The 61915-nt window shown below is 48.4% G+C and overlaps 2 long non-coding RNA genes and 1 other non-coding gene across 6 annotated transcripts; 2 read left to right on the top strand and 1 right to left on the bottom strand.

The window, feature by feature from the left end:
- The first annotated feature begins 25634 nt into the window (after positions 1 to 25634).
- TRNAT-CGU (transfer RNA threonine (anticodon CGU)) lies at positions 25635 to 25706 on the top strand. The gene has a single exon. It is a non-coding gene; the product is annotated as a tRNA-Thr (tRNA).
- Positions 25707 to 27870: 2164 nt separating this feature from the next.
- On the bottom strand, positions 27871 to 31055 carry LOC147573102 (uncharacterized). Its single transcript, XR_015245195.1, has 2 exons — positions 30542 to 31055; positions 27871 to 28445 (listed from the first exon to the last, which is right to left on the bottom strand). It is a non-coding gene; the product is annotated as an uncharacterized LOC147573102 (long non-coding RNA).
- A 10330-nt stretch (positions 31056 to 41385) lies between these two features.
- On the top strand, positions 41386 to 57869 carry LOC147573101 (uncharacterized). 4 transcript variants are annotated; one of them, XR_015245194.1, is made up of 3 exons: positions 41386 to 53420; positions 55847 to 56944; positions 57353 to 57869. It is a non-coding gene; the product is annotated as an uncharacterized LOC147573101 (long non-coding RNA). The 4 variants fall into 4 exon arrangements; XR_015245192.1 differs by having other exon boundaries at positions 41386 to 41687; positions 55847 to 57869; XR_015245191.1 differs by having other exon boundaries at positions 55847 to 57869.
- The last annotated feature ends 4046 nt before the right edge of the window (positions 57870 to 61915 follow it).

The following is a 61915-nucleotide window of genomic DNA, read 5'->3' as shown; positions in this document are numbered from 1 at the left end:
TTAAAGCAATTCCCATCAGACACTCCAGTATAGGCCTTCGAAGGCTTTGCTGTGCTCCTTGTCTCACGGCTGCAAGGACGTCAAGTCACGCTAAACAGAATGGCAACAAAGCTGTCTGCCGGTGAGGTTCTCCAGACCAAGAGTGCAGTTACAGTGGTTTTGTTACAACAAAAAAGCACTAGAAAAGGTCTGCGGAGCTGTTGAGACATAGTAGCTTTATGTGCTTTACTTAAATTATGTCAAGCAACTTGGAAGGCTGACCAGGACATCACATTCACTGGAGATACGGAAGCCACAATGGGCAGACCAAAAAAAGGCACTACAACGGAAAGCTACTTAACCCTTCTGTGCACGCTCCTCGTACACAGCACTGGTGAATGGGAATGCAACCATGGACAGAAACCTAGTCAATGCTGCAAGATCCCAGACCCGGTGCCAAACACTTCGTGCGTATTACCTCATTTAGCCACAAGTCTGTGAGCTACGAACTGTGATTACCCCCATTTTACAGACGTGGCAACTGAGGACCAGAGGGGAATGACTTTCCCAAAATTACAAAGAAAGCAGAGCGTGGATTTGAGACTACGCTTCTGATACCCCAGAACCCAGACTATTTCTGCAGACTTGGTGCCCACAACGCTTCATCTCCATTAGGATATATTACAGATTCAGTTGATCACAGCTGACTTCATTTACGTCAAAGGGTTCACCCCAACTGGCTTTCTCTCAAGTCTCAGTCTCACACATTTTATGAAGTAGCTACTCCTAGGAATAGTGTGTGGCATTCACGGCACAGCTTTTACCTGGCCAGCCAGCTACAACCTGGATTACACGACTGGGGCATGGTAAATGAACCTGCTGGCCAAGCCACACACAATGAGTGACTCCCTGTCCAACACTGCCTCTCACGGCTGGGACTTCTGTAGCCACTTAAAGCACATCCCAAAGCCCAAGAGTTTCAGAACAATTTTACAACACCTAGTCAAGTTGGAGATATAAACTCTGTGACTTAACTTTGTTGGTCTACCTCCTTGAGAAACACCCATGCCCCCAGACAGGTGCCAGAATCAACACTAAAGCGTCGTTTACAGAGCCAATGAGAAAAACAACCCATATGCCTTTCAACTGAAGAACTTTTAAACAAAGCAGTTTACATAAATGAACCACATCAAATGTATCCGTGTAAGAGAATCTCAAAATGCTTAGGAGAAAAAAGTGCAGGATGAAGCAGGCCTAAGTAACATTTTTTGTTGTTTTTTGCAGGGGAGAGGGGCAAAGGGACAGGGGGAGAGAGAATCTTAAGCAGGTTCCACGCCCAGCACAGAGCCTGGCATGGGGCTTGATCTCACAACCATGAGATCATGACCTGAGCCAAAATCAAGAGTCACACGCCCAACCAAGCCACCCAGGTGCCCATCAAGTAACATTTTTTTATGTTTATTTATTTGGGGGGCAAGGGGACAGAGAATCCTAAGCAGGCTCTGTGTGGGGCTCGAACCCACGAACTGTGACATCATGACCGAGCCAAAATGAAGAATCAGACACTTAACTGACTGAGCCATGCAGGCACCTGCAAGTAACATTTTACAACAAGAATGCTGTGTGCAGTTTTCTGTATACAAAGATACTAAGTACAAAAACATGGCTGGTAAAGATTCAAGATTTCAATTTTTCAATTTCTAAGATCAATTTCAACATTCAGGATACATCTAGAAAGAAAAGGAATTAGGTAGTAGTAGGTATAAAGTAAGTTTCAATTAATACTGAATATTTTATTTCTTCACTGTTCTTTTTAAGAATTCTATAGCCATATAGAAAACCATTAACATTTGCTTACTGGTAGTTGATTTCTTTATTCTCCCCCATTCTTTTCTGTGAATTGGAAATATTTTATGTAAAAAAAGATTTAAAATAAAGAGAGTTATTAGGGAATACTATATACAACTGTATGCCAATAAATTAATTAACTTAGATAAAACAGACAAATTCCTAGAAAGACACAACTATCAAAAATTAAGAAATCAGAAATACGAATCAACTATAACAAATACAGAAAATGAATTATTTTTTAAAATTTTTAATGTTTATTTTTTGAGAGAGAGAGAGAGAGAGAGAGAGAGAGAGAGACATATTGTGAGTGGGGGAGGGGCAGAGAGAGAGGGACACAGAGAATCCAAAGCAGGCTCCAGGCTCTGAGCTGTCAGAACAGAGCCCGACTTGGGGCTCCAATTCATGAACCGTGAGATCATGACCTGGGCCGAAGTCAGACGCTTAAACTGAGCCATCCAGGCGCCCGTGAATTAATTTTTAAAAACTACTAATGAGTTGGCTTCACAGTGGTAAATTCTACCAGAAATTCAAAGAATACCGACTTTTCACAAACATCTTTGAAAAAAATAACTCATTCTATTAGATATCACCCTGACACCAACACCAAATAAAGACGTCATCAGAAAAGAAAAGAAACAGACCAATACTGCTTAGGAGTATACACATAAACAACCTAAAAAAAAAAAGACTAGCAAACCAAGTCCAACAATGTTTAAAAAGTATTATACACCAGGACCCAGTGGGGCATATCTCAGGAATCTAAAGTTGGTGTAACATCTGAAAATGATTAATGTAATGCTCAGTATCAACAGAATAAGGTACAAAAGCTATATAATCATACCAGATGAAAAAAGCATCTGACAAAATTCAGTATCCCCTCATGATAAAAATACATAATGAACTAGTACTAGAAGTGAATTTTCTCAAACTGATAAAGGTCATCTAAACGAAACCCACACCTAACATCATGCTTAACTGTGAAAGACTGGATACTTGTCCCCAGTGATCACGGAAAAAACAAGGATGACCACTTTGACCACCTCTATTTGAAACTGTGCCAGAGGTTCTAGCCAGGACAATTGTGCAAGAAAGATAATAAAACTCATCAGATTGGAAAGGAAGAAGTAAAACTATGTTAATTTATACTAGATGATATGATCTTGTATATAAACGATCCTAAGGAATCCACTAAAAATCTAACATTTCTTTTTTCAAATTTTTTTAAATGTTTATTTTATTTTTTGAGAGAGAGGGACAGAGAGACAGAGTGTGAGTGGGGGAGGGGCAGAGAGGGAGGGTCACACAAAGAATCGGAAGCAGGCTCCAGGCTGTCAGCACAGAGCCTGACGTGGGGTTCCAACTCACGAACCGTGAGGTCATGACCTGAGCCGAAGTCAGATGCTTAACCAACTGAGCCATCCAGGTGCCCCTGTTGTATTTCTAAACAGTAACAGTAAACAAACCAAAAATGAAGAAAGCAATTCCACTTACATTAGCATCAAAAAGAATAAAATACTTATGAGTAAATTTACGGAAGTGCAAGACATACTCTGAAAACTACAAAACGGTGCAGAAAACAACTGAAGGGGACACAAATAAATGAAAAAACACCCCATGTTCATGAATCAGAAGATTTAGTATTTTTACAATGGCAATATTCCAAAAATTGATCTCCAGATTAAATATACTCCCTACCAAAAGCCCAGCTGACTCTTTGCTGGAATGTATGAGCTGATCATAAAATTCATATGGAAATTCAAGGTATCCAGAATAGCCAAAAGTTGGAGGACTCACACTTCCTGACTTTAAAACTTACTACAAAGCTACATTAATCCAAACTTTGGTATGAGCATAAGGATAGATATGTATGGAGCACCTGGATGGCTCAGGTGGTTAAGCATCCGACTTGTGCTCAGGTCATGATCTCACGGCTCGTGGGTTCAAGCCCCGCATGGGGCTCTGTGCTGACAGCTCAGAGCCTGGAGCCTGCTTTGGATTCTGTGTCTCCCTCTCTCTCTCTGCCCCTCCCCTGCACATGCTTGCGTGCTCTCTCTCTCAAAAATGAACAAACATTAAAAACAAAAAGGATAGACACATAAATCAATGGAACAGGACTGAGAGTCCAGAAATAAACTCTCATATTTATGACCAATTTAAAAAAAATTATTCTCTTAGAGCAGTCTTAGGCTTACAGCAAAATTAAGAGGGAGGTATAGAGAGTTCTATACACCCTCTGCACCATTATCGACATCCCCACTGGAGTGGTACATTTGTTACAGTTGATGACCCTACACTGACACACCATTATCACCCAAAGTTCATAGTTTACACTAAGGTTCACTCTTGGTGGTGTACATTCTATGGGTTTGGAACTAAGTACCATGACATGTATTGATCACCATGCTATCATATGGAGTATTTTCACTGCCCTAAATATCCCCTGTGTCTTCCTATTCATCTCTCCCCACAACCCAACCTCTGGCAACCACTGATTTTTTTTTTTTTTTTTTTTACTGTCTCCATGGTTTCCCTTTTCGAAAGTGTCATATAGTTGAGATCACACAATATAAGGCCTTTCTTGGATTGACTGCTTTCACTTCAGAATATGCATTTAAGGTTCTTCCATGTCTTCTCGGGGCTTGACAGCTCGTCTCCTTTCAGCACTGAATAACATTCTACTGTCTGGATGTACCAGTTTATTAATCAATTCATCTCCTGGTGGGTGGTTCCCAAGCTCTGGCAAGCGTGAATAAAGATGCTGTAAATAGCTGTGTGCAAGTTTTTGTGTGAATAAGTTTTTGTGGAAAATTGTTCCAATCACTAATCATCAGGGAAATGCAAATCAAAACCATAATGAGATACCCCCTCATACCTGTTGGAAGGACGATTATCACAAAGTCAAAAGATAACAGCTATCGGCAACGATGTAGACAAATCAGAACCCTTATACACTGGGAACGTAAATTGGTACAATTATGGAAAAGAGCATCAAGTTTTCTCAAAACACTAAAAATACAACTATGTATTAGAACTAGCAATAGGTCCAGCAATCCCACTGTAGGAAAACATCCAGAAGAATTATATCACTACTCAAAAAAGAGACATGCACTCCAGTGTTCATTGCATTATTATTCACAGTAGCTAAGATAAGGAAACAACTTAAGTGTCCATCGACAGATGAATGGAAAAAGCAAATGTGGTGTGTATACACAACGGAATAGGATTCAACCTTTAAAAAGAAGGAAATCCTGATATTTGCAAAAACATACATGAACAGGAGGACATTAAGCTATGTGAAATAAGCCAGACACCGACAAATCCACATGAGCTCATGTACATGTGGGATGTAAAAAAGCCAAACTCACAGAAGGAGAGTAGAATAATGGTTGCCAGGGGCAGCAAGGGAGGAGAAACAGGGAGATGTTGGTCAAGGGTATGAACTTTCAGGCATAAGATGAATAGCTTATGGGGATCTAATGTACAACATGGTGACTGTGTTTAATCATACTGTATTATGTACCTGAAATTTGCTAAAAGAGTAGGTTTTTTTTTTAGTAGGTCTTAGTTTTCTCACCACATACACACAAATATGGGAACGTTGTGAGGTAATGAGTCTGTTAATTAGCTTGATTGTGCTAATCATTTCACAATATATATCAAATCATCACAATGTATACCTTTAAATATACATGATTTTAATTTGTCCACAATATCTCAATTAAGCTGGCGGGGTGGATTTAAATGATGAAAGGGAAAAAAACAACTGAGGGGCGCCTGGGTGCTCAGTCAGGCCTCTGACTCTTGATTTCAGCTCAGGTCATGATCTCAAGGCTCATGAGTTAGAGCCCCGCATCAGGCCCCGAGCTAATGGCACAGAAGCCCACTTGGGATTCTCTCCCCCCCTCTGCCCCTCCTCCACTCACGCTCACGCACTCAAAATAAATAAGCCTTAAAAAAAAAACACAACCGAGTATTTTATTATACGACAAACTGTCCTTCAGAAATGAGGGAGAAATTAAGACAGCCCCAGATTAGCAAAAACTGAAGGACTACATCACTAGTCCTGCCCTTCAAGAAATGCTAAAGGGAGTCCTTCAAGTTGAAATGGAAGAACAGACCGTAATAACCCAAAGTCATGTGAAAATACAAAATTCTCCAGCAAAGGTATATATATGACAAATAAAAAATTGTAATGTTGTCATTTTGGTTCTTATCTGCACTTTTTACTCCTCCATAGGATATCAAGGACAACATCATGCAAGTAATTCTACATCTACATTAGTGGGTTCATAACATATGATGGAACCTGTGACATCAATAATCTAAGGGGGGGAAGGGAGGTAAAGATACAGGATTTTTACATGTAAGTGAAGTGAAGTAATCAATTTAGATACATTGTCATAACTTTAGGATGTTATATGTAATCCTCACCGTAACCACAAAGAAAATATATACGGAATATACATAGAAGGAAATGAGAAGGGACTCAAAACTAGTCATGACTGGAAAAAAATCATCTGAAGACAAAGGCAGGAAGGAAGGATAGAAATGAAGGAGAAAGAAGCCACAGGAAGTACAGAAAATAAATAAAATGGCAATATCAAGCGCTCCCCTGTCAGTAATTAACTGCAAAAGGATGAAACTCCTCATTTAAAAATCACAACTTGACAGAATGGATTAAAAAAACAGGACTGACCCAGTTATATGCTGTCTGTAAGGGACTCACCACAGACGCAAGACCATGCATAGACCGAAAGTGCAAGGATGGAAAAACTTATTCCATGCCAGTAGTAAACCCAAGAGAGAACACGAACAGCTACACTATTATCAGACAAAATAGACTCTAAATCAAAAACTTTTACAAGTGATAAAGAAGGACACTAAATAATTATAAAGGGGTCAATTCACAAGTATATAATGACTATACACATATGCACACATCACAGATCTGAAATATATAAAGCAAACACTGACAGAATATACCAATAACTCCTATAATTCATCAACAATCAAAAAAAGCCACCAATTTTAAGATAAACAAGCAACTTGAATAGACTTTTCTCCAAAGAAAGTATGTAATGGTCAATGAGCACATGACAAGATGTTCAGCATTAATAATCATTAGGGAAATGCAAATCAAAATCCCATGAGGTATACTCTCACACCCATTAGGATAAATACTAAAAAGAAAGAAAGGAAAGAAGGAAAGGAGGGAGAGAGGAAGGGGGAGAAAGAAGAAAGAAAGAAAGAAAGAAAGAAAGAAAGAAAGAAAGAAAGAAAGAAAGAAAGAAAGAAAGAAAGAAAGAAAGAAAGAAAGAAAGAAAAGAAAAGAAAAGAAAAGAAAAGAAAAGAAAAGAAAAGAAAAGAAAAGAAAGAAGAGAAAGAAAGAAGGAGAGAAAGAAAGTGAGAAAGAAAGAACAAAGGGAGGGATGGAGAAAATAACAGTTACTGCTGGGTGCAGATTTGGAGACATTGCAACCCTTGTGTAGTTGATAAGAATGTACAATGGTGTAGCCACTATGGAAAACAACCTGACTGTTCCCTCAAAAAAATTAATAGAATTACCGTATGATCCAGCAATTCTACTCTGCATATATACTCAGGAGAGCAGGATCTTAAAGAGATATTTGCATACACCCTTGTCCATAAGAGAATTATTCATAGTAGCCAAAAAAAGGTAAAAGAAACGCATTTCCATTGATGAATGAATGGATAAACAAAATGTGGTATATACATACAAGGGAATATTATTCAGCCTTAAAAGTTCAAAGAAAGACAATTCAGATCCACAGCTAGACAGCAGAATGGTACTCAGCAGGGGGTGTCATAGGGGACAATGGAGACTTATTGTTTTGTGGGTACAGAGCTGCAGTTTTGCAAGATGAAAATATTTCTGGAGATGGACAATAATTATGGTGACCCAACTGAATGTACTTAAGACTACTGACCTATACATCTAAGATGGTAAAATTTATGTTATGTGTGTTTTACCACTATTTAAACATTGGTTAAGCAGCCGGGGGGAGGGGGTACACATTATTTATAATGGAGCAAAGATATGGATTATGGCAGATTTCTTGTTGCAAATAATATAAGCTAGAAGGTAATGGAGTACCATCTTTAAAATACTGGAAGAAAAGAAAGCTGTTAGCCTATGGTTCTATTACCTGCAAAACTATCTTTCAAAAATGAAGGCAAGATTTCCTCAGACATGCAAAAGCTGGAACAATTCATCACCTACAGATTCTTACAACAAGAAATATTAAAGGAAGTTCTTCAGAACAAAGGAAAATGATTCCAGATGCATCTCTGGATCTACACAAAGAAATGAAGCACACCAGAAACAGTAACTATACAAGTATATCACAACTTTTCTTAGTATTTAAATCTCCTGAAGGATCATTAACTGGAATAGAAAACAAACAGGAATATGATAAACATATCCATATCAACTGTCTTATTAAATGTAAACAGTCTAAATAATCCAATTAAAAGGCAGCGATTTTCAGAATGGCTAAAAAAGCCAAACCTAACTCTATGCTGCCTACAAGAAATACTCTTCAATTATAAAGACACAGATATAGCTTAAAAGTAAACATATAGAAAAAGGTACACTATGATAATACTACTCAATTATCGAAATGGCTATATTTATTTTTTTTGAAATGGCTGTATTTTTATGAGACAAAATTTCAAAGATTTTCAGAGCAAAGAACAGGACCAGAGATAAACAAGATCATATCATAATGATAAATTCATCAAAAGTCAAAACAATTCTGTTTATGTACTTAACAGATTAAAACAACATGAAACAAAAAATTACAGAATTTCGAAGAGATACAGGCAAACCCACAATTACAGAGATTTTAATATCCTCTCAGCAACTGATAGAACAAGTCAAAAGAAATTGAGTAGGGATTTTTTTAAGATTTTAAAATTCTAGCCACCAATTTGATACATATGAAACATTTTACCCAACAACAGAATATGCATTTTTTTACAAAGGCACATCTTCCCCTCCCACAATGGAATTAAATAAGGAATCGATAAAAGGAAGATCCTTTTGAAAATCCCCAAATATTTGGAAACTATAAACTGTGGGTCAAAAAAATAAGTCAAAAGAGAAAATAAGTATTTTTAACTGAAAGAAAATAAAAACAATATATCAAAGGGTATGATATGCTGCTACAGCAGTACATGAAGGGAAATGAATGGTAATAAAAGCCTTTAATAAAAAAGAAGGGTCTCACAGGCCAGAAAGGAGTGGCAGGATATATTCAATGTGTTGAATTGGAAAAATATGCAGCCAAAAATTCTTTGTCTAGCAAGGCTGTCATTCAAAATAGAAGGAGAGATCAAAAGTTTCCCAAACAAAAATTAAAGGAGTTCGTGACCACCAAACCAGCCCTGCAAGAAATTTTAAGGGGGACTCTGTGAGTGGAAAAAAGACAAAATACATATACATATATACATACACACACACACACACACACGCGCGCGCATGTGTGTGTGTGTGTGTGTGTGTATGTATATATATAAACAAAGACCAAAAGCAACTAAGACTAGAAAGGACCAGAGAACACCACCAGAAACTCCAACTCTACAAGCAACATAATGACAATAAATTCGTGTCTTTCAGTACTCACTCTAAACATCAATGGACTAAATGCTCCAATCAAAAGACATAAGGTAACAGAATGGATAATAAAACAAGATCCATCTATATGCTGTTTATAAGAGACCCACTTTAGACCTAAAGACAACCTTCATTGAAAATAAGGGGATGGAGAACCATCTATCATGCTAATGGTCAACAAAAGAAAGCCAGAGTAGCCATACTTATATCAGACAATCTAGACTTTAAAATACAGACTGTAACAGATGAAGAAGGGCATTATATCATAAAATTAAGGGATCTATCCACCAAGAAGACCTAACAATTGTAAACATTTATGCTCCAACTGTGAAAGCACCCAAATATATAAATCAATTAATCACAAACATAAAGAAACTCATTGATAATAATACCATAATAGAAGGGGACTTCAACACCCCACTTACAGCAATAGAGAGATCATATAATCAGAAATTCAACAAGGAAACAATGGCTTTGAATGACACACTGGACCAGATGGACTTAACAGATATATTCACAACATTTTATCCAACAGCAGCGGAATATACATTCTTTTCCAGTGCACATGGAACATTCTCCAGAATAGATCACATACTGGGACACAAATCACTCTCAAGAAGTACAAAAAGGTAGAGATCATACAGTACATATTTTCAGACCACAACGCTATGAAACTCAAAATCAACCACAAGAAAAAAAAAATGGAAAGAAAGCCAATACTTGGAGACTAAAGAACATCCTACTAAAGAATGAATGGGCTAACCAAGAAGTTAAAGAGGAAATTAAAAAGTACATGGAAGCCAATGAAAATGGTAACATCAAAACCTCCAGGACACAGCCAAGGTGGTCATCAGAGGGAAGTATAAAACAATCCAGACCTTCCTAAAGAAGGAAGAAAGGTCTCAGGTACACAACCTAACGATACACCTTAAAGAGCTGGAAAAAGAACAGCAAATAAAACCCCAAACCAGCAGATGACGGGAAAAATAATGATTAGAGCAGAAATCAATGCTATCAAAACAAACAAACATAAACAAACAAAAAACAAAACAGTAGAACAGATCAATGAAACCAGAAGATGGTTCTTTGAAAGAACTAACAAAAATGATAAACCTCTAGCCAGTTGGATCAAAAAGAAAAAGGAAAGGACCCAAATAAATAAAATCAAGAAGGAAAGAGGAGAGATCACAACCAACACTGCAGAAATACAAACAATAGTAAGAAAATATATGAGCAATTATACGCCAACAAAATGGGCAATCTGGAAGAAATGGACAAATTCCTAGAAACATATACACTACCAAAACTGAAACAGGAAGAAACAGAAAATTTGAACAGACCCATCCATAACCAGTAAAGAAATCGAATTAGTAATCAAAAATCTGCCAAAAAACAAGAGTCCAGGGCCAGATGACTTTCCAGGGGAATTCTACCAAACATTTAAGGAAGAGTTAACACCTATTCTCTTGAAGCTGTTCCAAAAAATAGAAATGGAAAGAAAACTTCCAAACTTTTTCTATGAAGCCAGCATTACCTTGATTCCAAAACCAGGCAAAGACCCCATTAAAAAGGAGAACTATAGACCAATTTCCCTGATGAATATAGATGCAAAAATCCTCAAAAAAATATTAGCCAACCAGATACAACAATACATGAAAAAAATTATTCAGCACGACCAAGTGGGATTTATACCTGGGATGCGGGGCTGGTTCAATATCTGCAAAACAATCAATGTGATTCATCACATCAATAAAAGAAAGGACAAGAACCACATGATCCTCTCAATAGATGGAGAGAAAGCATTAGACAAAATACAGCATCCTTTCTTGATAAATACCCTCAAAGTAGGGCTAGAAGGATCATACCTTGAGATCATAAAAGCCATATATGAAAAACCGAATGCTAATATCATCCTTAATGGGGAAAAGTGGACAGCTTTCCCCCCTAAGGTCAGGAACAAGACAGGGATGTCCACCCTTGCCACTGTTATTCAACATAGTATTGGAAGTCTTAGCCTCAGCAATCAGATAACACAAAGAAATAAAAGGCATTCAAATCATCCAGGAGGAAGTCAAACTTTCACTCTTCGCAGATGACATGATACTCTACATGGAAAACCCAAAAGGTTCTACCAAAAAACTGCTAGAACTGATCCGTGAATTCAGCAAAGTTGCAGCATACAAAATCAATGCACAGAAATTGGTTGCATTCCTATACACCAATAATGAAGCAACAGAAAAACAAGGAATCAATCCCATTTACAATTGCCCCAAAACCCATAAAATACCTAGGAATAAATCTAACCGAAAAGGTGAAAATCTATACACTGAAAACTACAGAAAGCTTATGAAAGAAATTGAAGAAGACACACACAAAAAAATGGAAAAATATTTCATGGTCCTGGATAGGAAGAACAAATATTGTTAAAATATCAATACTACCCAGAGCAATCTACATATTCAATGCAATCCCTATCAAAATAACACCAGTATTCTTCACAGAGCTACAACAAACCATCCTAAAATTTGTATGGAACCAGAAAAGACCCCAAATAGCCAAAGCAACTTTGAAAAAGAAACCCAAAGCAGGACGCATCACAATCCCAGACTTCAAGCTGTATTACAAAGCTGTCATCATCAAGACAGTATGGTACTGGAACAAAAACAGACACTCAGATCAGTGCAACAGAATAGAGAACCCAGAAATGTACCCACAAACGTATGGCCAACTCATCTTTGACAAAGCAGGAAAGAATAAACAGCAAGTGGTTCTGGGAAAACTGGACACTGACATGCAGAAAAATGAACATGGACCACTTTCTTACACCATACACAAAAACTCAAAATGGATGAAAGACCTAAACGAAAGACAGGAAGCCATCAAAATCCTCAAGGAGAAAGCAGGCAAAAACCTCTTTGACCTCGGCCACACCAACTTCTTACTCAACAGGACTCCGGAGGCAAGGGAAACAAAAGCAAAAATGAACTACTGGGATCTCATCAAAATAAAAAGCTTCTGCACAGCGAAGGAAACAACCAGCAAAACTAAAAAGCAACCGACAGAATGGGAGCAGGTATTTGCAAACGACTTATCAGATAAAGAGTTAATATCCAAAATCTATAAAGAACTTACAAACTCAACATCCAAAATAACAATCCAGTGAAGAAAAGGGCAAAAGACATGAATAGACACTTCTCCAAAGAAGACATCCAGATGGCCAACCGACACATGAAAAAACGCTCCACATATCACTCATCATCCAGGAGATACAAATTAAAACCATAATGAGGGGCGCCTGGGTGGCGCAGTCGGTTAAGCGTCCGACTTCAGCCAGGTCACGATCTCGCGGTCTGGGAGTTCGAGCCCCGCATCGGGCTCTGGGCTGATGGCTCAGAGCCTGGAGCCTGTTTCCGATTCTGTGTCTCCCTCTCTCTCTGTCCCTCCCCCGTTCATGCTCTGTCTCTCTCTGTCCCAAAAATAAATAAACGTTGAAAAAAAATTTTTTTTAATAAAACCATAATGAGATACCACCTCACACCAGTCAGAATGGCTAAAATGAACAACTCAGGCAACAACAGATGTTGGCAATGATGCAGAGAGAGAGGATTTCTTTTGCATTGGTGGTGGGAATGCAAACTGGTGCAGCCACTCTGGAAAACAGTGTGGAGGTTCCTCAAAAAACTAAAAATAGAAGTACCCTACAACCCAGCAATTGCACTATTAGGTGTTTATCCAAGGGACACAGGTGTGCTGTTTCGAAAGGGCACATACACCCCAATGTTTATAGAAGCACTATCAACAACAGCCAAAGTACGGAAAGAGCCCAAATGTCCATCGACGGATGAATGCATAAAGAAGATGTGGTATATATATGCAATGGAGTATTACTCGGCAATCAAAAAGAATGAAATCTTGCTATTTGCAACTACGTGGATGGAACTGGAGGGTATTATGCTAAGTCAAATTAGTCAGACAAAGACAAATATCGTATGACTTCACTCATATGAGGACTTTAAGAGACAAAACAGATGAACATAAGGGAAGGGAAGCAAAAATAATATAAAAACAGGAAGGGGGACAAAACATAAGAGACTCTTAAATATGGAGAACAAACTGAGGGTTGCTGGAGGGGTTGTGGGAGAGGCGATGGGCTAATGGGTAAGTGGCACTAAAGTATCTACTCCTGAAATCATTGTTGGACTATATGCTAAGTAACTTGAATGTAAATTTAAAAAAAAAAAATTAAAATTTTTTTAACTAAAAAAAAAGAAGGGTCTCAAATCAATGGCTTCAGTGTCCATCTTAAAAAACCGGAAAAATAAAAGCAGATTAAACCTAAAGTAGAAGAAAGTAAATAATAAAGGTCAAAACCAAAATACACAAAATAGAAACACAGGAAAGCAATAGCAAAGAAAATGGAAGTAGAAGCTGGTCCCTGGAGAAGATCAATAAAATGGATAAACCTCTACCAAATTACCGATATCAGGAATGAGGGAGGTGACATCAGACCGATTCCACAAACAGGAAGTGGATAAGGCGGCATTATCATGAAAAACTTTATGTTGGTATTTCAACAACTTAGATGGAACAATTTTCTTGAAAGATGCCAACTGCAAAAGCTAACTTAAAAAGAAATATATAACAACTAAGGGGCACCTGGAAGGCTCAGCCGGTTAAGCATCCAACTTTGGCTCCAGTCATGATCTCATGGTTAGTGGGTTCAAGCCCTGCATCGGGCTCTGTGCTGACAGCTCAGAGCTCGGAGGCTGCTTAAGGTTCTGTCTCCTTCTCCCTCTGCCCTTCCTCTGCTTGCACTGTCTCGCACGCACTCTCAAAAATTAAAAAAAAAAAAAAAAAAACAGTAAAAAAAAAAAAAAAAAAAAAGGGCCCTGGCTCCAAGTATAGATACAATTGGGGTTAGGGTTTAAAAAAAAAAAAGAAGGAGAAGAAGAAGAAAAAGAAATAGATAACCAGATTAGACCGGTATCTAAGAAAGAAATGAAATTAATAGTGAATTAAAAACCTTTTCACAAGGGAAACCCCAGGCCCAGAGGCCTTTCCTGGTGAATTCTACCAGTCATTTATGGAAGAAATAATACCAGTTCCATACAAACTCTCCTAGAAAATTGAAAAGGAGGGAATACGTCCTTTACTGTAAGAATACTTCTTTATTCTACATGTCAGTATCACCCTGACACCAAAGCTTGAAAGAGACATTACTAGAAAAGTCAATTACTGACCAGTATCTTTTCGAACGTGCACAATTTCTAAACAAATTTTTAGGAAATTGGATGCAACAATATATAAAAACATAATGCATCATGAGATAAGTGGAGTTTACCTGAGGAATGTGGGGATGGTTGAACATTTGAAAAACATGTAATTCAGCATATTAAGAAACTAAAAAAAATTTAAAGCCATGGTCATCTCAATAGGCAGAAGAAAACATGATGAAATCTGACATTCATTCCTGATTTTTTTTAAAAAATCACCCAACAAAGTGGCAAAGGAAGGAAACTGTCTCCACCTAATAAAGGGCAAACCCACAGCGGCTAACATCACACTTAAATTTGAAACACTGAATGGTTTCTCTTCAACATCAGAAATTAGCCAAGCCTGTCTCTCGCCACTTCTACTCAACATTGTACTGAAAGTTTTAGCCAATAAAGAAAAACAAAGATTAAAAAGGAAGACATAGGGGCGCCTGGGTGGCGCAGTCGGTTAAGCGTCCGACTTCAGCCAGGTCACGATCTCACGGTCCGTGAGTTCGAGCCCCGCGTCAGGCTCTGGGCGGATGGCTCGGAGCCTGGAGCCTGTTTCCGATTCTGTGTCTCCCTCTCTCTCTGCCCCTCCCCCATTCATGCTCTGTCTCTGTCTGTCCCATAAATAAATAAAAACGTTGAAAAAAAATTTAAAAAAAAAAAAAAAAAAAGGAAGACATAAAATTCAGGATTCACAGATGACATGACTATCTGTGTAGAAATCTGGAGGAATGTACCACAATACAACTAATACGTGAGTTTGACAAGATGGCAGAATGTCAGGTTGGTGCAAGAAACTTAAGTGTATTTCTAGCTACCAGTAATGAACAATCAGGAATTGAAATTTTTAAAATAATATCATTTATAATAGCATCAAAAATATGAACTACATATGGATAAATCTGACAAAAGACGTAACAGATGTGGACACTGAAAACTACAAAACACTGTTCACATTAAAGAACACCAACAAAAAACAAGAGATGTATCATGTTCATGAACTGGGAAACTCAGTACTGACAACATGTCAGTTTTCTCCAAAATGACCTACAGTTTCAATGGAATCCCAGCAGGCTCTTTGGAGAAACTGTTACCGGGTTCCCAGATCCACAAGAAAATGCAAAGGAACTAAAATAATCAAAAAGAAGAACAAAGTTGGGATACCAACACTACCCTGATTGCAAGACTTACAAAGCTATGGTAATTAAGACAGTGTGGAATTGGTGTAAAAACAGACAAAGAGATCAAGGGAACAAAATAGAGCCAGAAGTAGGAATATGAACAACTTATTTTCAACACAGGTACAAAGGAAATCAGTGGAGAAAAGACAGGATTTACAACAAAAGATACCGGAACGATTTTATCTCTATATACAAAAAAGTGAACTTCAGTTCATAACTTATATCATATACCAAATTAACTCTAAAGGGATCATTTTTGCCAAACTTTAAATTACAAAACTTTCTATAGGAAAATACCTTTGTGATTTTGAGTTGGGCAAAGATTTCTTTTATATATACATCAAGAAAAGAATGATGTGTGGGGCACCTGGGTGGTTCTGTCGGTTGAACTTCCGACTTCAGCACAGGAGTTCAAGCCCCACACTGGGCTAGCTGCTGTCAGCACAGGGCCTGTTTCGAATCCTCTGTCCCCCTCTCTCTGCCCCTTTCCTGCTTGTGCTCATTCTCTCTCTCAAAAGTAAATAAACAACAAAAAAAAAGAATGATGAGCATAAGAACAGACACAGTGGATGTCATCAAAAGTTAAAACTTCTGCTCCTAAAAGGACACTGTTGAGGGAATGAAAAGAGCCACAGGAGAAAATATTGAAAATCAAATTTCTGATGAAGTAATGGTATCCAAAACAGATCAAGAACTTGCTCAATTCGATAAGAAAAGAAACCACCCAATAAAACAATGCAGAAGGGATTTTTTTTTTTAATGTCCTGGCAGGAGCATGCCTTTTCTTTTTATAATTATTTGTTTTGGGGGGGGGGGAGGGAGGGAGGGGGAGAGAACAAGCAGGGGAGAGGCAGAGAGAGGGAGAGTAAGAGAATCCCAAGCAGGCTCCTTGCTGTCAGTGCAGAGCCTGACTCGGGGCTCAAATTCAGGAATGGTGCAATCATCACCTGGGATGAAATCAAGAATCAGACGTTCAATGGACCGAGACGCCCAGACACCCCAGGGCAGAAGAGATTTGAACAGACACTTCTCCAAAGACCAATTAGTAGTAACACATGAAGAAATGCCCAACATCATTAGTCACTAGAGAAACACAGATTAAAACCACCATGAGATTCCACCCCACACCTGTTAGGATGGCGCCAGTGAGAACTGGAACTTTCTTACCCAGCTGGTGGGAATGTGAAAGGCACAACCACCTTGGGAAACAGTTTACCAATTTTTTAAAAAGATAAACATACAGGGGCGCCTGGGTGGCTCAGTAGGCTAAATGAATGACTCATGATCTCAGCTCAGGTCTTGATCTCAGGGTCGTGAGTTCAAGCCCTGCACTGGAGTCTACACTGGGCATGACGCCTTCTTAAAAAAAAAAAAAAAAAAGATAAACACACGGTCCAGCCATCTCACTCCTTTGTATTTACCCAAGATGAATGAAAGCCTTTCAATGTCCTTTCAAAAGCCTGTACATGAAATGTTCATGGGTTCATGGTAGCATTATCTGTAATCGCTCTCAACTGGAAACAACGTAAATATCCATGCCACTCAGCAGTAACAAGGAATGGATTCTTGCACATGAAATCATGTATGATATAGATGAATCTTAAAATAAGTATGTTGAGTGAAAGAAACCAGGAGAAAAAAAATACATGCTGTTTGATTCCATTTATGTAAAACTCTAGGATATGGAAACTAACATAGAGACAGAAAACAGGATAGTAGTTGCTGAAAGATGGGAGATAAAGATTCTAAGACGACAATAACAACCAACCCCCCAAAAAACCAAACAGCCCAACTCAAAAGAAAGAAGCCACTCTCAATTTCCACAGGTGTTTTTACCTGAATGGAACTAGTGGCTTCTATTTGAGATAAGCTGAGGTCTGGATGTAGTGTTTGTACTTTCTCCAAATATTTGCCCCTGTGTTATTTTTAGAGAGAGCAGAAGATTACACAGCACTCACTAATATACCATGACAACCAGCAAAACACAGAGGCAAACACCAGAGCAACCATTCACACTTCCAGCACCGAAGTGCCCAGGGAGCAGCTATGGACTCAAAGCATCACAAGAAAACACAGCGACAGCTTTTTAAGAATGGTGAGGGACAGAACCGTGAGAAAGAGCAACCCTAAGAGGTTTCCCGTAAAATCTTATTCAACATTTCCCTAGGAGAAATTCGCCCATGTCCATAATGGAATGGGGGGAAAGTCACGTTTCACGTTCGACATCTTTGCCCCCAAGTTTTACATACGCATTTATGTTTTCACAGCACTAAAGTAAAACCACCAGGGGAAAACGCAAAAGGTATGTTCTGCTCTGTAGGTAGAGGTCTCTTCACATTTGTTCTCATTTCCTTCCGCCCGTTTATCTTTTCCAGTTGCCAAGAACAGCCCTGGGAATAATCGCCTCCCACACCCAAACCTGCGGATATGATAATTGGCGTCGGATGACAGGAGATGACATTTTTCAAGTCACTGCGAACTTCATAACATACATGTAATCTTTAAGCATGTAAACACTGCTTCTGCTCCTACATTTAAGGGAAGGGGGTGTATATGGAAGGTGGCCCAATTACAAGCACAAATTCACCAAAACTCTGTATTGGTTAAAAAAAAAAAAAAATTGCAACCCAGGAGATCAGGTGTCATTTATGTAACAGTCGTCTTGAAACACAAGGCCCAGAAAATGGTCTCTATCAATCAAAATGACTTCATGGTTAATATGAATCAAGATGTGAGTTTTTGAAAACCCATATAATATTAATAAAGCTAAGGGAAAATAAATGCTTTGCTGCATTGAGAAACACACCCCATGTATCATTCACAGGAGATGCTGGTACTACTTCACACAAAGTGCAGTATTTGCAAAACAACCATTTTGGGACATTCACATATTGTCTCTTACAAGCTTACAATACTGAAAAGAACCAAAGATGTTTGTTCACTTTGCACCAACACACCCGTACCCAAAACGCAGGTCTCAACCAGCTGAGAGGACCTCGGCCATGCAGCACACAGAGCTTGTGACTGATTGTCTCTGCTTCTTCACAACCAACTCCACACAAACTTAAACATGAGAGACTCAGGGTGCCTGGGTGGCTCAGTCGGTTAAACGTCTACTTCAGCTCAGGTCATGATCTCGTGATTCGTGGGTTCGAGTCCTGCATCGGGCTCTGTGCTGACAGCTCAGAGCCTGGAGCCTGCTTCGGATTCTGTGTCTCCTTGTCTCTCTGCCCCTCCCTGGCTCACACTCTGTCTGTCTGTCTCTCTCTCTCTCTCAAAAATAAATAAACATTAAAAAAAAAAAAAAGACTTTAAAAATCAGAGAGTCAATGGGCACCTGGGTGGCTCAGGTGGCTGAGTATCTGACTCTTTGTTTCAGCTCAGGTCACAATCTCACCATTTGTGTGTTCAAGCCTCACATCGGGCTCTGCTGCTGGCAACGCAGGGCCTGCTTAGGATTCTGTCTCCCTCTCTCTCTGCCCCTCCATGGTTCGTTCTCTCTGTCCCTCTCAAAACAATAATTAGATAATTTTTTAAAATATATTTATTTTTTATTTATTTTTTTCTTTTTAATGTTTATTTGTTTTTGAGAGAGAGAGTGTGCGTGAGCATGAGCAGGGGAAGGGAAGAGAGAAGAAGACACAGAATCTGAAGCAGGCTCCAGGCTCTGAGCTGTCAGCACAGAGCCCGACATGGAGCTCAAACCCACAAGATATGAGATCATGACCTGAGCCGAAGTCAGACGCTTAACCAGCTGAGCCATCCAGGCACTGCTAAAAAATTTTTTTTAATGAGAGCCTCAAACAGAGCCAGTATTGTTCCTGTAGCCTGGTAGCACAGACAGCAGCTCACTCGCCACCAAACGGATGTTTGCTCAAGGCTGCTAAAAAGCAACAGAAAAATTATGTTAGGAAAGCAATCACCCTGACATCTCTGCTAAAGAACCCTCCACACACATGCATAAGGAGGCCCAAGCAAAGATACAAGGGCAGCACTGTGTGTAATGAAGAAAAACTCAAAACAACCCCAGCCAGACGGGAATTAATAAAACCGCTACAGTCACCCAGCACACTAGAGCACGGCAGTTAAAAGGAATTAGAGCCATAGGGAATGATACTGCTGGACATCTGATGCTTTGTGGAGCTTTTAAAAAGGCAAGCTACATAACATGTATCACTGGAGGGAAGATCAATCCCACCCCAAACACTATACTTCCCATGTATAAATACACATCAACACAAAACAAAACAAAAAGATACAGAATGACCCAAAATAAACTCCTAATAAGGTGAAGGGAAGCAGGGGAAGGGAGAGCTGGGAGCGTAGGGCCCCCTGCTACACAAAGAACAAATAATAAGAGAAATAGCAATTTTCTTCTCCATTACTTTCTGCCTTTTTTACATACACATAAAAGCACCGTCAATGCTACATGCTAATGTCTGTACCTCAGATAATCTGACCTTTTTAGAGCTTATCCGAAAAACCAAAAAAGAAAAAGAGCAAAACTTATTATTCACAGCTGCCAACTCGAGCTTATTCTAGTTTTGTAATGAACCTACTGAAACATGACTTCCCGAGGTTAGAGGTTCTAAGATTGATCTGATGAGATGATACTAGGGCATTCTGTACAACTCTAATGTCTCCACAGAAAATTTTAATTTACATCTTTGTAACCTTTGGTGTACGGTTGGCATTATTTGTGGAAGGGTGTTGAAGCAATGATCCCCCTTCTGAACCAGGAGACCATTGCTTCTTCTGAATGTTGTCACCGAGATTACACTGACAACACATCCTCCTTCAACCCTCCTCCTGGGGCCCCCACCATTCCTTCACATGGATGGCATGCCAAAAGGAGGTCAACATGGTTACCACAAGCATCCCACCTACTCCGCCACTGAAAATCACAGGAAATTCACATAATGAAATGCAAAGGAAATGAATTTAGACTCCAAGATCCAGAGGCACCAGCAAGAAGCAACTGTGAAATGAAATATTCAACTTCCTCCATACTGACCTACAGATTCTATGCACTCCCCATCAAAATTCCGGCAGGCATGTGTCGAAACTGATGAGCGGTTTCTACTAATCATACGGAAACGCAAAGGACTAGAACGCAAGAAACAATTCTGGAAAAGAAGAATGAAGATGGAGGGTTTATAACATTTGATTTCAGCACTCACCAGAAAACACAACCATCAGGACTGGGGGGTAACTGGCCTGCAAATAAGCACTCTCATCAACAAAACACAGCACACACTCCAGAAACCACAAATACATAGGAAACTGAATTTTAACACAGGTACTGCCACAATTCCATGGGGAGAGGATAATCATTTCAACCAATGGTGCTGTAACAATTTGATAGCCATCTGGGAAAAGCATGAACATCAAGCCATACCTCACACCATACAGATAAATGGACTCAAAACGGATCACAGGCCTAAATGTAAAACGTCAAATGATAAAATTCCAGAAAACCTTGGTGACCTAAGTACACATGACCTACCTCGACATGACCTGGGGAGTCCTTTCTTAGAAAGGACGTAACAAGCATGAAACATAAAAGGAAAAAAAAAAAAAGGATAAAGCGGACTACATTGAAACTAAAAGTTCCTGCCCTTTGAAAGACATCTTTAAGACTTGAAAAGGCAAGCCCCAGACTTGGTGAAAATAGTCACAACCTAGGCATCTGACAAAAGACTTGTATCCAGATTATACAACCGACTCTAGGGATTCCCTAATAGAAAGACAAACGAGCTACAAAAACAGGCAGAAGATTTGAGCAGCCCCTTCACAGAAGATGTATGCAGCGGCTAATGGGCCCAGGAAGAGGCACTTACCAGGGAAATGCACATCACAATGAGATACAACCACGTACCCACCAGAAGAGCTAAAATTAAAAAGCCCAGGCTCCTTACTCGGGGTGTCCTATGCCTGCTCCGTTCATAGCCTGGCCCCTACCTAGCATTTGAGGTGCTCAGCCCGCTGGGAAACATGGACTTTCTCCCAGAAAGTAATGAAGGCAGGCTGTGTTCTCTGGCTCCAGCCTTGGGCTCTAACCCACCAAGACTAACAGCGTGGTCACTGGCACGCTGGGAGGAGCTGAGGAAGCTTTTGTTTAGGCTTGATTTAGGTTATCAGTAAAAACCTGATGTCATTAACTCAGGTGACCTAAGTATCCAAGCTTAAGGGTTTCCCTGCCATCTTCTTCATGCAAATGAATCTCTCCAAGATCTTTTTTTTTTTTGAGAGACAGCAAGCTGGGGAGGGGCAGAGAAAGAGAAGGGGACTGAGGATCCAAAGCAGGCTCTGCACTGCCAGCAGTGAGCCCAACGTGGGGCTCAAACTCGGGAACCATGAGATCGTGACCTAGGCTGAAGTCGGACGCTCAACCGAATGAGGCACCCAGACGCCCCCAAGATCCTTTAAAGGAGGGGTTCTCAAAGTGAGGGCCAGGACCGGCAGCATCAGCATAACATGGGAGTTTGTCGGAAAGGCTGCCCCACAGTCCCCATATGGGTCTGCGTCTTCCCAAGATGTGGGGGTCCCAGTGAGATGTGCGGCTAAGGTTGCAACGAAGGCTCCCGTTAAAAAGTGTGGGTGGAGGCCCTCCCGGACTATCAAATGCCGCTAAAATGGGGGCAGCACACCTGAGTCAGGGCAGCCAGGACCCAGGCACGGGCTGTATCAGGAGTTTGGCCTGCAAGGAGAGAGGGTCCCAGAGAGAACTTCAGTTTTTCAAGCCACATCAACCTGGGGGACGAGCACAGAGAAACAAAAAAAAGTACAGGAAAAAAAAGAGAAAGATTTAAAACTAGATATTTTTTTCTAAAATGGAAAAAAAAAGTGACATTTCAACACAAAAGAAATGCAAATGCTCATGAATTATCCAGATCCAGGTGACTTGAATATACAGACGGAACAAAAAGTTCAAAAGTATTCCATCCTATCACCTGGCTTGGTCACCAGATCAGCAGACCCTGGTTTCTCACCCCGCATGCATGCGGGAGGCCTGGGGTTGGGGTCACATTGATTCTGTGCCATCATCTGCCCCAGGGCCTTTGTTAGGACGCAGAAAAGAGGAAACGTTCACTGGATTTAAGCTCTTTCTGCAAGAGTAAACAATGAACAACTCCCATCACCAAGGAATTCAAAGTTTCTGCTTCCTCTGAAAAGGAGTCCAGACAAGTTCAGTGTCAGGACAATCCTGGAACTGTGGTTGGAGGGCACTGGCCAAGGAGGTTCCCCAGAACCACGAGGAGGACCGCACTGAAATAAACCCTGAATGTTAATTCCTTCCATAATACGTTTTGAGGACCTACCTTGTGCAGGTACCGCTCTGGGACACTGGAACCAGGACAGACCCTCCGTCCACGTGTACAAGCTCTGTGGCCTCTTGCGCGTCTTCTGCCTGGCAGATTAAGTCAGACCACCCAGCTCCCAGAAGGTGGGAGGGCCAGCCTCTCTCAGGGCCCGCCTCTCTCAGGGCCCCTCCGATCCTGGACACCTGGGGCATCCCACCTGCCCAACAAGCTACAGATGCCCCTCTATTATTCTGCTCCCTCCCTTGCCTCACAAGACAAAACTGAAAAACAGCACCTGTTAAGAGACTGATTCCTGCTCCACCTGCCCCATTAGTTCTGGGCTCTGCTCCCATGTGAATTTCCTTCATTTGCTAATTTCTTTTAACTTTGGCTAAGCCTCTGCCACTTCTGCACAATCATCCCAACTGCTCAACCCAAAAAAGGAGGGAGACACTGGCACCAATTTTATCCTCAACTAGTCAGAGGCATTGCTCAGTAAGAAATGTTTTAATTCTGAAAATGTTCTTGAGTTTTCTATTTAAAAATGCTTATAAAATTTTGTAAATTATTATTAATTTTTTGGACATGTATTCATTGTTGAGAGACAGAGCATGAGCAGGGGAGGGGCAGAGAGAGAGGGAGACACAGAATCCGAATCAGGCTCCAGGCTCCAAGCTGTCAGCATAGAGCCCGACACGGGGCTGAGATCACAAACCTTGAGATCATGACCTGAGCCGAAGTCAAACATTTAACCGACTGAGTCACTCAAGTGCCCCAAATTTGATAATTTTTATTTATTTATTTTGAGAGAGGGAGAGGGGGAGAAAGAGAGAGAAGGAGAGGGAGAGAGAGAGAATCAGCAGGGGAGGGGCAGAGAGAGAGGGAGATAGAGAATCCCAGCACAGGGCTCCATCCCACTAACCTTGAGATCATGACCTGAGCCAAACTTGGACGTTTACCAACTGACCCACTCAGGTGCCCCAATTTTTTTTTTAATTAGGGAGCTGCGGTGAGGTTTGCAGAAAGATCTCACACACTGGGTGCAGTGTCTCAGGGTTCCTGTCTCAGTGTCTGAGGGTAAGTGTTGGTGCCTTTTCCACTCACCGTCCCAAACCATGACATTTAAAGCAACTTGGTGAACACAACTTCCCGGTATTTAAGTTTCCTATTTGCCTATACAGTTGAGTAGTTGAGTAGTGTCCTAATGTATGTCTTCATGTGCCCTACAAGCATCACTGGTACCAGACGGGAAAGATGCATATAGCAGAACGTTCTGTGCAGCAAAAGAGCTGCGGACAACATAAAGCTACTTCCCAGAAATTGATTAAATCAACTGCGATAGAGCCACTCAAAAGGAAACCACTATTAGCTAATTAACCACTAATAGCTATTAAAGAGAATAAGGTAACCCATCCTTGTAGAATGGTCATATTACCGTATATACTGTAGTATATATAATTTACAATATTGGGTTATGCATAATATTAACGAAACACACATTAGTGTTTGTTAAATAATCCACTGTCACTTGTGATTATTTTCTATGACTACAAGCCGCTGTATTAATACATCATACATCCATTCATGAAAAATCCAAGAGAACTGCAGAGTCGGTCCATGTGTATAAAAATAAGTTTGAATACGTACATACATTTGAGTATATAAATATGAATGTGTCTATCAGTTGTCTGGCGCAGCGGGCTCAGCCTTTCCGGCGCATCAGCATCGCCTGGAGGGCTAGTGAAAGCCCACGTTGCCTGGCTCCACCATCGGGTGTGATTTGGCAGGTGCCGGTGAAACCGCCAAGTCGCAGGGCGGCAAGTTCCCAGGTGATGGCGCTGCTCCGGGACGAGGCAGACACCCTGGGCTTCACCGCGGCCATCGGGGGAAAGGAGCTTTGAGCTTATTTCTTAAACACTTACTCATTCATTCAACAACCGTCGCCGAGCGTGTGCTCCGCGCAGGGCAGCCGGGGACCGCCCGGGGAATCCGGATGGCAACGAGCACTGCCATCCCTTCTCCCGCTTCGCCCCAGAGGGGAAACTGAGGCTCCGAGGAGCGCCCTCCAAGGTCTCAGACTGTCTCTGGAGGAGCTGGGATTCGAACACTAGGCACTGAGTACCCGACAACTGCTCCGCCGACTCCGGAGCTCCAGACACGCCTCCTGCCGTGGCCGTGGGGACTCCGGGGCCGCCACCCCACCACACGCGCGGACCGGGTTACCCTCCAAGCCCAGCGGGTCGGCCGCCGGGAGTCTGCGGAGAGCGTCCGGCGCGCGCCCGCTGGAGCCCCGCCCCTCCCGCCGCAGGGAGGGGGCGGGGCCCCGCGGGGGCCGAGCGGGCGCGCTCGCGCTCGTGCCCGCGGGGCGAGCTCACGGGAGCGACGCCAGGATAGAGGCTCGCGGAGCCGCCATTCTAACGCAGGCGCGGTGGCCAAGTGGTAAGGCGTCGGTCTCGTAAACCGAAGATCACGGGTTCGAACCCCGTCCGTGCCTAGCGTGAGCCTCCCTAACGGCGAGACTTTTTAGGGTTGGGAGCACTTTTCAAGAGCTGGCCCTCGGAGAGGCCCCCGCCCGCCTGCCGCGCCGAGAGCCTCGCCCCTGGGTGCAGATGGGTGCGGAGCCGGCCAACTGTTTTCAACTCGTGTGGCTCCAAGCTCTGCTCCCGCCCTCGAAGGAGGTGAGCGTCTGGGTGGTCCGGCCTCGGCGAGTCCGCAAACTGCCCGCTCCGGGCGGCGCTCCCCGCGGACGGCGCCCCCTGCCGCCCCCCGCGGGAAGCGGAGGGGCCCCCAGAAACCGTGGCCCCCGGCAAAAACCCCACAGCTGCTGGCACTCAACTCGAGAGCCGCTAAGCTTTTCCCCTGAACTTGAAAGTCCAATTTTATCCTCTCTAATGAGAGGACTGCCGTTGCCTGATGCCGGGCCCACACCCAGAGGCAGCTGCTGGCTGGCTTGCTATTTTTAAAAAGAAATCCGTTGCAGGCACTGCATGAAGAGAGGAAATCCTTCCCAGACCTAGAGCCGTTCTGACGTGACGACCTAGACCCGCCTGAGCCTCCGTTTGCCCTTCTGTGAAACGGACGCCTGGCCAGCTGTAGGCGTTTGTGTGCTGCCAGACGGACTGGCCGTGGAAGCGGCCCCGGGAAACGGAGCTGGGGTCACAGGGAACCTGTTTTCTTCGCATCACGAAAGGATGCACCGCGGGTCTGCTCGAATGCATTTAACCACGCGTGCAGTGGCCTCGACCCGCGGGGGTTTTGTGCCCTCTGAAAACCAGCTTGACCTCGGGGAAACCCGGATCGGCCCGAGATTCCTAATCGAAGGGAGCGTTAACGGAGCTCCTGGTGGATACGTGGTGGAGCTGGACTCTGGGGGTACCTCGGTGACCGAGCCACATCGGGGCGGGCTCTCTCGGATTGGAGGGAGGGCGCCTGGGGGATGCGATGGGGAGCGAGGAGCCTAGCTGCAGCGGCCAGGGGCTGAGAGTCCCCGACCCCACAGCAGCGGCTGTCACAGTCGTCAGCCTTCTTCAGCATCCCGTGGCTTGTTAAGCACCGATCGCTGGGCCCCACCTCCGGGGCTTCTGCATATTCGGTAAATCCGAGATGCGGCCTGACTACCCCCCACGTGGCCCTGATGCTGCCAGACCACACCGAGAAGCTCTCTTCGCCGCGGGGGTCGCCTTGAAAGACAGGTTCTCGTTCTTTAGTGGCGCCGAGACCCTGCATTTCTAACTTGCGGCTGGGCGACGCTCGTGTGGCTGGGCCCCGCCCTCCCTGACTGGGCAGAGGGTAGAAAGATCCACATCAAATTAACAGCTGGCCAGTCGGAGATCTGTGCAAAGGATTCCTTCACTTCTTATCCTGAAAACTTTCACATTGTTTAGATTTAATAGGAGATGATTGTATCACGTGCAGAATTTTTTTTTTTTCCAGAATCTCTCCAGAGCCCACAAACCCAGAGATAACCTATTAGGAGGCAGGCGAGTTAGAATGATCCAGAATTAAGACAGATAATGATGGAGTGTTGTCTTCTCTCCCCTGGAGCAGTCATTCATTTCTTTTTAAAGAAGCGCCACAGGGGTGTCTGGGTGGCTCAGTGGGTTAAGCATCTGGCTTCTGCTCAAGTCATGATCTTGTGGTTCGTGGGTTCGAGCCCTGAGTCAGGCTCTGTGCTGACTGCTCAGAGCCTGGCGCCCACTTCAGATTCTGTGTCTCCCTTTCACTTTGCCCCTCCCCTGCATTCTGTCTCTTTCTCAAAAAAAAAAAAAAAAAAAAAAAAAAAAAGTCACAAAGGAACACTTAGGTTCCTTCCATTAAACAACAAAAAACCCACACTCCTCCTCCCCCACCCCCCTCAGTTAGGCCAGTATCTGTGGGAGGATGTTAGTAGTCCACACAGTTTCCTGTCCCTCTTTCCAAAGAGTAAAGCCTCACTCAGTGCCATCATCCTAGGAAAACACCCATTCTCACCACCCCCCAAAACTGTCCCCACCCTGCCCACCCTCCTTTGCCCCACATGATGAATGGGCTTCAGGAAAAGGCAAGTTACAAAATGTGCTGTAGGTACCATTTTTCCAAAAAAAAAAAAAAAAAAAAAAAAAAAAAAATGGAACAAAACTAAGGGTATATATTTATGTGTGGGGAAGTGCTTGCTGTTTTTTGTTTGTTTGTTTTTAAGTTTATTTATTTTGAGAGAGAGGGCACGCACAAGTGGGGGAGGGACAGAGAGAGAAGGAAAAAGAGAGAATCCCAAGCAGGCTCCCCACCGTCAGCACAGAGCCCAATGTGGGGCTCGAACTCATGAAAGGTGAGATCATGACCTGAGCTGAGATCAGGAGTCCAACCCTTAACTGACTGAGCCACCCAGGTGCCCCGGTTTTTTGTTTTTAAGCCTGGAAGACTACACATGAATCTCAAAATCATCACCTCTGCTGGAAATCTGGGGATACCACGGAGCTGTGAAACCAGCTGGGTGCAGGCTGCCGAATCAGACACTAGTGAGCCAAATTCTGAGTCTGGGTCCTCTTTTCACAGAAGTGGGTAAAGCTGATGGTGTGTCTGAATAAGCAAGCCATTGTATGTTGGTTTGAACCACTTGCGCTCCTGAATCTGTAAAGCCATGTTTGGGTTCCCGTAACTTGTCTGTGAATTTCTGAAAGTCAGCTTGAAGTCCGCTGTGTTTGTTCTGTGACAACTTGACCACTGGGGAAAAGGTGGGTTTGCACAGGGAGCTCTGTAAGGAGAGATCACGATGATCAGTGACAGAAGAAGGTGATATAAGAATTCTGACGGCAAAGAGGGAGCCCAGGTTCCTGGTGGTAGCTAGGAAGGGCTGTTTGTTAGCAGAGGCTGCACAGGGAGCAAGCTTCAACAGTGACACCGTGTGGCAGCAGCGTGCAATAGCAGGGCCGCCATGGTTTCTCTCCGCTAGGGGAATCTACCAGAACCTGGGGGGGAGCCATGGACCCTCCACTTAATCTCTGTGGGCCTCAGTTTCTCCCATTCTATAATTGGACTGGCACACACTCACTTGGTTCTCATGCGACGGAGGCTTTCTGACAACATTGTAAACATCCACCAACCAGGACGTGAAAGGGCAATCCATCCATCCCCTGGCGTCATGGGCCGCCATGAAAAGGAAGGATTGATTTATGGATCTGGAGATTCATTTAGTAAGAAAAGCTGTGCCCTGTTTGGGGGAGGTGGTTTTACAGCTTTACTGAGGTATAACAACCAAATAAACCCCCACACATATTGAAATGTATACAATTTGATGAGTTTGGACATAAGCACACACCTGGGAAACCATCAGCACATTCAAGGTGAGAGACATACCATCACTTCCAAGTTTCCTGTGTCCTTTTGCTCTTTTGTGTGTCTGAGAACACAACGTGAGATCTGGCCCCTTAAGAGAGCTGTTAACAATAGGCGCTAGGTTGTACAGATCTCTAGAATTTGTCCATCTTGTATAGCTGTAACGTTAGCCGATATGCTTATAAATAAGCATATTTATCCATACACATAGATTAAAAAAATTTTTTTTTAATGTTTATTTTTGAGACAGAGAGTGAGTGGGGGAGGGGCAGAGAGAGAGAGAGAGAGAGCGGGAGACACAGAATCCAAAGCAGGCTCCAGGCTCTGAGCTATCAGCACAGAGCCCGACGCGGGGCTCGAACTCACAGGCCGTGAGATCATGACATGAGCCCAAGTCAGACGCTTAACCGACTGAGTCACCCAGGCGCCCCATACTCAGAGATTTTTATGTTGGCTTCTCAGAGTGTTCCAGAACATCCACATCCCATGCAGAAGGCTCCATGTCCTGCTGTTGATCATGAAGACGTGCAGGTGGCGTGAGGGGTACAGAGGGATTACAGAGCGAAGGACCCATTTTTTTTTTTTTTTCCTATTATCATGGCCTCAGGAAGGGAAGCTGTGTTACTTCCGGATGCACTGTTTTGGCAGCAAAAACTTACAAACTTAACAACAGGGGGGGAAAAAAGAGAAAATACAAAGAGTAAACAGATGCCAAGGGCTCTGGAGAGCACAGGCGTTCACACAGGGCTGGCCCTGCATGGATGAGATGCCAAGTTTGCAGGGAAAAAGCTCCCTCTTGGGGCACCTGGGTAGCTCAGTCGATTGAGCTTCTGACTTCGGCTCAGGTCATGATCTCACGGTTCCTGGGTTCGAGCCCCACGTCGGGCTCTGTGCTGATGGCTCAGAGCCTGGAGCCTGCTTGGGATTCTGTGTCTCCCTCGCTCTCTGCCCCTCCCCCCACTCGTGTTCTGTCTTTCCCTCTGTAAAATAAATAACAGTAAAACAAGAAAAAGCTCACTCTTGTCTTCCAAACTGACCCCCTCCAAGGAGAGGCCTCCAGCCCACTGCCCCGGCGTGTCTCCCATCTGGAATGACGTCATGTGCTTTGCAAACTTCCAGTAAAGAATAAAAAACGGCGCTCTTAATAAGAGAGTCAGTGATTTGTAGCCGTGCATGAGTGGAGAACCGCATTTCAAAACCAGAAGCGTATTTCAGGCACGAGTAGCCCTTAAAAGAAAATATTGTGGCAGTCCCCTGGAGGCAGCAGACGTTGTTTATGTCATATCAACTTGAGTTTTGCTTAGCAAACCACCAGGCCGGCCCACAAAGAACGCTGCCCGTGAGTCTGTTCCCTCCCATCCCAGCCCGGCCCTTCGAACCCAGGTGAGCAGACCTGGGTTTTGGCTTACCGTGGGTAAAAAAAAAAAAAAAAAAAAGAACCCTTGAACTCCAGGCCGGGCAGGCTGCAAAATCCCTCACAATTCTTGAAACACCCCCAGAAAAGAAACCCCGTACCTTCCTTTGAGAAGCGTTGGCGGACAGACTCTGACAATATCCTGAGCGATTCTTGCCTTCTGCTGTTCACACCCCGTGTCTTCCCTTCTTCTTAAGTGGGACGACTGTGCCCTGCGGGATACGGCACAGGTGACGTGATGTCACTTCTCTGATTATGTTGCATAAGACGGCAGCACCCATCTGGATAGCAGACGCTCTCTGGCTGCTTCAAGGACACGCGCGGCCGTGCTGGGGAGGCCCACACGGCAAGGAACGGAAGCCGGCCAACAACATGGCAAGAAATCGAAGCCCTCAGTCCAACAGGCCACGAGGGACTGAATTGTCAGCAGCCGTAGGGACTCGGAAGGGAGTCCCGGGGCGCCTGGGTGGCTCAGTCGGTGAAGCATCTGCCTTTGGCTCAGGTCATGATCTCACGGTTCGTGGGTTCGGGCCCCGCGCCGGGCCCTCTGCTGTCTGTGCAGAGCCGGCTTTGGATCCTGTGTCCCCTCTCTCTCTCTCTGTGCCCCTCCCCTGCTTGGGCTCTCTCTCTGAAAAATAAATACATGAACAAATAAATACATACATACATACATACATACATACGGGCGCCTGGATGTCTCAGTCGGTTAAGCGTCTGACTTCGGCTCAGGTCATGATCTTGCGGTTCGTGAGTTCGAGCCCCGCGTCGGGCTCTGGGCTGACGGCTCAGAGCCTGGAGCCTGCTACCGATTCTGTGTCTCCCTCTCTCTCTGCCCCTCCCCCGTTCATGCTCTGTCTCTCTCTGTCCCAAAAATAAATAAACGTTGAAAAAAAATTTTTTTTAAATAAAAAAATAAAAAAATAAAACTTAAAAGAAAAGGGAAGAAAATGAGTCCTTCCGGTTGCTCTGGGCTTGAAGGTTTGTAGCTCACGCCTACTCCCCGCCTCCCCCAGTCCGTATGTCGAAGCCCTAATCCCCAGTGTGATGGTATTACTCCTAAGAGGCCTTTTGGGGGGTAATTGGGGCAGGATGAGGTCTTGAGGTTGAGGCCCTTGCGGTGGAATTAATGCCTTATAAAAAATAAAAAAAGGACAGGGCACGAGAGCTCGGTCTCTCTCCACCCTGTGAGGACAAGAAGACCGTCGGCAAGCCAGGAAATGAGCCCTCACCGGACACCGAATCTCCCAGCACCCTGATCTTGGACTTCCCGGCCAGAAGAGTGAGAGATAAAAGTGTGCTGTTTAAGCACCCCCTGCCCCCAGTCTGTGGTCTCCTGTTACAGCAGCCCAAACCGAGGAAGCCGCCAGCTGAGCACCGAGAAGAGAGCCCAGCCTGGACTGCAGCCTCGCAGAGGACCCAGCGGAGCCGCTTGCAGACTGGGAGACAATAAATGCCTGTGGCCTCAAGTTGCCAAGCTCTTGGTAATCTTGCTGCTGCAGGAACAGATAATTAACACAGGAAGAGTCTGATGAGGAACACGGAGATCTAGTTTCCATCCAAGTCCCCACAAGGTCCACGGGGACAGCTGCCCGCAGCCCAACGACAAACCCAGAACCCATGCTAGCGACCCTTTCCTCCCGCCTCTGTACCACCTTACCACAACCCTAGCGAGCTAAAACCACCCCGTTTGCTAATCTTTCCGTTTCTGCAGGTCCGAAGCCCAGGTTGGTTCTGGGTCTCCAGAATGATGAATCCGCTTCCACGCTTACTCAGCTTGGTGGCCACACTCAGTTCCTCGCGTGGGTAGGACAGGGCTCTGTTTCCGTGGTGCCTCGAGGCCCCTCTCCAGTCCCTGCACGTGTGTGTCCTGACATCCGCACATTTCAAATCTTACTTCGCCTTCTGCCTCTTTCTCATGCAAGCCAAAGAAAGTTCTCTGCTTGGAAGGGGCTCCTGGACTGAGACTGGGCCCGCCTCAATCTCAATAGATAATCCAGTCTAATCCTCCTATTTAAACGTCTATGACTCTAGGGGGCGCCTGGGTGGCTCAGTCTCTTAAGTATCTGACTTCAGCTCAGGTCATGATCCCGTGGTCTGCGAGTTCGAGCCCCGCGTCGGGCTCTGTGCTGACAACTCAGATCCTGGAGCCTGCTTCGGATTCTGTGTCTCCCTCTCTCTCTGCCCCTCCCCTGCTCATGCTCTGTCTCTATCTCAAAAATAAATAAACATTAAATAAAAGTCTATGACATTAATTACATCCTCAAAGTCCTTTTTGCCACAAAACACAACATGTTCATAGGTTCTAGGGATTAAAGCGTGGGCATATTTGGGAGACCATTATTCTGCCTACCCCAACCGTTGACTCACCCCTCCTTCCTCCCCTGCTCATCCAGTTGGTCAGTGCCTAAACTCTCGCCAGTCACCTCCTGTGTGTTGCTTTAGACCTTCACGGTTCCATTTCTTCTTTGATGACTGGTGCTTGGACCATTGCAGTAGACTCCCGCCTGGTTTCCTTTGCTTTCAGTCTTGTCTCTCTTCCACGCTTCTTCCACTGTCACCTGACCCCTCTCGAAAACACCAGTGAACGTGCCACTCTTATCGTTCCATCCTTCACCATATGCCCACCACCACCAGGATAAATCCCACCTCCTTAGCATGGCATTCTGGGCCCCAAGTGTCCTACCGATCTCCCCCGTGCTCTTCAGTGTTTTACAGCAGCCTCTCTTATTCCTTCAATTCGACTTGTTCCTCAGTCCTCTGGGCCTGCACTTAGGCTGTTCCCTCTACCTATCATGGCCTTTCTCCACCTCCAGCTTCCTGGAAAACTCCTACTCATACCACAAAACTTCGCCTAACTTAACTATGATTTTGAATCATTCCTGAACTCGTCAGTTGGAGCTGCTATTTCCTCGATGCAGCACCAGTGCCTGGGGTGTCTTGCTTTCACAGCACCTAGCACAAATCATTACAATTACCGCCTTGCATGCCCAATGCATTTCCCACGAGACCAGAGGTCGAAAGCTCGGATGCCCAGGGGAGCCAGACAGGGTGTGTGAATGTGTGAGACCTTCTGGGTCTAAGACAACAAGGACTCCGAGAGGCCACGCCGGGCTAAGAGCCACCACGTTTCCGAAAATCTCGTGTTCAGTGAGATCCAGCCTCTCCGCTCTGGCCCGTAAACCGTGCGGAAATTCGTCTACACTAGGCTGTTCATAGCAGCGTTGCTGGGAAGGGCGAAGTGTCCGTCCAGGAAAAGAGAAAAGCAAACTGTGGAGTGCGCACAGAAGAGAATTAAGCTCAGCCAGTTCAAATAAATAAACCCTAACTCCATCCAACTCCGTGGATTAGGCACACAAAACGTGGAGCAAAACACAAGGCAGGCAGGGAACGAGGAGGCATCTCGATACCATTTATACAGAGCAAACATCTTGCAAGTTGCACAGAGCAAACATCTTGTAGTTGTTTCTGGCTACATAGGCGGTAAAAGCATACAGACAGGCCTGCAAGTGATGACGTCTACATTCAGGACGGCGTTGTCTGTGGGGATGTCCGCGGTGGCCGAGAGGGAGAAAGGGCACACGAGGGGTATTGAATGAATCTCGATTTGATTTATTTGACTTGCGTATTAATTAAGCCACCATAGGTGGTAGTCTGTGGGTGTCTATTAACTTATCCTCTATTGTTTTGGGGCATCCGGGTGGCTCAGTCGGTTAAGCACCAGACTCTTGGTTTCGGCTCGGGTCATGATCTCATGGGTCATGAGTTCGAGCCCCACGTCTGGCTCAGCACTGCTGGTATGGAGCCTGTTTGGGATTCTCTCTCTCTCCCTCTCTGCCCCTCCCCTGCTCTCTCTCTCTTTCTTTCTCAAAATAAATAAATAAACTTAAAAAAATTATTCTCTATTGTTTTGGGTCAGCCTGAAATACCTCTCAATTACAGGCAAAAAAAAAAAAAAAAAAAAAAAAAGGTGGGCGGGCGCCTGGGTGGCTCAGTCGGTTGAGCATCCGACTTCGGCTCAGGTCATGATCTCACTCCGTGAGTTCACGCCCCGTGTCGGGCCCTGTGATGACAGCTCAGAGCCTGGAGCCTGCTTCCGATTCTGTGTCTCCCTCTCTCTCTGCCCCTAACCCACTCACATTCTGTGTCTGTCTCTCTCAAAAATAAATAAACATTTTTTTTTTTTAATTAAAAAAAAAAAAAGTGGGTCTAGTGTGGTCTAACCCACACCAGGCCACCTGGCTCAGAGCCTGGCACATAAATGATGAGGAAAATACTACTTGCACTTTACCGATGGCATAATTGAGAAGAAGAGAGAGGAGGTACTGTCCCCAGGGTCCAGAGGATGGAATGGCACGGGGTAGGGTTAGAGACACGTGGGCAGAGAGGCAGAAATGGCCCATCCCTGGGCCTTTTCCTGAACCAGCCTTCTCTGACTCAGATTTATGCAGACATTTGCGGAATGTGGCATTCCAAGGTCACACTCCAGAGGGACTGAACAGCCCTTTAAAGCCCCCCTGTGGGCCTCCAGAAGATACCAGAGCCAGCATGAGTGGGGAGAGACTCCAACGACCCACATCCATGGCTTTAAGAATTCTACTTTCTCTTGGCTGGCCCATCTCATAGGAAGCTGCCTCTGGCCTCTCCCCAGACGCTGTCCCAACCCAGCTGGGGTGACTCTCCTCTGACCAGCTGTCCCCTTGTCACCTACACGATCCGTTCTCTTTCTCAGACTCTCTGTCCCTTTCTAATGTATCCCTCCCCTGTCTAGGTTCCCCGGTCCCCTCACCCATTACCCTGATGGGCATATCAAGGCCTTACTCCCAAGGCTGCAGGTGGAGATGCAGGCCCTGGATGGGACCCTGTTGTCCCAGGCAGCACTGAAAGTCGCACATCGCATTCTCCAGTGGTAGACACTCAGAAATTTCTATTTCAGGCCATAAAGCTTGGCGCTGGCCAAGCTTTGCATTAAAAAAGAAAGAATTTTAAGTCAAGGGGCCAAAGCCCAAATATCTATATGGCCAGGCAGCTGACCTAAGTGAATCCAGCCAGGCAAAAACTATATGGCCTTAGCACTTTGCGTACTTCTTTCTGCAAGGAACAGCAGCTCCCCTGGCTTAAACTGCCTTTCAAAATAAGGAAATTTATTATGCATTTACCAGGGGGTACTACTACGAGAGGCAGGGTGGGTTTCTCAGCTGATTTCTTGAGCAACGACATGCGGCCATTCGGGACACAGGTTCCTTCCACCATCTCTCTTCTCTGCCAGCAGCATGTCGGTTTCACCCCAACGCTGGCCCAAAATGGCTGCTGCAGTTCCAGGCATCACATCCAAATCCATCTTGTCTCATTGGTGGGGATTGTATCACATGATTATTCTCTGACCAAAGACTGGTTGTTTCCTCTGAGCCAAAGAGCTGAGCGGCAGAGGGGTGAGGAAAGACAATGAGAAGAGAACTTCCATGACTGAGCTGAGGAAGCATCGGGGACGGTCACCTGAAACAGAGATGCTGGCGTTCATAAGCCGCCTCTTCCTCCTGGTCTCTGAGCCAGGCACCACAACTCACAGCCCCCTTAGGTGCCTGCTGGGCCTCATGGTTGGTTCCCACCGGTGTGGGACACTTCCTAGCCGATGCACTTAGTTGGTTTGCTTTCCCTGGAGGCTCCTTCACCGTCTTCCCAGTTCACGGAGAAAGAAGGAAGTCCTAGACGATACGAGAGCCGTGAAAGAAAAGGTGCCCCGGTTCCTCGAGAACTTGTGGATCCCCGTGCTCCCCACTTCTTGGGCTGTGATAATATGACCAAGAAATGAAACTGTATTGTGGTCAGCCACTGAAAGTTTGGGCTCGTCACACAGCTGGCCTCCCCTGACTGTTACTGGGTCCCACTGTCCTGCTCCAGCCGACTGTTGCCCTGTCGGAATGCGGCCCTGCGTTGCCCAGTCTTTTGATCATCTGATTTTTTTTTTTTTTTTAAAGAGAAGCCAGAAATCTGGATTTTTTAAATATGAAATTTCCTGATTTAAAAATGTTGGCCACCAAGTCAAATTTATTATTATTATTTTAAATGGTCTGCGGGCCAAACGAAACACATCCGCGGGCTCCACTTGGCCTGTGGGCTGCCCGTCACCACCTCTGGTCAAATACTTCAAATCCAACAGCATTTCTTTTTAAGTTGGTGCCGGCCCCATAGGCGTCGCGAGGTCCGTTGTCACGCGGGTTCCAGACAGGTCTATGCGGACGCAGGCGCCCCCTCCACTCCTTCATCTTCCAGTTTCTTGACACAGCTTGGCCACTCTGCTGAAATTCTAAGGAGCCGACTCTGCATTTCTAGGGGACCAGGTCCCGCGTGGGCCAGTCTGACCCACCCACCCCAGTCCCTGGTGCCTGGGACCCCAACCACAACTTAGAGTAGACAAGGGAGAAACCCTCAGGCGTTTGAATCTATTCCTAGCCCGTTTAATAGCGACTGATCGTTGCTACGATTTATTGAGCGCTCACCGCGCCAGACCCCAACAAGCACTTTGCGAATCAGGCGATTTAATCCTTTTAACAACCCCATTGTTGGCGATCAGGAAACTAACTGAAACTCAACTCCAGAGGGCCAAGGACTTGTCCCAGGTCACAGCCCGATTGATCTCTGGCTTTCTCTCCGTTGCAAATGTTTATTTATTTTTGAGACAGAGGCAGGGGAGGGGCAGAGAGAGGGGGACAGAGGCTCCCAAGCGGGCTGCACCCTGAGAGCCCAGAGCCCGACGTGCGGCTCGAACTCACGAACCGTGAGCTCATGGCCTGAGCCGAAGTCAGCTGCTTAACCCGCTGAGCCACCCAGGCGCCCTGCAAAGGCTTTCTTAACCGGCCTTTCTCACACATCTGTGTCATGATGCCTCTAGCAGGCGAGGGGCTTGTCACCAGCAGACCGGGAACCACAGACCCCTCGGTCTCGCCAAATGGCAGCTTATCTTTCGGTCTACACAGGGCCTGTTGTTCTCCCCCTCTTGGGAGTCTCAACATTTTCACAGATGGGACGTCACTATGGTCCCAGCCCGGCTGCTTCCTTTCCAGTACTTTTCATTCTTTCTTTAATTCATTCTCTAACAAAACTTGATTTCGCCCCACCTACCGTGGGGGCTAGACAGGGCAGGGTAGCAGGAATCCAGGCCTTTTCCCTGAGGCTCCTACTGGTTGGTGTGGCCACCTTGCACTTCCGGCCTGGGCCTTGGCATCTGCTCCGGGCCAGAAACTCGGGTGCGGGTGAGGCTCCTTCCTGGGAGAAGGGCCGGAGCGGGCCCCTGGGGCTTCCGGCCGGAGAGTGGACTGTTTTCCGGAGTCTGGCGGCTCTTCCAGAGCTGAACTGGATTTCAGCTTGGCCACCAGCTTGAGTCCCAGGCAGCTGAGCCAGAACAGGCAAGAGCAGGCCTCAAAGGGATTGGGGGAACATCTTTTAGGGGGCTTTTAAAGTCCAAGGTAAAGGCAGGGCCCTGGTTGCCTTCGGGGGGTCTTGCCCCCAGGCCCTGCTGGTCCCAACACAGCGTGCGTTTTCTTTCTGCACCCAGCTCCGAGGGCCTGGACCGGGGGTGATGAGTGAGCTTCCAGAATCCTGTGGCCCTGTGCACAGACGTGGGTGGGGGTCAGCCCCTCCAGGCCCCTGAGCCTGTGCCGCTGTGGCACCAGGAAGCTATTTCCACTCCCCAGCGGTCCGGCCTTTGCACAGGCCATACCTGCTGCCCAGACTCCACGCCCACACCCCCCACCCCGCCCCCAGCTCTTTCCTCTTTCCTCCAATAGCCCCTCCTCCAGGTAATAATCCCACGCACAACCAACCATCTCGCAGACTCACTCAGAGGCCCTTCTTTGGTCAAATGTTGCTAAAATTCTGGGCGAAACCCCATTCTCAGTGTGGAGCTACCTATGAACTTGGCAAGCGGGTTCCCTGCCCCTAAGAATGAGCGCAAAAACAGAGGAAATCCGTTTTGGATTTCCAAAACCTCGTTCTGACGCTGTGGGGAGGTGAGAGCAAAGAGAAGGGGGAAACGCAAGAACACCGCCTCCCTGGAAACATCTTTAGGTGAAGGAACAGAGCAACGTCCGCAGCGCCTCAGATGGACCGTCTCCCGGGCTCCCAGGTATTGCCTTCAGAAGCCGGGGACTCTCAGCTTTGGGTGAGAGACCGTGATGAACTGGAGCGCGCAGCGCCATCCGGAAATGCTTGTATAAATGTCACAGAACCAATTTGCAGCAGAGGAAATACTCAGTAAAAGTCTGAAAATATGTGAACGGGGCCAACTTTTGCGGCATTTCTGATTATTATTTTTTCCACTTGTTAGGAGGGTTTTGTGACGGATTTTCTGTTAGTGGTACTTCACCCTGCAACTTTTAAACACAAAATAAATAAAAAGAAGAAACTTAGAAGAAGAAATGAAAAAAAAAAAAAAAGCCAAATACCCCTACCAGGGTATTTGTCTCACTGAATCCCTGTGAAAGTCCTAGAAGACAGGTTCTATAACTCCCACTTGACAGGGGCACCTGGGCGGCTCCGTCAGTTAAGCATCTGACTCTGGATTTCCGCTCCGGTCATGATCTCACAGTTCGTGAGTTCGAGCCCCTTGTCAGGCTCCGTGCTGGCAATGTGGAGCCTGCGTGGGAGTCTCTCTCTGCCCCTCCCCAGCTTGTGTTTTCTCTCTCTCTCTCTAAGTAAATAAACTTTAAAAAATAATAATAACTCCCACTTTGCAGATGAGGAAGCTGAGGCCCAGGCAGAGTCACCTAGCTGATGAGTAGCACCAGCAGGGAGAGTCCAGCCTCTCCCGTGTCCTACCCCATGGCAGTATCCAGTCATGGAGACCACACGCCAGTGGGACCGGGGGGGGGGGTCCCAGTGGACACCCTCAGCCCAGCTTTGGTCTCTCATGGTGTCCTGACCCAAGGCAGCTGGGCTCCAGAGCTCATGCCCGGGACCACAGGGGTCAGCATGGTAACTGGCTGCTGGCTCAGGTCTCTCCCGGAGACGATGCCTTCCTTGGGGTCAGGGACCCGTCCTGTTGGCCACGGTGGCTCCAGTGTCAGCTCTGGGCCTGGCACAAAGAGGGCAAGCAAGCTTTAGATCAAGGAACAACTGACCTGAAAGCCTCAGTGTTTTCCTCTGGAAAATGGGAAGAGCTCAGTAAGTTAGTATATGTCACATGCTTGGCACACAGTAGGGCCTCAGGAGGAAATGGGGACTGATGATTATCAGCGATCAGCCCTTTGCCTTAAGAGGCATTTGACCTATCCTCTTCTGTCACATTCCCCTCCAAGTTGCTATGAGAAATACTATCCCCTAGGGGTCCCTCGGCCCGGAGTAAACCCAGAGAACCCCTACGCCAACACACACACACACACACACACACACACACACACACAGCCTATCTGGCCTCTTCTTGAGCACTGTCCTCCAGGCTTCTGGAATTAGAGCCCAGTGAGGGAGAAGGGACTTCAGTCACAAACCAGTGGGTCAAAGTCCTGTGCAGTGGCTGCAAATGAGGACCCCCTCCTCCCTTCCTCCCTGCAAAGTGGGGGCAGGAGATAGGGGTGCACCTGGGAGAGAAGGAATAGAGGATTCTGCCTGGCTCACTCCCTCTGGTTGGGGTCCCTGGGACCCCCTTGATGGCATGAGGAGGGCCCACTGGGTTGGGTGATATATTTTCTGAGTGTGACACATGTCGGCCAACAGAGGACAGCAAATACATTTTTTATGATCCTGGGAGGCTCTCGATCCCGTCACAGTTACTCGAAAAGAGGCTAGGCAGTGGAAGGGGACAAGTCATGTCTCAGTTATTTGGATCCTGTCTGGGCGAGAGGGGACACTTACATGATGATCAGGGGGTTCCTGGGCAAGGGCTGCAGGTGGGGAAGATTTCAGGAGGGGCTGAGCTGTAGGGGAGGGTCCCCCTTACGGCTGGAACCTTATGTAGCTTATGGAGTGGGGTGTCACCCCAGGGGCCAGATCTTTGCAGGGTGGAGAGGGGACCCTCAATGCCCCACCTCCAATTTCCAGAACATCTCCCAGAGCTGGTGGCCAGCGGCTGTGAAAACAGCAACAGAGTGCATTGGAACAGGGAGGGCGGAAAACACAACTTTATTTTTTGGCCTGAAAGTGGGTTGGTATTTGGGGAGTTCTTGGGAACAGAGCTTGTCTGTCCAGTTTCAAACCTGGGGCTTCCAAGGGACTCCGGTCATCCCCAAGCAGGTTCGGGGCCACCAAGAGGTGGCCACCAGGGCTGGGAACCAGTCTGGACGCTGCTCCTACTTATACACTTTGCGCATGGGGGGTGGGGGTGTGGGGGGGGAATGAAGAAAATTGGGAGGACCGGCTAAAAGCGCCTGCTGGCGCTGTCACTGAGTGTTCCCAAAAGAGGCTAGCAGATCTGGGGGCGAGTCTGAATCTCAAGTAGATGTGTCCCCATTCAGGCACCCTGCACCCCAGCTGAGGGATCCCTGGAGCGCATGTGGAGGACGCCTGCCCGCCCCCAGGAGGGAGGCCCAGCCCAGGCTCCCTCCTTCGGCCCACGGGGTGTTGGAAGTGGGGATCTCCCCCTCCCCCGAGCCCCCCCCCCCCCAGTTTGGAGAACCCCAGGCTCTGCCCCCACAGGTCGAGGTTGACGTCGCCGCCGCATTTCTAGGAATGCCCCTATCCGCTGACTATATTTGGCGAGGGTTTCTAGGAAGGCACCCCCCCACCACCACCCCGGCCCCCGCCCCAGCCCCCACCCGGGCAGGCGGGCGCGCGCCGCTTCCAGGCTCTCGCCCTCTCTCCCGGGCCGGGGAGGAGCCGCCCCGCCTGGGCCGCCGCCGCCTCCCCAGCGCCGCCAACCCCGGGCCGGCCCAGCCCCCGCCCCGGGCCGGCCATAGGGCGTGGGGGGGGGGGAGCGGGGGAGGGGGGGGCCGGGCCGGGGGGGGGGGGGCGGGGGCGCGGCTTTGTGGCGGCAGCGGACCGTGGAGGCCGGGTGCAGCCCCGTCGGCTCCGTGCTCTCGGCAGAAAAGGATTTTCTACGCCCCCCGCCCATCACTTGGATCTTGTCTGGGGAGGGGTGGGATCTTTTTCTGGAAGTCTCCCCCCCCCACCCCCCGCGGTGAAGGATTTGAGGCTGGGCTCCAATCGAGGCGGAGGCTGCAGGGCCCGCGGGCGCCCCCCGCCCCGCGCACGCCTCCCGGGAGCCCAGGAAGGCGCAGCCCCGGGGGGCCCCCTGCGCCCCCGGAGGAGGTAGCGGCGGTGAGTCTACCCTCTTGCCTGCACGGCACCCTCCCCCGCGCCAGGGCAGGGGCCGCGGCAGGTGGGTGCCCAGGCCCCCGGGCCGGAGGGGTGCGGGGCGGCCGCCTGGCGGTGGGTGGGGGGGGGGTGCGGAGGGGGGACGCGAGCGGGGAGGTGGTGGCGGGGGCAGCGCCGGGCTCTCCGGGGACCCGGCGCTAGACGCTCGTCTGGGCTGCGATCCGCCGCCGCTGCCGCCCCCCGAGGCGGCGGAGCTGGGCCACCTCCCCCAGCCCCCTCCCCGGCTCCCGAGAGGGGCGTGTTAGGAGAGAAGGTGGGATGGGGCGAGGCAGCCCCCCGCTCCCCCGATGCCGGGGCTGGGAAATTAATGGGCGTTTGGAGAGGCGGCCACCCCACCCCCACCCCGGAAAGCCCGTGCGGGAAACTGACTCGCTGCGTGACCCCGATATCAATGCCGCGCGGAGAGCAGGCCGCCCGCCCGCCGGTCCGCGCCCGCCGCGCCCTGCCACTCCACGTGCGCCCCGGGCCGCGCGGGCTCGGGCCGGGCCCTGGGGACCAACGGAGAAGCAGGGAGGACAGTCCCCAGAGAGTTACCACCTCCCCGAAGTAAAGTTGGCGGCTCCCCCCTTCCTTCCGAGGAGCAGGCGGCCATAGCACGTTGGCTTAGCTTCTGATGGGCAGGCGCGAGGGGAGGGGGGGAGGGTTAGGGGAAAACTAGGTTCCGGGGTGCAGATCCGGGTGCCAGGGCCCGAGACCACACCGTGTTGCTCTGGCAAAAGTTAGGGGGGAAAAAAAGGCATTTTGATTTGGGGATGGGGGGAGTGGCCTTTCTGCTTTCTCTCGCTTCCAATCCCCACCGTGGGGAGCGTTGGAATGTGCCGCTCAGATCCTCTGAGGACACATCCATATTTATAATTTATTTTTAGGAGAAGTTGTGAAAAAGGAGGGGGGTGCAAGTGGGGAGAAAAGGTGGGGGGGTGGCCTTGTCAGAACCCGGAGGCTAATTGAGCTATTAAGGTGGAAATAATTTCCCCCAATCCGGGCAAGCAGCAAATTTGACTTTAATGAAGGACAATTAGGAGCATAAATAACTAAACTTTAGCTGGATATGGGGGGTGGGGTGGGGACCGTATGCGGCACCAGGGGCACTTGCGCTTCGCTGAGGGACATTTTGGGCGCCCAGCGTCTTTCCTGGGAAGCTTTCAGGCCTTACAGTGGGGCTGGGAAGCAGAAGAAGGAGAAGATACCCCCAAGGGGCAGGCAGATACCCTCCCCCATCCCTCCCACCACGGTGCTGGCTTTTCCATGAGATCAACTGTCATCCCTGCAGGAAAACCCAGGATTCCTTTAATTATCCAGGATTCTCCAAAATCCTGCCTCAGAGGCAGCCTGCCCCAGTGCTGTGAGCTGTGGAGGGGAACACATTTCTTTGGAACCGTTTCGGAGGCTGTGGTCCCAGAATCGGGGTTTTGAGGGCGAGATGAGTTTATGTTTTATCCAACTGGCCCACAAAGTCCCGCTTTTGGGGTCATTCTAAACATCGAGGGATTCGGGCCCAGCAGCCCGTGGAGAGAGCCAGCCAAGAGCTAACACCTCCAAGCTGCACGTCTAAAAGCTGATTGGAGAAAAGGGGGGAGGTTTGCTACTTTTGGTAAAAGTGAAAGGCTGTACGGTGGGGGTGGGTTGAATATTCTGTGTGTGCGTGCGTGTGTTCTCAGTTTGTTGAACCTGCTATGTTTTTAAGGGCCTCTTGCCTTGCGAGGCCAGAGAGATCAGGGAATTGTACAGTTGTTGTTTCCCTCCCCCCCCCCCCGTGGTTTAGTGAGATGTCGTAGGATTTGAAGGGACTGAGTGGCATACCTGTCATGTCAAAGTGTTTGTTTGACACCCCAGAATCACACTGGGAATGGTAATTACATTAGATTTGTCTTCAAATTTGTCAAAGGAGCAACCTTCTGCTTGCTGCCACCGGCAGTCACAGGATTTCTTTGCCACCTCGCTCTAAGCCATTTTATAAGAAACTCAGGACACTGGGTTCCCAGGAGCTCTGCAAGGCGGGGGAGGTGGGGGCACCCATACCCTTCCCAGAACGCTGACCTTATTACGTCGTATTAATTTACACACACAGCCCTGCCCTCCAGCCGTGACCTATACAGACACCCACATACCTTAAGTTTATTTACTTGTAAACCTGCGTTTCAATCAGGTGTCCACGGCACAGAATAACCAAGTGAGCTGTTCCTGAAGAACTTGGGAACACAAGGTTCTTGCTAGAGGATTCTGTGTTTAACAGACACGACACATGTACACACAGATGACATTTGCGCTGCTGGGGGCCTTGGCAAAAACTGTCCTTTACTCCCCGGGCTCTTTCTCTTTGTTATGGGACACGATGAAACAGCACAAAATCCAGGAGCCCAGAATTGCAGCGTGGCTCAATGATGGGCAGTTGTCACGTTGTGACATAAATTGTGTTTGTGCTTTGCTGAATTGTCACCGCCCTGGCCGCACCAGAGAGCTGTCAGATCCTATTTGCTTTGCTAAATAAGGATCTCTCGCCAAATTAGCCTTTAATGATACTTCCACAAATAGGGTGTTTTACGTGAATTAACGAGGCCGGAATCGGGAACGTGGCCCCAAGATACTGAGCCATAGAACCGGGCGGGGAAGCCGTATGTTAACATTGCTGGATTGCGAAGTGCGGGGAGCCAGGCGGAGTTGCGAGCTGCGTGTGGAGCTGGTCGGCTGTCAGGCGAGCACTTACGAGAGAGAGCACAGCCCTTGCTTCCACGAAGCCCTCTGAAACCAAGCCTGTAACGCTGAATACATTTAGCAAACTCTGCCCCCCCCCGCCCCCCCACCCCCCGCACCGAGTCTGGAAACAGGCAAAGTAGTATGGTGGAGAGATTATAAATCAGGACTTTGCAGTGAGAGGTCCTCAGTGATTCGGCAGAGAATCACAGCTTCTTTTCATATTCCCACCACCCTCCCCTCTCCCTGCCCTCCCTGCAGCAATAAGAAAAAAAAAAAAAAGGAACGTGTAACCACTGAATATGCTGAATGCATTTTGGCTTTTCTCCTTTGGCCCGTCTGTGTGAAATTTCATGAAGCGGCTGCTATCCCCCCCCCCCCCCACCCCACCAAGAAGTGTGGGTTTAGAAGGAAAAAAAAATAGCAACTTTGAAATTAGTTCTTCGCTATATACAAGCAGAGCCCATCTCCTAGGGACAAAAAGTTTTAGAAGGGGGTGGAAATGTATAGCCAGTTAGGGGTGAGGACGAGGGGGTAGTGTGACGAATATTTCCTTAAGAATGAAACGCGTTTGTGATGCCAACCAGTGAAAAGTGGGAAAGTCCCTGTGAGGGACCACTCCCTCTATTTCTCCCTTCCCAGTACCGCTCCCCAAAAATGCACGCGTGCACGCACGCACACACACACTTTATATTAAGAACAGAAAGAAGAATCTTGCCAGCTAAAGGTATGGCTTTCTAGAAGTGGATCGGTGCGCCCTCTTTTCATTGGGATCGGAGAATAAATACAGCTCTTAGGGGCATGAGGATAAAAATGAGCCTGATGAAAGTTGAGGCAAACTCAGGTCCTTAGACTCGTTTGCCAGCCCCGAGGTGCCTGTGCCAACAAAAGAAAATGGTGTTGATCAGAATTCACGTAAGCCGGAATTTTCTCTCTTGCCTGGTATCGGGATGATGTAAAAGGCTTCTTTGCGGCTTGTGCATGGAACGGGGTGCAAAGAAACCCTGAAACACGACGCAAACGTGAGCTAAACAACCAGAGACTCTTCGGGCCCCGTAGCCGCGCGGGCTTTTACAAGCAAAAGGGTGGATGTGGTGGAGAGTTTGGAAGGACTGAACTTTGGGGGCCCTCCCGTCTCCCTGAGCACCCCCTGGGGCTCTCTTCAGAGCAGCCTTACCTCGCATCTTCCGTTACAGGGGGCACGTCAGTGTTTACAGAACCCTCAGGTTTCTGATTTTACATCATCTTCCTTTTATAACACATCTGCATTTAAGGAACCACAAGGCCAGTTTGTGTCCCTGAATGGCCACGCCACTCCACAAAAGGGAGACAGACCTACAAAATGTGTACGTCGCTGTCACAAGAAAGCCACGGGGAAAAGAGCCACGGGAAGAGGGGGGCGGGAGGGAGGGGGGCAAACTGAGCCTTTTCTCCAGGATCTGGCCTCCGCAGGGAAGGGAGTCGGCGTCTACCTTCAGTCTTCAGCCGGCCGGGCAGCGCGGTGTTCTCAGAGGCGTGTGGAAAACTAGGCTCTCTTGTTGGAATCGTGCGTGAGATCAGTGCTCAGGCCTGTTGGCATCTCTGCCCAAGACAGCGTGGACCGCTGCCAGCCCAGGCCTGAACGTTGCCCTAGAGGCACCGCTGGAGCCCACGCGAGCCCCAAGACAGGTGTCTGGGGGTCTCTGCTCCCGGGACCCAGCCGGCAGCATTTCTTGGCTACAGGAGGGGTGCGTGGCTCCTGAGGGACTCCCCAGAGACTCTCAGGGCTCACCGGCCGTTACCACGTGGTCCGTGCTGAGGGCAGTACCTCACTTTGCTAAGCCCGGCCTCCCAGATGCTCAAAGGGAAACAGAGGAGGCCACCCTATGGGTTTGGGGCAAATCCGCCTGGGCGAGAGCAGAGAGAGTGAGTCTAGAAGGTTCAGGGGCGGAGCTGTGCTTCTGCAGGCCAGCAGGAAGTCTTCTCCACTCTCCACTTGGGATGGGCCCGGGGGGCACGGCACGGGGCCAGCAGCCCAGAGAGAACTGGGTGGGCATCCCAGGGAGAACGCGCCGAAAGGAAGCCCGCTCAGGCAAGGTGCACCCAGCCCTGAGTCACCAGTCCCACGGGACTCCCATTTGGCCCCAGCAACCGGACTCCAGGCCACCAGAAGGCCTCGTGGGCTCCTGATTGTCTCTTAGGATGGCATTAAAAGGTCCAGACCAGGCACTTGTAGGCCAGGCCATATTTAGCCTCGGATTCACCCAGAGAATATTTTAGGTGCTGCTTGAAAGAAGAGATCCGGCCGGGTTGCCAGCTGTCACATGGCGAGTGTAGAATCGCGCCCTTGCAGGTCTGGCCCAGACGGCTGGGTGCTCACCAGCACAGATGCCCAGGGTCCCCGCCAGGGCTCCGGGGCCACGCGGCAGGTGCCAAGGAGACAGCGAGCGCCCAGGGAGCCGGTTCTGTGTCAGGAAGGCTTTGCGTCCTGTTTTCGTTCCGATGGTGATAAGGTGGCCTCCATTGACAGAACTCCGAGAGGCTGTTTTCAGCCCCTCTCTTGTCTCGATGGCCCAGTGTGATATGCCAGCCTGCCGTGAGAGCAGCCTTCTCCTCCTTGGGTGTCAGCCACTGTGGAGAGCTTAACCCTTTCAGGGTTAACCCTTTCAGCCAGGCGTGCTGGCTGGCATGGGGGGGGGGGGGGGCGGCCCACCTGCAGAGACCTTGAAGGCCACAGGCCCCAGGGCAGCCACTGCCCTGGACTTCCCAGTCCTCAATCACTAGCGGCCAGACCTGAGAGGTGGCATCCCGGATCTTAGCAGGCATTCTCCCCTCCTTGTGCTCTATCAGTGATGACCAGCAGGCTCCCCTCCCCAAGCCTTCAACCTGCAGTTGGTTGGAAACAGCTGCTCCCTTCCCGCATGTTTCCTCGCAGGTTCCCAAGTTGACCACCTTTCCCACAGTCCCCGCGAGGAGGTATCGAGGGATCCGTGGTTTCCTTAGATCAGTAACAACAGTGGGGAGTAATCAACCATTCGGGGTCTTGGAGAGACGTCACGGGCGAGTCCTGGGAGTCACCTGGCGTCAGGGGACGAGCCTCATGACCCGCGCTGGGATTCCAGATCTTGGTTTTCCGGGCACAGAGGAGGCGCGTCGGTCTTGAAGCCGCCGCACACAGACACATGTAGCCAATTACCAGCCAATAATCGTCAGCCTTTGGGGGAGCCTGGGTGGAGCCGCCGCATACCGTGAAAGCTTTGGCTTGTTTAAAATTTGCTCTAACTTTGTACGTTTCTTCCTTTTTAGTTTTGGCTCTTGGTGCTCCGGGAGCCACCACTTCCTGCCCAGCTGGTTCGTTACCGCAGGGAAAATGAGGGACTTTTGGGGGCAGATGTGTTTCTATTCCACTATCATAATGCCCCTAAAAATCCTTATTGCTCTTGCAGTATTCCTCGGGGCCCCTGGGCCGGCTGGGAAGACGGCAGCTCTGAGTTCCTCCAGCACCCAAAGGAAGAGAGAAAGATCCCCCCCCCCCCCATTCTCCCCAGACACCTCCTTCTCCACTCACAGCGCTCAGAACTGGTCACTGCCACGAGCGAGAAAAAGGCGCCACGCACAGACATTGGTTGCTAAACGTGCTTTTTGTCTCCACGGGCAGAGGGCTGGAAGTCAGACCCGGGAAACAGGGCAGCCGTGGGGACTGTCGGCCTTGGCCTTTGCTCTGGGGGTTCCTGGCGGGGAGGTGGGGAAAGTGGAAAAGAAACAGGCATTACCTGTTTGACCAGGCGAATGAGGCGAAAATTTCACGTTCAGCCTGGCCCTGGGCCTCTGGGATCTTCACCTTGGCACGGGGCCCTGGCCGGTCCTGGCTTTCTCCCCAGCTCCCCGGGACACGTCACTTTCCCACTCTCTGCCTCGGTTTCCCCATCTGCCAAGGGAGGGCAACACCCCAGGATCTGGCCTCAAGGGGTTCTTGGTTGTACCCAGTGCTATGCGCTCAAGTGCAGTACAAGCCCCGAAGGTGCTTTGAAAATGGGGGAGTTGAGGCATTAACCATGGAAGGTGTTAGTACTAATATTTACTGAACACACGCCTTATATGCTGAGACGACCCAGACATGGAGGAGAGACCACAGCCCAACAGTGAGCACAGGTTTCTGGAATCAGCCTGCCTGCACTTTGTGACCCCCGCTGTGTCCCTCCCCCCCCCCCTACCCAGGCAAATGACTCAACCTCTCCGCACTGCCATTTCCTCCCACGTGAAACCCACCCCTCGGAATAGCGATCTCCCGAGTCTGATGCACAGATCTACTCAATAACTTTAAGGCGGCACCCGGCTAAGGATGTACGTTTCTCTCATAGGTATTTCTTTGTACAGCTCATTTCTATTTACAGCAAGCAGGTGGTTTGCAATTTGGGGCACGGGGAGAAGGGCCCTTTGTGGTACATGGTTGACTGAGCCTGGGGCAGAAATCAAGATGGAGCAGGGTGGGTTCCCAATTCAAATCTGGGGAGGGGTCCGCCTGTGACAGCCTGGATGTCACAGGTGTTCCCTTCTCGGGGGTGCCCGACCCCTTCCCTGCTCGCCAACACAGAGCCCTCTGCCCCTACACCCACGCGTCTCTCATCTTGGGGTCGTGACGACCCATGACCTCACCAGGGAACCTGTCGGCCTCAGTTTCTCGGCGACATGGGGACAATGATGAACCCTCTGTCCCAGATCAAGGAGTTCACAGGGCTCCATGGGGCAGTTACGATGGTTCACCAACAGCCCCATGAGACAGGCAGGGGCCACAGCAGTGCCTTCAGCCTGGAGAGACACTCCTTCGACAGGCCACCCCATGCCAGGCCTGGGCGCCAGCTCCCTGCCTCCCCCCGCACCCTGCGCTGGTGGCTTTACAGGGAAACAGCGGGCGCTCGGCCCCAGCCGGCAGGGGCGGACTCTGGTTTCACTTTCTGCTGTGTCATGGGGTGGGGGGTGGCATCGGGGCCCAGCTGGCCAGCTGGGGCAGGCACCGAGAGCCTGGCGGCCAGCTGCCGGCCCAGCTGCCAGAGCACAGCCCACGCCCCTGCCCTGCAGGCTGCCAGGATGGGGGCTGGGCCCGCAGGCACCCCTTCTGTGCCTCTCTCCCGCTCAGGGGGGAGACCCCCAGGTGAGAAAAGCCAGGAGTGCCTTTAGGTAGGGATCTCCCCCAAACAAGTTCTTGAGCCACTCAGTCTGGAGGTTCTGAGAACTGCAGCCGCTCATTCTGGATCAGAGCGCCCCGGCTGGACACGGGCTTCCTGCCTCCTGTCACTGGGCACGTGTCTATGGAGGGCCTACTGTGTGCCAAGCACTGTGCTGGGTCCCAGAGGCACAGCCGGGAGCCCGACAGCCCCTGTCCCCGTGGGGCTCCCAGCTGAGTTGGGAGGCACAGGTGGGAGAGTAAGCAAAGAAATTATCCCATATCGGGGGGGGGGGGGTACGTTTTGCACTGTGTGCGTGGCGGCAGCATCTGAGAGAAGGGACATACATACACGCGTGTGTACTCCGATGTGTGTGTGTCAGTAATGTGCGGGCTCCTGGGACACAAAAGCAAGATTATGACCCAAGCCAAAGTCAGAAAATTGACTGCCCGAGCCACCCAGGTGCCCCTGATCCAAACCTATGTAAATGACACCTTCCAGGAAAGCAGGTCGTCAGTGGTGCGGGGCCAGCCCTGACGGCCCCTGAAGGGGGTGCGGATGTGCTTCTGGTTGCTCCCCTCCCCGTCCCAAACCCGTGTGCCAACGCTCTGTAGCAGAGCGCCTTCAACAGCTTCTGGAGGGGAGCTCAGCCACGGCACAAATATTTAGAGACATGCGGGGGGCCTGGGTTCCTGAGCATCTGTTACTGGGGAAGACGCAGAGTTCAGTTGAAAAAAATGCTCAGGTTCTAGTTCTGGGCAGGTTCAAGTCCCAGCTGGGGACCAGGGGGCACCGTTTCCTGGATTGTTAAATGAGAGGGTTTGGATGTGTGGATTAAAGGTCCTTTTTCCTCTGTTATTACAGGTCTTTTATACCCTCAAAGCTCAAATTATAAATATTACTAAGAAGCAAGGAATCATCTCAAAAGCCTTTTTAAAATGTTTTTTTTTTTCTTTTTTTAATATTTATTTATTTTTGAGAGAGAGAGCGAGCAAGTGAGCAGGGGAGTGTCAGAGAGGGAGACACAGAATCCGAAGCAGGCTCTGGGCTCCGAGCTGTCAGCACAGAGCCCGACGCCGGGCTCAAACTCACCAACCGTGAGATCACGACCTAAGCCCAAGTCAGACGCTTAACCGACGGAGCCACCCAGGCGCATCTCAAAAGCCTTTAAGATATTTATGACAATGATAAACATATGTTTTCGCCAACTGTTTTCACAGGCATTATCTCCATTGCTGCAGATAACCCTGTAAAGGAGGAGTTAGCAGCTTCCTTTTCTAAATAACATAACCACTTTATGGGCTTTATATATACGAGGCACTTTACACACATGAAGTCATTTTAGTTGCCCAAGCAACATGAAAAGGAGGCACAACTGTCCGCAGCTTGCCGATGAGGAAATGCTTAGAGGAACTGACCTGTCCAAGGTCACACACCCAGCAGGTGATGAGCTGCGGTTCAAGCCTGGCTCTCCCATCCCCGGGACCCACAAACTTTGTCTGTAAACGGCCAGACACTAAATATTTTCAGCTTTGCAGGCCTCGTGGTCTGTGTCCCAGCTACTCCACTCAGCCATTAGGACAAAAAAAACAGACACGGACGATACAGAACAGACATGCCTGGGTGTTCCAATAAAACTTTATTTACAAAAACAGACATGAGCTGAATTTGGTCCACAGGCTGCGATCGGCCGGTGTGTTTCAGACTCGAAACCTGCCTTCGGGTTCGGCCCTGGCAACATTTCTTTCCCACCCTCTCTCCCTACCTGTGCGGCTACTAAGAGTTACGTTTTCGGTCAGAGACCCCTGGCTCTGGAGAGACTGAGTTGGCCTCTCGTTTCTTGAGGGAATCACAAAGCTCTTGGAATTTACAACTGCTAGGAATTATTAGTGACTGCCATAACAGAACACGGGGGGGGGGGGGCTTTTAAAATTGTGATTTTAGTAGCTGTGACTGGGGAACTTTTGAAGAGGAAAGTGTTCGAGTTTTAGAAAGACACCTCAGCGGGGCACTGTGGCTGTGGAAGGAGCTTCTCCTCAGAGAAGATCGTTTTCTGAAGTCTGTACGACTGGGAAATAGAATGAAAAACATCTTAAGGCACGAGAAGGTGACTGAAAGGAAGACGGTCACTCGTGCGTGCGCAGGGAGAGGGTGCAGGAGAGAGAGAGTTCCTTCTTATCACCCAAAAATTTAGCATCTGCCACCACCCCCACCCCCACCCCCCCGCCACCCCACCCCCGGCATCCTGAGCAATCACTCGTGTGCTTTCTTCTCTGTCGATGCGCCTGTTCTGGACATTTCCTATCAATCACACGCGGCGTGACGCTTTGCGACTGGCTTCTTTCGTTCAGCATCGCGCTCTCAAGGTCCGTCCACGCGGCAGCACGTGGCAGCACTTCCTTCCTTTTTGTGGCCCAGCGCTGTCCACGTTTTATTCACCCACCTGCCAGCTGACGGGCATCTGGATCGTTCATACGTTTTGGCTGTCAGGGATAACGCAGCGTTCCACACGTGCGTGGGTGTGCCCTGTCACGGTCACTTCTCTTCCGCGTTATACCTACAGGTGGCATTTTCCGGGTTATGTGGAAGATGCGTGGTTAGCCTTTTAAGGAGTATATACTCAAAGGACGGAAAATGCTGTTAGGAGCACCCCGGGCCCACCATCCAGGGCCACCCAGTACCAACCTTCGCCAGTTCTGATTCATCTGCCTCCCGTCCTGCCCCCCACACCCCCGCCCCGTGACTCTCTGAAGAGTTCCAAAGCCAATTCAAGCGCTGACTTGAGGTTGCTCCCTTGGCTGAGAGGTCGGCACTTGTCTTTTGTCCCAGACCAACAGAGCCTCCTACACCCACATCCTTGTGTGGACGGAAGTGGGGAGAATGGGCGAACTGGGGCACGGTCCCGAGTGGGTCGACGTGGGGTGGAAAGGAAACAGCTCCTGAGAAAAGCAGGACTGGCTACATAGTTGGCACAGGGAAAGTGTGGAGCCCTTGGTTCACAAAGTATTAAGGAGTTCAAGATGACAACATCGGAGCATTAAAGCAAACATAGGCCTTGTGCAACCGTCCGTGTCACGTCCCCAGGAGGCCAGCGAAAAGGGTGCCCAGGCAGAACGAGTTCATCAGACACGGGAAGTTAGAGCCTTGGTGCCTAGGAGAGACCTAAGCACCCCTCACCTCCAAGGCTTGGGACGTTTCCAAGGAAAGTTGGGTCTCCCATGTGGGAGACAGTGGCACGTGGGACAGAGTTCAAGCCTATTCCATTGGAATCTCCAAAAATAAGATGACCCCAGTTGACTTGTGGGTTATAAGTACTTAAAAAAAAAAAAAGAATTAGCCACTGGCCTTAAGCCTTCCTCCCTAAGAGCCTGCAGTTGTTTTATTTAAGCCACGCCATTTTGTCCTGGACCCTGAGTGTCCCCTGATCTCACAGCGGGTGACGGGGCTTCAGGCTGAAGAACAGAGGCCCCCTGGTTAGCAAACAGTCCAGCGCAGCGGCAGGACCCGGGATGCCCTTTCGAGGCAGGTGGCCACGGCGGACACCGGCAACCAATCATGGCGCCCCAAACCCTCTCAGCTCCAAAGAGCTCCACCGACCAAATGAACCGGATTTCCCGCGCTCGCGTCTCAACCCAGGAACGTATCAGCTTTATTCAAGACCGCGAGAGACTCGAAGCCCCCAAGTGTGTGTTTGGACGATGCCCAGCGAGGCCCTCATGCCACCAGGGTCCTGTCACGGAGGGCATACGACACGGCTGGGAAGGAGGGCCAGGGGACGAGAGAGGGACTCCTTGAGGAAAGAACAGATAAGGACCTTGCACCTCCTCCGGCGGCATGTGCAGTAAGTGAACGTTCACCCACGCACTCCGTTCTCCACCTACACCTTCACCTGTGGGTCAAGCAATGCCCCGCTCAACACAGGGGCGGACCTATAGGGGCAGGAGAGGCCATTGCAAACCAAAGGTGAAAAAAAAATTTTTTTTTTAATTTGATCAGAGTAACATAATGGCAGTAGCCAAAAAGAACTACTCCAGGTCTGAGTAAATCCCGCAGGCAGCTTTGGGGCTGGGGGACAGAGGAGTGGATCTCAAAGCGTCTGACCCAGGATTGAGGCAATTCTCGGCAGAGTCAAGGTAGAAGCAGCACAGCCAGCAGATGTCTCCGGAGGGGTTGGGTGCCTCTGGGTGTTTGTTGTTGTTGTTGTTGTTATTTGTGGGTCTTGTGTTTCGTGGGGGGTTTTTTTGTTTGTTTTTTATTTTTTGTTTTTTGCAAGCACCTGCTTCCCGCCTTCTGCCAACAGACCGGACGCCATGTGCAAATATGGCCGAAGGTGGCCGTCACCCATCCTTCAGCTATAGTAATTGGGCCAAACATGGGCACGTGACCAAATATGGCCAATCACCGCCTCCCACTTCTGTGCCTGGCCACAAGCGGTCCGCGTGGGGTCATGGGACCCAAGCAAGGCCAGACAAGGCTCGTCCTACCTGGGCCTGGAGGAAAAGTTGCCTCATCCCCACTCTCTGGCGTCCAGAGATACCCGCGATCTCAGAGACTGAGGTTAATAAGCTGCAAGAGGGAGACATGAGCGAAGGGGTGGGGTGGGGAGGACGGAAAGAGTCCGGCGCTAATTTCTGACCCCAGAGCCTGACGGGTCCCGGATCCGGGAGCAGCTCAGCGTTGCCCTTTTTCCATCGCAGCTGCCAGAGTAGCGAATCCCCGATTCTACCTCAGATCAGTTCCGGTGTTTGTGCGGCCCAGAGCATCCCCACTCAAGACGTGGGGACTGTTCCCTTGGTGGATTGTGTGAAACCGACAGGGGTGGGTTATCCTCGGAACTCATTCTCCCCCCCCCCCCCCCCGAAGGTGTGCCTGCTGTACTTGAGAATACGACAACCCCCAGGCACGTCTCGAGGCACCGCCGCAACGCACCGTTAGTTTCCCACTGGATCAGAGCTACGTCCTTGGACTTGAAGTCACACCCTTTCCCTGCTTGCCTAGGTCTCCCCAACCTCGCCTCCAACACACACCCATTTCTCCTCCCCGCCCGGCCCTGCTCTCCGCCATGGGCCGGGCAGGCAGCTTATCCTGGCCAAGCTCCGATGCCTGCCATGTTGTTTGCGGTGATCTGTTTAGGGCTGTCCCCTCCCCCCACCTCTTGAGCCTGGGGACCCTGGACATCTTTGGGCCCCCAGCTGCGGGCACACAGTAGGCAGGCAGCAAACGTGGGAGGAAGGGAGGTGGGGAAGGAAACTTGAGGGGAGAAAGGGCAGTTCATTCCTATTTGTTGTGGTCCAACCACTGGGTCACTGGCGGGGTCAAGTTCTGTGCTTCTTTCCTCTGCCGGATACTCTCCCTTCAGGTGGACACACAGCTCCTGCCCACATCGCCTTCAGGGCTCTACTCCAGTGTCACCTCCCCATGCCCCAGCCCCCTTCTGGACACTTGTCTTCTTCCTTCCATGTTTTCTTGTTCTCCTTGGCCCCCTCCACCACCGCGGGTCTTTCTCTATGTTCCATTTATCTTACATACTATCCCTCCCACCTCAGGGATGTGTACCGGCTCCAGGAGGTCAGGCATCTTTGTTCTCCGCTGTCCCCTCAGCACCTAGACCCGGGCCTGTCACCAAGGACATGCTCAAGAAATACCCGTGCTGTGAATGAACGAATCTTTTGTGTTCCCCCCAAACACACAGGCCAGCCAGTCTTTCTTTCTTTCTTTTTTTAAGTTTATTTATGTATTTTGAGAGAGAGAGAGAAAGAGAGAACATGAACAGGGGAGGCAGAGAGAGAGAGAGAATCCCAAGCAGGCTCTACACGGCCAGCGCAGAGCCCGACGCAGGGCTCGAACCCATGAACCCTGAAAGCATGACCAGAGCCGAAATCAAGAGTCAGACACTTAACCTACTGAGCCACCCAGGCGCCCCCAAACTTGTTTCTTAAAATACCTCTGTGCTTCCTTCATGCATTTTAGAGGTGTTAGAAAAGCAGGCGTGGTGTTAGTTCCCTAGGGCTGCCGTAACAAATGACCACAAACCAAGAGGCTTACAGTGACAGAAATGGAGTCTTTCACAGTCCTGGAGACTAGGAGTCCAAAGTCTGGCAGGGTCACATGCGCCCCCGCCCCGGAGCTTCAGGGGAAAATCTGTACCTTGCCTCTCCCAGCTTCTGGTGGCTCCCATCGTCCTCGGCCGATGGCCCCATCATTCCAATCTCTGCCTCCGTCTTCCTGCTTTCTAACTCTGTGTCTGTCTCCGCTTCTTTCTTTAAGGAGGCACATAGTACTCATCTGGATAATCCAGCATAAACTCATCTCCAGATCCTTGACTTAAACACCTCTTTTGCCACACAAGGTAATGTTCATAGGTTCCGGTGACTGGGAGGGTAGACGTATCCGGTATCTCTCTGGGACCCACCATGCAGCCCACCACAGATTATTTGCATTAAGAAGCCGGAGAAGCAAGGATCCCCACCACTACTCCATTGGCCTGCCAGAAATGTAAGGAAAGATTATTACCCTTTTATATTGTTCCTGAGTGTGGACGTCATCTTATTCAGTTGTTTAATGTTTGTTTATTTTCGAGAGTGAGAAAGAGGGCAAGCAGCGGAGGGGCAGTGAGAGAGGAAGATGGAGAATCCGAAGCAGGCTCCACGCTCTGAGCTGTCCTCGCAGAGCCCGACGTGGGGCTCGAACTCACAAACTGCGAGATCATGACCTGAGCGGAAGTCTGACCCTTAACTGACGGAGCCACCCAGGCGCCCCTGGACATCGTTTTAAATACACTATGTTATGTCATTGCCCCAAATTGTAAAAATAATACCATGCTCATGGCAAGAAAAATAGTACAGAAGAGAAAAATGTGGGAAATGAAGGACCCCCTTGGCCATTTCTCTTTAATTTCCCTTTCTAAAAAGTAGCCACTGTATGCAGTTTGCATAATCTCCATACATTTTCAAAGCATGTTCAAGTGCACTTTTTTTTTTTTTTTTTTTTTTTTTTTGCTCATAACGTCAAGAGAGCCGGGGGCGTTCCAATGTATCTTGAAGACGTGACAGCCCAGACCCACCCCATTCTTTCTAATGACTTCTAGCATTGCACCATACGTCACCTGTCCCCTACCGGCCAGCATTTCACTTAACGGCAGGATTTCGCCATTATAACATACACTCTCTTTGGCACGGGTCTAAGTACACTCCTAGGATACATTCCTAGAAGCGAGATTTCTCAGTCCAGAGCATATGTGCATTTCTAATTCCGACAGCCGCTGTCCGGTGCCCATCCACAGCGCATGCGTGGGGTGCCTGTTTCCGCACCCTCACCCGCCCCATCAAGGGCACAGTCCGTCAGGGGAAGCAAATCCCAAGTGAGGTACGCGGGCTTCCCACGTGGCCCCGGGTGAGGTGGACGTGGCCCCTGAGCTTTCGGGGATGATAACCTGTTCAGAGTTCTCATCAGCTTGGGTTTTATAAACAAAGGCAGAGTCTGGGGAGGGGAGCCAGAACCGTGCAGGGAGAAGCGTTGTGCAGCTCAGTATTTATTTCTTTAGTGCAGTTAGAACTTAAATATGGTCAAAACATATTCTTCTTTTAATTTACACAAACAAATATGTTCCCTGGCTGACACCTCCGGTGCCAAGTTTCTAGGAGAAATGAAATTCTGCTGTGAGATTATAAACCAACCACTTGGGAGAAGATGGGAACAGAAAAGCCCCTGCAAGTTTGCTTTTCACGTCCAGAACTGGCTGCTGAGAGGTGTCTCTTTCTGTGTTCGCTGCAGATAAGCCCGCCAGTAATTTTAGCGAATGAGCCGTGGCACACATAAAGGCCAGAGGATGGAAACGCTCCGGGTTTTGATAAAAAAGCAGTTCTGGCTCGGCTCCCTCCTGCTAGTCGCGCAAAGACCTATCCGGAGAAGGGCTGATGAATTGAGGAACAAGAAACGAGGCCAACGTGAGTCTCCTTTCAAGCGCTGTGCTAATATGAAACCAAACAACTTGAAATTGTTCCAAGAGGGGATTAAAGCAACATGTTATTTTGAGTGATTGCTTAATTTATTGAGCTGCGGCTAGATCTGTAATGAAATACAGCCCTTGCAACTGATAACGTCCTGCTGCAATTGAACTTCTACAATTAAGGAATATTTTCCAGGAGGTCCTGTGGAACCGCTTAGAACTTTTCGTCTCGGTGGCGGGGTGCTTCTGAGCGCTCACTTTCACGCAAGTTTGTTTCGTTTTGTTTTTTTAAAGAGCGACAGGCCGATGTTAACAAGGAAAATAAACGGGCATTTTACTGAATGCCTTGTGTGCACCGTGAGCTTAATATATGTGATCTCTAGGGGCGCCTGGGTGGCTTAGTCGATTAAGCGTCTGACTCCTGATTTCGGCTGAGGTCATGATCTCATGTTTTGTGAAATTGAGCCCCGTGTCGGGCTCTGCACTGACAGTGTGGAGCCTGCTTGAGATTCTCCCTCCTCCTCTCTGCCCCTCCCCTGCTCGCTTGCGTGCGCACGCGCTCTCTCTCAAAATAAATAAACATTTCTTTTTTTAAGTTTAAAAATCCACACATTCCCAGCCTGGGTTGCATCAGCAATTAGTTCAATGTGGCTCGCGGCTGCCACATTGGACAGCATCGATAGAGACCATTCTGAGTACTGCAGAAAGTTCTAGTGGTGGGTGTTCTTCCCAAGATTCCAAGGGCAGAAGCTGGGAGTGCCACGGTTCAGACCCAAGCTTATGATCTTCGAAGGCAACACTATTCCATCATTGCCCCTGACTTCCTCCTTCTCTTCCTTTGGCCAAGGAGGGTGAGCTAAAGCAGTGATTTGAATCTTGGCTGCACGTTAAGATTACCTGCACTAGGGGTGGCTAGGTGTTTGAGCGTCTGACTCTTGATTTTGGCTCAGGTCATGATTCCAGGGTCGTGAGATCGAGCCCCGTGTCGGGCTCCAAGCTGAGTGTGGATCCTGCTTGGGATTCTTCCTCTCTCTCTCTCTCTCTCTCTCTCTCTCTCTCTCTCTCTCTCTCTGCCCCTCCCCTGCTCTCTTTCTAAAAAATAAAAAAATATATTATTTTTTTAATTACCTGGACTGGTTTATGGATCAGAGGTTTCCAGCCCCAGGTATTCCGACTTAAATGTGACCGGGAGGGGTTTTTGTAAGTCTCCAAGCGATTCAAGTGTGCAGGCAGGACTGAAAGCAGCTAGGTGAGGGGATCCACACACAAGGGATGGTGGACGGAGCTGGTTCACCTCCCGTGAGAACGTGGCCCCTGGTGGACTTGGAAGTGGGCTCCCAGTCCAGAGCATCTAAACACCCTCCTCTAAACACCCTCCTCAAAGAGAGCTCGGGTTCATGTCTGAGGGGAAAGATTTCAGCGTCCTGCTCAAGGGGAGACCCAACAGAGATCTCCGCTTTTAGAAGCAGGCTCTGTCATACGTCATGAAAGAAAGGAGTGGTGAATGCAAGATCAGAGAGACAGAGTAAAAATCCTGTAGCCCCAGATTTGAATTGGAAGTGTCGGTATGGGGGCGCCTGGGGGGCTTAGTCAGTTAAGCGTCTGACCCTTGCTTTCAGCTCAGGTCACGATCTCGTGGTTTTGTGGGTTCGAGCCCTGCACTGGGCTTGGGCTTCTCTGCCTCTGCCTCTCTCTCTGCCCCTTCCCAACTTGTGCGCTTTCTCCCTCCCTCCCTCCCTCCCTCTCTCTTTCCCTTTCTCTCTCAAAATAAACATTAAAAATTTTTTTTTTTAAATAACGACCAGTTCAGTAGCTATCAGCACTCCTGGCACCCACATTATGGTCTCTAAACACCACTTCTCGCCGGAGATCAGGGCTCTGTGGAAATATGGCCGACTGCAGGTGTGAGGCAGGAAGTGTGCACAATGAGCCTGGAAACATCCTGTCACCCAGATGGTGTGGAGCTGTCAGAGACTTCTGGGGTCGCGTCAGAAAGGATGCAGGGGACAGTGTGAAGAGGCTCCCACTGGCCACAGATGGGACCATTTGATATCAATAGGAATAGTAACTCCAACGGGTTAAAACATGCCATTTGCATCGAAATCTATGGGTTCACAAAGATACCTAGAAAAACAGCAGCTCCTTTGTCATCGTTGGAGGATACTGAGGAACTAACTCATTATTTTGAAAACTGTCAAATGAAGGGAAAGAAGCAAGCCCTTGTCGTTTCTGGTATGAACGATATCTACCTGGCAGTAACCAGACGGTAGATAAGGGCAAGTTTCTCTTTATGGAAGTGTTCCAGCTAACGGGCGAAGACAGAAGGACAGAACTGGTATGCCAAAATCTTATAAGGTCCAGTCGACCTGGACCGTCATCATCAATGACTGCCAACACCGCGAAGAGGGGCAGCCAGACGTTACGTGCCTTCAAAGGGAAATATTAAACGGCCACTGAAGAGTAGTCATACAAACACACACACCAAACGAAACATGAATCTAAGTGAGCTTCTAGCTCTAACGAGGGATTTATCAGAAATACAGCTGGGAGGGAGGCCGGAGTGGCTCAGTTGGTTAAGCGTCCAACTCTTGATTGTGGCTCGTGTCGTGACTCCAGGAGCTCGCTAAGGAAGGGAGGGAGGGAAAGAAGGAGAGAGGGAGGGAAAGAAGGAGACAGAGAGAGAAAGAAAGGAAGAAAAGAAAAGAAAAGAGGAGAGGAGAGGAGAGGAGAGGAGAGGAGAGGAGAGGAGAGGAGAGGAGAGGAGAGGAGAGGAGAGGAAAGGAAAGGAAAGGAAAGGAAAGGAAAGGAAAGGAAAGGAAAGGAAAGGAAAGGAAAGGAAAGGAAAAAGGAGAGAAAGGAAGGGAGGGAGGGAGGGAGAGAAAGAAATATAGCGGGGAGAAGAACGCATATAATAACAATACGGGGACGCAACGAGCAAAACTCATTCCGTAAGTGGCGCCACAGGACAACCAACCCAGTTGTTTCAACAGATAAATTGCCAGAGAAGAAAAAGGGAGGAAGAGAGTACCTACAGATTAAGAGAGACCTAAGAGACATATCCACAGCGTATGGACCTTATATGGGTCCTCATTTGAACCAACTGTGACGAAAACATTCATGAGACAACCAGAGGAAGCCGAACACCGGATATTTGCCGATATGAAAGCATTACTGTTTGTTTTCGTAGGGGTGATGGTGGTTAAAAAAAATCCCTTTTTTTTTTGAGTCATATACTAAAATATTTGCAAAAGAAACGGTTGATGTCTGGAATGTGCTTCAAAGTATCTGGGATGAGGGCGGAAGGGAAGGGAGGAGAGACAGAATGAGATCAGCCAAGAGGTGGGATTGCTGGAGGTGGGTGGTGGGTAGCTGGGGGTTCCTGTACCGTAGACCCCACGACTGTGTACAAAGATTTTCGTGATAAAAATGAGAACGCCCCCTTTTTCCTTCCCTCCTCTCAAGGGTATTAGCTTGGTCTGCCCACCCACTGCTGGCAGCACTGGGGCAAGCCTGGGTCGTAGACTTGAGGTCCATCTCAGCACGTACACACACATGCACACGCGCACACACACACACACACACACACACACGCACATCCATTTCCACAGCAACCAGTGATGGGAGCAAACAGCCTCCCGTATGCTCCTGTCCACATGAGGATCAGGTCAGGCTGCTCCTGTCACGCCATGCCACTGGAGCTGCTCCCTTCGGAGAACTGCCACTCACACATCTTCACAGGGGGCGCCCTCCCCACATCTGCCTGCTCGCACCCCTTCCCTATCACTTTTGTCCCTCCTTCCCCGCCCCCCCACCCCGAGGGAGCAGAGGCCAGTTCGCAGACAGAACAGGACCCGGGGGCGTCCCGGGGGCACGCTCAGCCGGCTGAGCTTCCGACTTCGGCTCAGGCCGTGATCTCGCAGTTTACGAGTTCGAGCCTCACGTCGGGCTCGCTGCTGTCAGCCTAGAGCCCGCTTCAGATCCTCTGTCCCCCTCTCTCGCCCCTCCCCCGCTTGTGCCCTCTCAAAAATAAACAACCATTTTTTAAAAAGAAGAACAGGACCCTGAATCAGATCCAGACTTAAATTCTGCCTTCATCACTTAATGGCAGGACCTTTAGCCTCCCTGAGCCTCAGTCTTCTCACCCGTAAAATGGGCAGAATGTGACTTCGACTAGCTCAACAAACCTTTATTATGGGGAGACAGTGGCAAAAAGGACCCTGGCTCCACCTCATGGAACCGACAGAGGTAAAAGGCAGTCTTAAAAAGAGTAGAAGTGCGGTAAATAAAGCCACTACTTAGGAAAATCCTAAGTCTCCAGCTTATTTTTGGTTAACCAGAGGATCCAACTATGCCAGACACAGAATAATTTTATTTAACTTAATGCTCGC

The sequence above is a fragment of the Puma concolor genome, chromosome E3 (assembly GCF_028749965.1).
Source record: "Puma concolor isolate L17-30 chromosome E3, mPumCon1.1.hap2, whole genome shotgun sequence".
NCBI lineage: Eukaryota > Metazoa > Chordata > Mammalia > Carnivora > Felidae > Puma > Puma concolor.
The sequence above is the reverse complement of the archived record's forward strand: the minus strand, read 5'-3'. Positions and strand labels throughout refer to the sequence as shown.